We start from the raw sequence: 72,089 nt of genomic DNA, 5'->3' as shown, positions 1-72,089 counted from the left end.
GGATGGTGCGGAGAATGCCCGCCTTCCAACAGGTGTCGTAAGCCTTCTCCAAAATCAAAGAACACAGCCGCGGTCGGGCGCTTCCGCAAGAAGTTATTCATAATGAAGGTCGACAAGGTAACCAGATGGTCAACAGCAGAGCGGCGCCTACGAAATCCACATTGTACATTGGTAAGTAGGCGTCGAGACTCGAGCAGCCAAACCAATCGAGAGTTAACCATTCGCTCCATCACTTTACAGACACAGCTGGTAAGCGAGATAGGTCGATAACTTGAAGGCAAGTGCTTGTCCTTCCCCGGCTTAGGAATCGGGACAACAATAGACTCGCGCCAGCATGCGGGAACATGTCCCTCAATCCAGATGCGATTGTATGTACGAAGAAGAAAACCTTTACCCGCAGGAGAAAGGTTCTTCAGCATCTGAATATGAATAGAATCTGGCCCTGGAGCAGAGGACCGTGATCGGCCACGTTCGTTTTCGAGTTCCCGCATGGTGAATGGGGCATTATAACTTTCACAATTCGAGGAGCGGAAGTTAGGTGGCCTAGCCTCCTCTGCCTGTTTGCGGGGGAGGAAGGCAGGGTGGTAATGAGCGGAGCTCGAAACCTCTGCGAAAAAGCGGCCGAAGGCATTGGAGACAGCCTCACGGGCCACAAGGACGTCATTCGCGACCTTCAAGCCAGAAACTGGTGAGTGGACCTTAGTGCCACATAGCCGGCGCAGGCTACCCCAGACAACAGAAGAAGGAGTAAAACTGTTGAAGGTGCTTGTGAAAGCAGCCCAGCTGGCTTTCTTGCTTTCTTTGATAATACGACGACACTGAGCACGTAATCGTTTATAATTGATACAATTCGCCACTGTAGGGTGGCGTTTAAAAGTGCGTAAAGCACGTCGACGAGCACGTAAAGCGTCTCTACACGCTGCGGTCCACCAGGGGACCGGTACGCGACGTGGAGAAGAAGGAGGGTGAGGGATGGAATATTCAGCAGCACTTCCGTGAGGTGTGCGACCTGACGATCGCAGCTTGTAAAGGTTTGATCCTGAAAGGTCGCCCTGGAAGAGAAGAGCCCCCAGTCTGCCTTGGAGATGCTCCAATTAGAGAAGCACGGAGAGGGGGTATGCTGCAGGAGATGGATAACACACGGGAAGTGGTCGCTCGAATATGTATCAGAAAGTGCATACCACTCAAACCGGCGTGCAAGTTGGGGAGTACATATAGAGAGGTCTAAATGGGAATAGGTGTGAGATGTGTCCGAAAGAAAAGTAGGGGCGCCAGTATTGAGGCAGACAAGATCGAGCTGGTTGAAAAGGTCTGCTAACAAGGAGCCCCTCGGGCAGGATGCTGGAGAGCCCCAAAGGGGATGGTGGGCATTGAAGTCTCCAGTTAACAAAAATGGTGCAGGTAGCTGAGCAATAAGTTGCATCACGTCTGCCCTGGTAACGGCAGATGACGATGGAGTGTAAACGGTACAAAAGGAAAACGTAAAAGTGGGGAGAGTAATACAGATGGCAACTGCCTGCAGGCCAGTGTGCAACGTGATGGGATCGTAGTAAATATCATCCCGGACCAGCAACATAACCCCTCCATGAGCTGGGATACCTACCACAGGGGGTAGGTCAAAACGCACAGAGGTGTAGTGTGCCAAAGCAATTTGATCGCATGGGCGTAGCTTCGTTTCCTGGAGGGCTACGACAAGCGGACGGTGCAAGCGGAGCAGCAACTTCAAGTCCCCTCGGTTGGAGCGAATACTGCGAGTATTCCAGTGAATAAGTGCCATCATAAGAAAAGAAAGATGAGAGAAGTGGTCACCTCGAAGGCCGCTTAGGGCCTGGCTTCGAGCGAGCACTGCCGCCGCTATCAGTAGGCGGACAGTCATCGTCCATTGGGTCTATAGGGTCATCGGCCATCTCGGGAGGATGGCCAGGAGGGGGAGCTTCCTCCGCCAGTGAACGGCCAGATGTACGGCGACCAGCGGTGCGGCCAGGCGAAACAGATGACGGCCTGGGGCGGCAGCCGCTGGGTGGCGCAAGAGAAGAAATGCGCCGTGGCGGGGAAGGAGAACTGTGCTTCCTATGCCCCTTTTTGGAAGGACGTGTAGTGGAAGTACCGGTCGAAGGCTGGGAGGTCGAGGTACGGAGGAAGTCTGCACGGGATGGTTCCTTCTTGAAGGCCCGTGCATCTGACTTCGGTGTCTTCGTCTTAGCAGAAGCTGAGGAAGGTGCTCGTGTCTGTGGGGTGATGGGAGGAAGAGGAGACGTCGACCGCGCGATCTTACCACTGGCCGAACGGACGACCGTGGTGCTGAAGGTCAGATCGCATGTCTGGGTTGCTACCTCCCGGGTAGCCCGAGAAGAGGCGAGGACAGTACTGTATTTCCCCGCTGGGAGCAGCGTGGGCTTCCTACTAGCCAATAGCTTGCGAGCAGCCGAGGTGGACACTTTCTCTTTGACCCGAATTTCCTGAATACAGCGTTCTTCCTTATAGACAGGACAGTCGCGGGAGGATGCGGCATGGTCACCCTGACAGTTCACACAACGAGGAGACGGAGGTGGACAGTGACCCTCATGGGCATCCCTGCCACAGGTGACACATTTAGCCGCATTGGAACAAGACTGTCGAGTGTGATTGAAACGCTGACACTGGTAGCAGCGCGTAGGTGTCGGGATATAGGGGCGAACAGAAATAACCTCGTAGCCCGCCTTGATGCGCGATGGCAGCTTAACACTATCGAAGGTCAAGAAAATTGTCCGGGTCGGTACAAGGTCATTGTTGACCTTTTTCATGACCCTATGGACAGCCGTCACGCCCTGCTCAGCGAGGAATGATTGAAGGTCCTCGTCAGTCAATCCGTCGAGGGAGCTAGTATAGACTACACCACGAGACGAATTCAAAGTTCGGTGGGCCTCCACCCGGACAGGGAACGTGTACAGGAGGGTGGCCCGAAGCAGTTTTTGTGCCTGAAAGGCACTCTCAGTTTCTAGTAATAAGGTGCCGTTACGCAACCTGGTACAAGATTTGACAGATCCGGCTATGGCATCTACGCCCTTCTGAATAACGAAAGGGTTGACAGAGGAAAAATCCTTTCCGTCCTCAGATCGAGAAACTACGAGGAACTGTGGGGCAGGCGGTAGTACTTTTGTCACTGTTGGCTGGTCACGTTTCCGTTTTTGGGTCGAAGTCGAGAGAGATGGAGTATAATCCATTGCGGAGGAATCCCCCATGATTGCCAGCGTCTCCGATGGCGCGCTCCTTCCTTGTGGGGACCCTCTCAGAGGGCACTCCCACCTTAGGTGAATGTTTACACCTCAGGTCACACCTCCCGAGAAACAGACGGAGGGACCAATCGGCATGGTCAGAAGGTATCAGCTCAGGCAATCACCCCTCCCCGGGCCTGGCCTTTACCAGGGGGTACGCGCGTGCCTTACATGTCTACCCAGGGCGGGGACTTACGCGTTACCCCGTCACCGGCTACGCGTGCGAACGCGTGGGTCGGCCTTCAGGCACACACAGGGAGGAAGGAAGAAGAGGAAAAAGAAGAGAGAGAGGGAGAAAGAGGACAGACTGTCTCAAACGCCGAGGCGGAGACCAGAGAAGGCAAGGAGAAGAAGGCAATGAGAAAGCAAGGGGAAGAAGGCAATGAGAAGGCAAGGAGAAGAAGGCAATGAGAGGGCAAGGAGAAAAAGGCAATGAGAAGGCAAGGAGAAAAAGGCAATGAGAAGGCAGGGAGAAGGCAAGGGAAAGAGTACGGAAGACAGTGAGGTGGAGAAGAGCAAAGAAAGGAACCAACAAAAGGAAGGAAGAAACGAGAAGTAAAAAACCAAAAGGACCACGATGATAGGTCGTGGAACCGTCCGTCTCCGGACGCAGGCGCTAACTGCCCCCGTGAGGGGGATGGACTCCGTTTAGTCGCCTCTTACGACAGGCAGGAATACCGTGGGCCTATTCTAATCCCCGAACCCGCAGGGGGGAACGTGAGGTAGGGAACATGCATCTTTGGCAGCCACATCCGCCAGCTCGTTTCCCCTAATACCCAAGTGCCCCGGCACCCAGCAGAAGGAAACCTCCTTCCCCTGCCGCTGCAGGTGGAGTAGGGCATCATGGATGTTCTGGACGACCGTATCCGCCGGGTACAAGTGTTGCATGGTCTGAAGGGCACTCAGGGAGTCAGAACAGATGAGGAACTTACGACTGGGAACACATCTCATCCGCCCCAATGCCCGCAAGATCGCAAACAATTCGGCATCAAAGATGGTAAACGCCGCAGGAAGCCGTAACTTGACGAGTCGATCAGGGAAAACAACAGCACAACCAACAGAGTCCCCCTGTTTAGAGCCATCCGCAAATACTGGTACATGGTCGGGACGCTGGTTTAAAATATCATAAAATAAGGCGGTAAAAACAAACGCAGGAGTGCAGCTCCTCCAGTACTCCACAAGTCTAAAAGTACGCTGGGCCTCTGGAGCAACCAGGGAGGCAGGCGGGTAAAACCTTGTCGTTGGGGGTCACACGCTCCACACCAAGGGACTCGAGCCAATGCTTGGCACGAATCCCAAATGGTCTCGTTGCCCTGGGACGACCGGAAAAGAGACGTTCCAGAGGCGGTCGGGCAACGGTAGGGTACGCAGGGGATGTAGGACAGGCAAGGAAGTGACACACCCGTCGCACCATGAGGAGTTTCCGCCGGATGGCGAGCGGCGGTTCCCCTGCCTCAGCACACAGGCTGGGGATGGGACTGGTACGGAAGGCACCAGTGGCCAGCCTGATACCCTCATGGTGTACTGCGTCAAGTATCTTCAGATACTAAGGCCTTGCTGATCCATACACGGTGCAACCATAGTCAAGACGCGATCGGACGAAAGCCCTATAAAACTGCAGCAGACGTGCCCGATCTGCTCCCCTGGACCGATGGCTCAGACACTTCAAAATATTCAGTGCCTTCAGGGCCTGCACCTTGAGGTCTTTAAGGTGAGGCAACCACGACAGCTTGGAATCAAAAGTGAGGCCCAGGAACCGCACAGTGTCGCTAAAAGGAAGAATGGTGTCCCTCAGACGCAATTCAGGGGAGGTAAAAAGACGTCGAGAACGATTAAAATGAACACACACACATTTGTCGGCAGAAAAGGTAAAACCCGTCTTCGCAGTCCATGCCTCTAATCGCTGTATCGTAAGCTGCAACTGCCGACTAGCAGTGAGAAGACTGGAGGAAGAACAGAAAACAGCAAAATCGTCTACAAACAAGGAGCATTGGGCAGGACTCCGGATAGTGCACGTGATACTGTTAATGGCGACGGCAAAGAGGGTGACACTTAAAACGCTTCCCTGAGGAACACCATTCTCCTGCATATACAAATCAGATAGCACATTACCAACCCTATATCGAAAGAGGCGGTGGGAAAGAAAGGACCGAAGGGAGATGGGGAGACGGCCACGAAAACAGCACTCATGTAGTTGATTGAGGATATGGCGGCGCCAAGTAGTGTCATACGCCTTATGAATGTCAAAGAAGACACCGAGACAATGCTGGTTACGGAGGAAGGCCTGCAGGATGGCCGCCTCAAGCAGGGTCAAGTTGTCTATAGTTGAACGACATCTCCGAAAGCCACACTGCGAGGGGCTAAAGAGTTGCCTGGATTCGAGCAGCCAAACCAGGCGACGGTTGACCATGCGTTCTAACGTCTTCCCGACACAGCTCGTCAAAGCAATACTTCGGTAACTGCTGGGATGCGTTCGGTCCTTCCCCAGTTTGAGGAGGGGGATCAAAATCGCCTCCTTCCACGAGTCAGGGTACGTGCCAGATAACCATATCATATTAAAAAAAGTCAGGAGGACTTCCTTGGAAGGCAGTAACAAGTGCTGCAGTATGCTGTACCGGATTTGATCATGGCCAGGCGCAGTATCATGAGCCTCAGACAGGGCCGAATCCAGTTCCGACATTGTGAAGGGGCAGTTGTAGGGTTCAGAATTTGGAGACCGGAAGTCCAAGTGACCCCTCTCGATGGCAGTGCGGTACCGGCAGAAATCCGGATCACAGTTAATAGTAGCGGTAGATTCCGCAAAATGCATGGCCAGTGTCTGGGCAATGTCTCTCGGCGCCGTGAGGAGACTTCCCTGATGCATCAATGCCGTGACAGGTAGCTGGCTGAGTTTCCCGGAAATTCTCCTGATGGCTTCCCATACTTTTGTAGAATTAGTGGAGCGGGAGATGGAGTTCAATAACGATTGCCAAGACCGTCGTTTGCTCTCTTTAACCACTCGCCGCGCCTTGGCCCTTGCCACCCGAAAGGCCACGAGATTGTCAGCTGAGGGACGGCACCTGAAGCGGCACAGAGCTGCACGGTGGGCTCGGATAGCTGAGCGGCACTCAGTGGTCCACCAAGGGACAGGACGCCTCTTGGGATGACCGAATGACCGTGGGATTGACAATTCAGCAGCATGGGAGATCATGGCTGTAACATGGTCTACCCATTCGTGAACGCTGGCACGGTGTTCCAAAACAGCCAGTTGGCTGAAAAGTGTCCAGTCAGCCCTGCAAAGGTGCCACCGGGGCGGTACCAGAAATGCCATAGCCTCATCCAGGAGGCGAATCCAAAGGGGAAAGTGGTCACTGGAATGGAGGTCAGCAGCAACCTCCCACAGAGCAGAATCCGCGAGTGCTGGAGAGCAAAAGGAAAGGTCAATAGCTGATGACGACCCAGAAGCTCTACAGTATGAGTGGGAGCACCAGAGTTGAGGATGCACAGTTCTTAAGACATCACAAGGCTTTCCAGAATGCGACCCCTGGGGCAAGTAGTCGAAGAGCCCCATAAGACATTATGAGCATTATGAGCATTGAAGTCCCCCAGAAGAAGAAATGGGCGGGGGAGTTGGCTAATAAGGTCTGCGAGAGCCTAAGAGTCTATCGCATCCTGAGGTGGTAAGTAAAGTGAATAGACTGTGAGCCTCCGACCCACAAGAAGGTCAACTGCAACTGCTTGCATGGCTGTCACGAGAGGGAGCTCAGAGGAGGGGTGCATGTCACGGACAAAAACCGCAACACCACCCTTTGCCCTTTCCCCCATCAGATCATCTTTCCGATAGACGGTATAGCCCCGTAAAGAAGGAGCATCAGTGGCCCGAAAATGTGTCTCTTGGAGACATAAGCACAAAGGGCACTCTCGTACAAGGAGCTGTAATTCGGCCACATGCGTCCTGAATCCATTCAGGTTCCACTGTAATATGGGAGCCAGTGATCAGGGGGGCTGAACTCTCACCCTGCCTCTGTGCTTTGGAGGAGAGCTCGTACTGGCCGGAGATTTATTCCTGGGGCGAGAAGATCGCCCCCGGTCGACGTCAATGTCCATCAGCTCCGATGACGTCCCACGGGAGACGTCAGACAGTACAATGGCCTCGTCATCGGACCGACCCTGACTAGTCTCCGCAGGTGGCAAAACCTTCAGCTTCGGCGTCTTCGTCTTGGGGGGCTTAGAAGGTAGAGCCTTGTCAACAGGTGGAGCATTACTCGCCTGGGCAGAAGGCCCCATATGGGGAGAGGGAGGAAGTACCCCAATGTCAGCAACCACAGCCTTCTCCGACGTTGCGGGGAGAGCCGCAGGTTGCAAAACAACCGCAGCAGCACAAGTGCACTGGCAAATGCAGGTATTAGTGCTAACACTAGCAACCTCCGTTTGCGTAGCAACAGTGGCCATTTATACCGGTTTTTTCAGAACGGAAGCGAAAGATGTAGTAAACACAGGAGGTTGCATGGCCTTAAAGAGCTTCTTGGCCTCACCATAGGGTATGCGCTTAGATGTTTTAATCACCTGTATCTTCCGTTCGTCAAGATAGATGGGGGCAGACCCGGCTCCAGACAGGGTCACTCCCAGAGCAATTCACGCACTTCACAGGCGATGAATAATCAGCTCCTTCATGGGCAGGCGGACCACATTTACCACAAATGGCTATCCCATTGCACCTCAACGTAGTATGCCCAAAGCGCTGACATTTAAAGCAGCGCATTGGGTTGGGGAAATATGGCCTTACTGGCAAACGTAAGAACCGCGCTTTAACATGCTCTGGGAGTCGTGGGCAACTGAACGTGAGAATAAACGAGTCGGATTTGACTAGGTCCCCATCGACTCGTTTCATAATATGCTGCACGTCAACAATACCTTCATCAGCCCATTCAGATTTTAACTCGTCTGTGGGGATATCCACCAGGTCCCTACATGTCACAACACCCTTACTGTAGTTCAGAGTGGAGTGAAGCTCGGTCTCGATAGCGTACTCTCCGAGACAGGTTGCTTTCCAAAGAGAAGCGACTTGACGGGAACTAGATGTCTCAACTAACAGAGTCCCATTGCGCAGTCGCTTCACAGATTTAAGTGTTCCTGCAATTTCCTCAAGACCCTTGTGGGTGTAAAAGGGACAAACCCTCTCAAAGCTACCCTCCTTCCGTTTAATAACCAAAAAGACATTCTGATTATCAGCATGTGCTCTGTTACGACAGTCTGACAAATCTCGATCAACACTAGGCGCTGGAGGACTCGCAGCACGAAGTCGCTTCTTCAATGGGGTGTGTCTGCCTACCAGTGGCCCACCCAAGCCACTGGTAGGGGGAAATGTAGAGGTCGAAGGGTCCATTGAGGTCCCACGAGCAGCTAGGGAACTAAAGGTCCGCTCAGACAGGGCCCCGCATGCCTGAGTAAGCCTAATACAACTGGTGTGCGGCAGGTGCCCCAGAGGTTGCCCGCTTGCGACTGTTCCACCTCAACAGCCATGCATCTCATAGGCGCGGAGCACACCGGAAGATTGAGGGGTTTTTAGAGAGGTCGGCCTTCCTCGCAATCCAGGCGGTCAAGACAAGATAACCATTCCCCGCAGCACACAACATTACACCGCCGCGCCATACGGTGGTCGCTGAGCATGTCCGGGGGTTACGGGGACAGGAGACTGGCGGCGCCGACCAGTCCCCAGCTCAGGACCCTGGGGTCGCCAAGCCCGTACTCAGCAAATGAATGCTGAGCCCCTGGGGGCACATTTAATAAACAACCATAGGTGAAATATTCAAAAACGAAGCTGCAGAAGGCATCTCTCACGGTGCTCGCTGTTTGTGTTGTTACTACAGAGCCACGATCATCGCATTTCCTATATAACCATGTAAGAGTGTTTCAGAAAGAAGCTGCAGAGTGCTTCTGTGACACTGCTCTTTGAAGGTCCGGTTGCAACAACGCCAGGATTATCACAGTTGATAAATAACCATAAATGAAATATTCCAAAATGAAGCTGCTGAAAGCTTTTTTCAGGGTTCTCGCTGTTTGTGAAGTTACTACAAAGCCATGATCATCGCATTTCCTAAATAACCATGTACGAAGTTTTTCGGAAAGAAACTGCATAGTGCACCTGTCACACTGCACTCTGAAGGTACGTTTATAACAACGCCAGGATTATCACATTTGATAAATAACCATAGGTGAAATATTCAAGAACGAAGCTGCAGAAAGATTTTTCAGTGTGCCCGCTGTTTGTGTAGTTACTACAGAGCCACGGTCTCACTTCTCCTATATAACCATGTAAGAACTATTTCAGAATGAAGCTGCTGAGTGCTTCTGTCACACTGCTCTTTGAAGGTACGGTTGCAACAATGCCAGGATTATCACAGTCGATAGATAACCATAAGTGAAATATTCCTAAAAGAAGCTGCTGAAAGCTGTTTTCAGGGTTCTCGCTGTTTGTGAAGCTACTACAAAGCCAGGATCATCACATTTCCTAAATAACCGTGTAAGAACTATTTCAGAAAGTAGTCGCAGGGTGCTTCTGTCACACTGCTCTCTAAAGTTACGGTTGCAACGACTCCAGGACTATCACATTTGATAAATAACCATAGGTGAAATTTTCAAAAGCGAAGCTGCAGAAAGTTTCTGTCACATTGCTCACTGTTTGTGTAGTTACTACAGAGCCACGGTCATCGCATTTCCTATTAACCATGTAAGACGTATTTCAGAAAGAAGCTGCAGAGTGCTTCTGTCACACTGCTCTCTGAAGGTACGGCTGCAAAAACGCCAGGATTATCACATTTGATAAATAACCATAGGTGAAATATTCAAAAACGAAGCTCCAGAAAGCTTCTATCACGGTGCTCGCTGTTTGTGTAGTTACTACAAAGCCACGATAATCGCATTTCATGTATAACCATGTAAGAACTAGTTCAGAAAGAAGCTGCAGAGTGCCTCTGTCACATTGCTGTCTGAAGGTCGGGTTGCAACAACAACAGGAATATCACACTTGACAAATTGCAATATGCAATATTCAAAGTCGAATCTGCAGAAAGCTTCTCTCATGGTGCTCGCTGTTGGTGTAGTTAGTACAGGGCCACGGGCATCACATTTCCTTTATAACCATGTAAGAACTATTTCAGAAAGAGGCTGCAAAGTGCTTCTGTCACACTGCTGTTTGAAGGTACGGTTGCAACGACGCCAGGATTATCACAATTGATAAATAACCATAGGCGAAATATTCAAAAACGAATCTGCAGAAAGCTCCTCTCACGGTGCTCGCTGTTTCTGTAGTTATTACAGAGCCATGATCATCGCATGTTCTATGTAACCATGTAAGAACTATTTCAGAAAGAAGCTGCAGAGCGCTTGTGTCACACTGCTCTCTGAAGGTACGGTTGCAACAACGCCAGGACTATCATATTTGATACATAACCTTCGGTGAAATATTGAAAAACGTAGCTGCATGAAGCTTTTCTCATGGTGCTTGCTTTTTTGCGTAGTTACTACAGAGCCACGTTCATCGCATCTCCTATATAGCCTTGTAAGAACGTTTTCAGAAAGAAGCTGCAGAGTGCTTCTGTCACACTGCTCTTTGAAGGTAAAGTTGCAACAACGACATGATTATCACATTTGATAAATAACCATAAGAGAAATATTCCAAAAAGAAGCTGCAGAAAGCTTCTCTCACGTAGTTCGCTGCTTTTGTAGTAACTACAAAGCCACGATCATCGCATTTCCTAATCAACCATGTAAGAGGTTTTTCAGAAAGAAGCTGCAGAGTGCTTCTGTCACACAGCTCTTTGAAGTTATGGTTGCAACAACGCCAGGATTATCACATTTGATAAATAACTATAGGTGAAATAGTCCAAAACGAAGCTGCAGAAAGCTTCTCTCACGGTGCTCGCTGTTTGTGTAGTTACTACAAGCCACGAACATCGCATTTCCTATATAACCATGTAAGAACTATTTCAGAACGGAGCTGCAGGGTGCTTCTGTCGCACTGCTCTCTGCAGGTAGGTAGTAGTAGTAGAAGAGGTGTTTGTGGGCGCACGACAGCAAGGTCTTCAGCGCCCGTGCAGCATCATAGTGAGACGGGTGTCAAGAAAAAAGAAAACCTCACAACATGGACATAAAACGGAACAGAGAACACGGGGAACAATCATTGAAAAAATGTGCTCACCCACACTGAAGCGTGGGATGATGCAGGGCGTCAGCAGTAAAACGTGGACAACACGGGAAGAAAATGGTAGAGGGAGCTAAAACAATGGAGCAGGTGGAAGTGGCTGGCTGACCACAAGGAAAAAAGGGAGGAGTCAGCCACTCTGCAACACACTAAAACCTCCAGCCTAAAAGTTTAGGCCAGAGTCCAGACACATCACAAAACTAAAAACCCTTGCCACACACGTCTCATCGTCAGCTAAAATACAAGGGAGATCCCCAACAACTTGTGTTTCAGCCCTTGCATCACGGTATAAAATGCAGTTGGTTAAAATGTGCCGGACAGAGATGTGCACACCACAAGCGGCACAAAACGGAGGATCCTCCCGCCGTAATAAATAGCTATGCGTCATAGGACAGTGCCCAATCCGCAGACGTGTGAGGGCCACCTCTTCCCGCCTGAGCAACCGGCAGGAGGAACGCCATGGCCGAGTGGTTGACTTTACCGACCGCAGTTTATTGGCCGTCACCGCCAGCCATTCGTCCTCCCACAACTCCATGCACTTCCTGTGGAGTGCAGTGATGACTGACTGCAAGGGGATAGGACACTGGACCACATCCTGCACTCTGCAGGCCTCCTTGGCAGCCCGATCAGCCTGTTCATTGCCCCATATGCCAACATGACCAGGCACCCAGCAGAAGGATACCTCTTTACCCCGCTGTTGGAGCGAGTACAGTTGGTCATGTATCAACTGGACCATCTCCTCAGTCGGGTATAGGCTCCGCAGCGATTGTAAGGCACTAAGAGAATCGGAGCAGAGAAGAAATCGATCGCCCCGAACACGATGCATCTGCTCCAGTGCCTTCAGGATCGCGTGGAGCTCCGCTGCGAAAACGGTATTTTTTTTTTTTTTTTTTTTTTTTTTGTTTGTGGTTTTAGGGCGCAAAACTTCTATGGTCATTAGCGCCCAGCCCGTGACGTAGAAAACAGGAAAAAAACGAAATTTAAAATCAGCAGCAATGGGAACAAAGTCATAAAATTTGAGAAACTAAAGGCAGAAGGAATGCTTAAAAATCCACTATAGAAAGGGGTTGGTTGTCCCCCAAAAAAAAGGCTTCAAATGACTGACGTCATTTCACTGTCACTAATAAACTGTAGAACGCGGTCAGCTGAGCGCGTGTCATCTGCTAAAATCGACGAGAGATCAGGCGATAGCTGTAGATGGGAGCGTAACGGATTAAAATAGGGGCATTCAATTAAAAGGTGTCTGACCGTCCACGGCTGAGAGCAGTGGGGACAGAGTGGGGGAGGATCACCGCTTAAAAGATGTCGATGACTAAAAAGACAGTGCCCTATCCGGAGTCTAGCTAAAATTACCTCCTCCCGACGACGCGATCGGGAGGAAGAGGTCCATGCGCAAGGAAGGGCTTTCACTTCCCGCAATTTATTATGGGGAAGTGTTGACCAATGCGCATGCCATAAATGAGCAACTTGGCGACATAAACCGCTCCGTAGGTCGGTAAACGGAAGAGACTGAATAGCTGGCCGAGGAAGAGAGACTGCAGCCTTGGCCGCTATATCGGCCGCCTCATTTCCACAGATACCAGCGTGTTCTGGGAGCCAGAGGAACGCCACTGAGACGCCCCCCAGGTGGAGCAAGCGCAGACAGTCCTGAATCCGGTGGACCAGAGGGTGCACAGGGTAAAGAGCTTGGCGACTTAAGAGAGAGCTGAGAGAATCTGAGCAGATTACGTACTGTATCCGCTGATGGCGGCGGATGTAGTGGACAGCCTGGAGAATAGCGTAAAGCTCCGCAGTATAAACCGAACACTGGTCGGGAAGCCGAAAGTGATTTGGGGTGTCGCCAACAATATAGGCACCCCCTACACCTAACGATGTTTTCGAGCCATCGGTGTAAATAAATGTGGCTTCCGTCATTTGTGCACAGAGAGCAGCAAATGCCCGACGGTAAACAAGTGTAGGGGTACCATCCTTGGGAAATTGACATAGGCCTCTGAGCAAGTCGATCCGGAGACGGAGCCAAGGCGGTGCTGTACCCCAAGTTGTCAAGAAGGTTTTAGGAAAGCGGAAGGAAAGGGAATGGAGCAGTTGACGGAAGCGGACTCCCAGGGGTAGTAGGGAGGAGGAGCGGCCTGCATACCCGACATCAAGGGAGGCGTCGAAAGAAAGGTCATGGGCTGGATTAGCAGGCATGGAAGACAAATGGCTAGCATAACGACTCAGAAGGACTGCCCGCCGATTGGATAGAGGAGGTTCAGCAGTCTCAGCATAAAGGCTTTCCACAGGGCTGGTGTAAAAAGCTCCAGACACTAAACGTAATCCACGGTGGTGGATAGAGTCGAGACGCCGAAGAATAGACGGCCGAGCAGAGGAGTAGACTATGCTTCCATAATCCAATTTCGAGCGCACTAAGGCGCGATAGAGGCGGAGAAGGACCACTCGGTCCGCCCCCCAAGAGGTGCCATTTAGGACACGGAGGGTGTTAAGGGAACGCAGACAGCGAGCCGAAAGATAGGAAACGTGGGAGGACGAGCACAGTTTTCTGTCAAACATAAGACCCAAGAATTTAGCGACGTCGGAAAACGGAAGGTTGACAGGACCTAGATGTAAGGAGGGCGGAAGAAACTCCTTACGTCGCCAAAAATTAACACAAACGGTCTTACTGGGTGAGAAACGGAAGCCGGTATCGATGCTCCACGAGTGGAGGCGATCGAGACATCCTTGAAGACGTCTTTCAAGCACGCTGGTCCATTGAGAGCTGTAGTAGATCGCAAAATCGTCCACAAAGAGGGAGCCCGAGACATCAGGAAGGAGACAATCCATAATTGGATTAATGGCGATGGCAAACAGTACAACACTCAGCACGGAGCCCTGGGGTACCCCGTTTTCTTGGGAGAAAGTACGGGAGAGAGTAGCGTTCACCCGCACCCTAAACGTGCGCTCTGCCATAAATTCGCGAAGAAAAAGGGGCAGCCGGCCTCGAAAGCCCCAAGAGAACAGTGTGCGGAGGATGCCTGTCCTCCAACAGGTATCGTATGCTCTCTCCAGATCAAAAAATATTGCTACCGTTTGGCGTTTCCGGAGGAAATTGTTCATGATATAAGTGGAGAGAGCAACAAGATGGTCAACGGCAGAACGATGTTGTCGGAATCCGCATTGGGCTGGTGTTAAAAGACTGCGGGATTCCAGCCACCAAGCTAAACGGTAATTCACCATACGCTCCAAAACCTTACAGACACTACTCGTGAGAGAAATGGGGCGATAGCTAGAGGGGAGATGTTTGTCCTTTCCAGGTTTCGGAACGGGATCGACAATAGCTTCCCGCCATCGCCTGGGAAAGTTACTGTCAGTCCAAATTCGATTATAAAGGCGAAGGAGGTAGCGCAGGCTATGGGTTGATAAATGCAGCAACATTTGGACATGGATACCATCCGGTCCTGGGGCGGAGGAGCGAGAAGAAGAGAGTGCATGTTGGACTTCGCGCATGGAGAAAACAGTATTGTAGCTTTCGCGATTTTGAGAGGAGAAAGCGATATGTCGCACTTCCGCTGCACGTTTCTTCGGGAGAAACGCTGGCGGGTAATTTGAAGAGCTCGAAATCTCAGCAAAGTGCTGACCCAATGAGTTAGAAATTGCGACGGGGTCCACTAAGGTATCATGCGCGACAGTGAGCCCAGAGACCGGGGAGAAACTAGGCGCGCCTGAGAACCGTCGAAGCCGACTCCAAACTTCCGAGGAGGGAGTGAAGGTGTTAAATGAGCTAATAAAGAATTGCCAGCTTGCCTTCTTGCTATCGCGGATGACGCGACGGCATCGCGCACGGAGCTGCTTATATTGGATACAGTTGGCCAAAGTTGGATGGTGACGGAAAATGCGAAGAGCACGTCGCCGCTCACGTATTGCGTCACGGCATGCCTCGTTCCACCAAGGAACTGGGGGGCGCCGGGGCAATTCGGAGGTGCGTGGTATTGAACGTTCCGCAGCTGTGAGAATAACGTCGGTAAAATGTGTGACCTCATCGTCGACGCTGGGAAAGCGACGGTCATCGAATGTCGCTAGAGACGAAAAAAGTGTCCAATCGGCTTGGGCAAACTTCCAGCGTCGCGAGCGCATATATGGCAGTTGAGGCTGCAGTCGAAGGACACATGGAAAGTGGTCACTCGAGTGTGTATCATCAAGGGCGAACCATTCGAAGCGCCGGGCTAGCGGAACAGTACTGACCGCAAGGTCCAAATGAGATAAATTTGCCGTGGAGGCAGACAAAAATGTGGGGACCCCAGTGTTGAGGCAGACTAGATCCGCTTGGTGGAAGACGTCTAGCAATAGTGAGCCACGTGGACAAGGATGTGGAGATCCCCAAAGCGGGTGGTGGGCATTGAAGTCCCCAACCAGCAAATAGGGGGGTGGAAGCTGATCAAGAAGATGAAGGAGATCAGCTCGTGCCAGTGGTGTAGACGATGGAATGTATACCGTACATAGAGAGAACGTGTATCCAGAAAGGGAAAGACGGACGGCGACAGCTTGGAAGGAACTGTTTAAGGGGATTGGGTGATAATGGAGAGTATCATGGAGCAGAATCATGAGTCCTCCATGGCCTGGAGTGCCTTCAACAGAGGGGAGGTCATATCGGACGGACTGAAAATGAGGGAGAACAAAGCGGTCATGGGGACGCAGCTTTGTTTCCTGAAGACAGAAAATGACCGGCGAGTAGGATCGTAAGAGGATCGACAATTCATCCCGATTGGCGCGAATGCCGCGGATATTCCAGTGGATAATGGACATAGGGTCAACAGAAAATGGAGAAACGTGACCAAGGGCGCTGTCAACTCAACGACTGCTCAGAGCTTGCGACTGACAGCATGGAATGGCATTCAGTCGAAGGCAGAAGATCCTGATCCATAGGTTGGTCAGGAGCAGCTCCTGCCACTAACGATCGGCCAGTTGACCGGCCACCAGCAGTGCGCCTTGGCGACACGGAAGATGGCCGAGGGCGATTTCCGCCAGGTGGTGCTGTAGTTGGGACACGCCTTGGCGGAGAAGGAGAGGAACTGTGTTTCTTCGTAGCCTTCTTGGAGGTATGATGTTTAGATGAAGGAGGAACCGATGGTTGTGAAGTTGCAGTACGTAAAAACTCTTCACGAGAATGCTCTTTTTTCGAAGACTTGGCGTCTGACTTTTGGGCTCGAGATTTAGCAGAACCCGACGAAGGGTGAGCCATAGAGTGGGCAGGCGAAAGTGGTGAGGTTGAACGGGCGATCTTTGCGCTGGCCGATCTGACGACCGTGGTACTAAATGTGAGGTCGCAAGTCTGCGTGGCCGCCTCCTTTGTTGGCCGAGGAGAAGCAAGGACAGTGCTGAATTTTCCTTTCTGAGGCACGGTGGGCTGTCGACTGGCGAGTAACTTTCGAGCAGCAAAGGTCGACACCTTTTCCTTCACTCTTATTTCCTGGATGAGCTTTTCATCCTTAAAAACGGGGCAATCTCGAGAGGAAGCAGCGTGGTCACCCATACAGTTGATGCAGTGAGGGGATGGAGGTGGACAAGCACCCTCATGGGCATCCTTGCCACACGTAACACATTTGGCTGGATTGGAACAGGACTGGCTGGTGTGATTGAACCGCTGACATCGATAGCAACGCGTAGGGTTTGGGACATAAGGGCGAACGGAAATTATCTCATAGCCTGCTTTGATTTTTGATGGGAGTTGAACTTTGTCAAATGTCAAGAAGACAGTGCGGGTTGGAATGATGTTCGAGTCAACCCTTTTCATAACCCGATGAACAGCGGTGACGCCCTGGTCAGACAGGTAGTGCTGAATTTCTTCGTCAGACAATCCATCGAGGGAGCGTGTATAAACGACTCCACGCGAGGAATTTAAGGTACGGTGCGGTTCCACCCGGACAGGGAAGGTGTGGAGCAGAGAAGTACGCAGCAATTTTTGAGCCTGGAGGGCACTGTGTGTTTCTAACAACAGGGTACCATTCCGTAATCTGGAACAAGACTTTACAGGACCCGCAATTGCGTCGACACCTTTCTGAATAATGAAAGGGTTGACCATGGAAAAGTCGTGACCTTCGTCAGACCGAGAAACAACAAGGAACTGTGGCAACGATGGAAGAACCGTCTGTGGCTGAGACTCAGTGAACTTACGTTTGTGAGCAGACATAGTGGAAGGTGAGGAAACCATTGCGGAAGAATCCCCCATGATTACCGGCGTCTCCGATGGCGCGCTCCTCCCTTGTGGGGGCCCTCACCGAGGGCACACCCGCCTTAGGTGATTGTTCACACCTCAGGTCACACCTCCCGACAAACGGACGGAGGGACCAATCGGCACTTTCGGAAGGTATCAGCTCGGGTAATCACCCCTCCCTGGGCCTGGCCTTTACCAGGGGGTACGTACGTGTCCTACCTGTCTACCCGGGGCGGGGAATTACGCGTTACCCCGTCACCGGCTACGCATGGAAGTGCGTGGGTCGGCCTTCAGACACGCACAGGGAGGAAGAAAGAGAAAGGGAAAGGAAAGAAGAGGGGGTCTCAAACGCCGCAGCGGAGAAAAGGGTAAAGAGAAGAGGTAAGGAAAAGGGAAGGACAAAGGAAGGAAGGAGACATACAAGCAAGGAAGAAGAAAAATGTGGTCCATTTACAAGCGTCTGTCTCCGGACGTAGGCACAAACCATACTCACAGAGGGGGAGAAAGTGAAGGAAAGAACCTGAGGTGAGGGGGGGGGGGTGAAGACAGGGGATGGGGAAGGATGCGGAAAGGGAGGGTATGCAGCCCGGAAAGGAAGGAAGGCCACATTAGCTCGGGGCCCCGTGCTCGCTACGCACGTATCCACAAAAGAGTTGTGGATCCCCTGGGGGGGCGAAAACGGTATATTCAGCAGGGAGGTGAATCCGGGTGACACGATCAGGGAACACCACAGAACAGCCTAGAGAAGTCTCCTGTTTCGAGCCATCAGTATAAACGACAGTGAAACCGTGATGCACATCTAAAATGTTAAAAAACAGAGATTGGAACGTAAAATCTGGTGTGCCATCTTTCTTAAAACGAGTCAAATCTAAAATAAATTTGGGACGCTGGAGGAGCCAAGGTGGAGATCTGCTCCAACCGCGACGTAAAACACGAAGACCAGCCACAGACATCGCAGCGAGGCAATCCTGTGCGCGAATCCCATAGGGCTGCGTCGCACGTTGCCGGTTATGAAATAACCGTGCCAGAGGAGGCTGAGCAACGGTATGGTATGCAGGTGTGTACGGTGTGGACAAAGTTTTATACGCCTGGCGTACCGTAAGTAGCCGTCGTCGCATATGAAGTGGCGGTTCACCAGCCTCTGCACAGAGGCTTGGTATGGGGCTAGTTCAGAATGCCCCAGTGGCCAACTGCAGCCCTTCATGGTGGACAACGTCCAAAATCTTTAAGTACGAAGGCCTCGCAGACCCATACACCGTGCACCCATAATCGAGCCGAGATCGCACAAACGCCCTGTACAACTGGAGCAGAAAGTCCTGTCAGCTCCCCATGTACTGTGGCTAAGACATTTTAAAATACTTAAAGCCTGAAGCGACCGCCGTTTCAGGTCTTTAAGATGAGGTAACCACGTGAGCCTCGAGTCAAAAATGAGACCCAGAAATCTCACCGTGTCTTTAAAAGAAAGAATAGTGTCCCTCAAGCGCAACTCAGGAAAGGTGAAAATCGAACGAGAACGGTTAAAAAGAACACATACAGACTTCTCGGTGGAAAACTTAAATCCACTCTTCAGCGCCCAGTCATCCAAACGCCTAATCGTAAGTTGCAACTGACGAGTTGTCGTCGCAAGGCTTGAAGAAGAGCAGAACAAAGAGAAATCATCCACAAACAAAGAACACTGGACAGGACTTTTCACCATGGACGTAATGCTATTAATAGCGATGGCAAACAGAGTCACACTTAAAACGCTACCCTGAGGGACACCATTCTCCTGCTCAAAGCGATCAGACAGGACGTCACCAATTCGGTATCTAAAATATCGTGGCGAGAGGAAAGACTGAATAAAAAGAGGAAGACAACCACGGAAACCCCAGTCGTGAAGCTGCTCCAGGATGAGACGCCGCCAAGTGGTATCGTAGGCCTTCTCGATGTCGAAAAATACACCTATAAGGTGATGACGGCGTAGGAAAGATTGTTGGATAGCCGCCTCCAGGAGGGCAAAGTTATCGAAGGTGGAACGAAACCTCCTGAACCCACACTGAAAGCGACTAAGTAGTTGCCGGGATTCTAACATCCAGACAAGGCGGCGGTTGACCATCCGCTCCAAGGTCTTCCCTATGCAACTAGTGAGGGCAATACTACGGTAGCTACTTGGGCTCGAGCGGTCTTTCCCAGGTTTTAAAAAAGGGATTAAAACTGCCTCACGCCACGCGTCAGGAAAGTGACCCGACGCCCAAATGGCATTAAAAAGTGCGAGGAGGATTTCTTTGTTGCGCATTGTGAGGTGCCATAGCATACTGTAATGGATCCTGTCGTGACCAGGGGAAGTGTCACGAGCTCCAGACAATGCAGAATCCAGCTCCCACATAGAAAAAGGGCAGTTGTAAATTTCATGAGAGGTGGGCTGGAAGTTCAGACTACACCTCTCAGCAACCGCTCTATGGCGCTGGAAACCTGGATCCTGACTGGTTGTGGCAGTAACTGTCGCAAAATAGGCTGCCATAGTCTGGGCAATGGCTCGCGGATCTGTGTGGAGAGTGCCGTTATTCAGTACAGCAGCTATGGGGCACCTCCCTCCTCTGCCAGAAATTCTCCTAATGGTCTCCCACACAATGGAACTTTTGGTGGAACGATTAACGGTGTTCAGGAACTTTTGCCACGACCTCTTCTTGCTCTCACGAATAATGCGGCGACATCTCGCCCTCGCCACCCGAAAGGCTGCAAGATTCTCAGCAGTCGGCCGACACTTTAACCGCCGCAGAGCCGCACGCCTGGTCCTGATTGCAGAGCGGCATTCGTCACTCCACCAAGGCACAGGTGGCCTTTTCCGGTGACCTGTGGACTGTGGAATGGATGCCGCAGCGGTATGGTGGACCGTTTTGGTAATATGATCCACCCACACCTCAACATTCGCACAGTGTTCGAATTGGGCCAACTGGCTATAAAGTGTCCAGTCAGCTCCACTGAGCACCCATCGTGGTAGTCTCCTGTCGGGGCCCACGCCATCTGGCAGGTGAATCCAGATTGGGAAATGATCACTGCCGTGCAAGTCAGCGACCACTTCCCAGTGAGCACTAGCGGCAAGAGCTGGAGAGCAAAGCGAGAGATCAATGGCAGAGAACGACCCAGTCGCCGTGCAGAAATGAGTACTCTGTCCTCCATTGAGCAAGTAGGCACAGGATGACAGGAGAAGCCTCTCAATTGCTCTACCCCTGGGGCAGGTAATTGCAGAGCCCCAAAGCACATTGTGGGCATTAAAATCACCACAAATAATGAATGGCTGGGGGAGCTGTGTAAGAAGGTAGGTGAGGGCCGCTTCATCAAGAGCATCATGTGGGGGCAAGTAAAGTGAACATACAGTCAATGGATGACGCACGTGCACGGACAGCGACGGCCTGTAGAGTCGTCGTAAGTGAGAGAGGCGAGGATAGGTAGTCCGTCCTGACGAAAATACCTACACCTCCTCTAGCTCTCTCTCCACGCAGGTCGTCCTTTTTGTGGAGTGTATAGCCTCGTATCTCAGGGGAGTATGATGGATGGAAATACGTCTCCTGGAGACAGAGACACAATGGTCGACCCTGAGAAAGTAGACGAAGGTCCTCCACATGCGTCCTGAACCCTTGCAAGTTCCACTGGAGTATGGGAGCCATCTATGTTGGGGGTAGCACCTTCATCCTGTCTCTCCGACGGGGTGGGGAGACCGCAGCAGGTGGAGGGGCAGGCGTGGGACGAGATGGTTGCCCCACACATACATCGTACTCCATCAACTCTGGGGAAGAGTCAGATGAAGCCTTGCGTAAAACAACATCCGCATGGTCAGATGGTTTACCACGGGATTTGACCCGCTGTTGCTGCTGCACAGTAGCTTTCTGTGGCTTGGTGGACTTTGGGGGAGCGGATGTGGGAGTGGTAATTGGCGCACTGGGCTTGGGGACAACCTCAGCTGTTGGAGGCGCGAGGGGCTGGACCAAGTCCGCCACTGTACTTTTGTCTGCCGTTCGAGTAGGGGCTACTGGCTCTGGAACACTGGCTGCGTTGCAAGTGCACTGACAGCTACAGGTGTTAGTGCCAACACTTACCACCTCAGTCTGCGTTGAGGCATCGACTTTTGGAGTAGGCTTCTGTACCAGGGATGCAAAAGATGTAGCAAATGTGGGAGGTTGCATCGACTTATAAATCTTCTTGGCCTCACCATAGGGGATACGCTTGGTTGTTTTTATTTCCTGGATCTTGCGTTCCTCTAAAAATATGCGGCAGTCCCTACTCCAAACAGGGTGGTTCCCAGAGCAATTAATACATTTAGCCGGAGACGAGCAACCAACTCCTTCATGAGCAGCCTGACCACAGTGTCCACAAGTCGCTTCGCCTTTACAGCCTAAGGTGGTATGCCCAAAACGCTGGCATTTGAAACAGCGCATTGGGGCCGGGAAATAAGGCCTCACACTCAGGCGAAGGAAGCCAGCTTTAACATGTTCAGGAAGTGTTGTGTTACTGAAGGTCAGAATAAAGGAGTCGGATTTGACAAGAGTGCCATCAACCCTCTTCATGATGTGTTGGACATCAACGATACCTTCCGGAGCCCACTCACGTTGCAGTTCTTCCTTGGGAATATCAGCTAGATCCCGGCACGTCACAACACCTTTGCTATAGTTCAAGGTGCTGTGCAGTTCGGTGTCTATGGCACACTCTCCAAGGCATTTAGCAGATTGGAGGTTAGTTGCTTGCTGGGAAGTGGAAGTTTCCACGAGCAAGGTCCCATTACGTAAGCGCTTTACCGATTTTAAGGAGCCACAGATTCCCTCCAATCCCTTTTGTATATAGAAGGGCGAAACCTTCTCCAAACTACCCTCTTTCCGTTTCACAATGAGAAACACATTCGGATTACCAGAATGCATTCTGTTACCTAAGACTGGACTTTTCAAAGAAGCGCCAGAGTCAGGGGGACTGACTGCACGGGCCGTCTTAAGAGACTGGGTGTTAGAACCTTCCAGCGGCCCACCCTTTCCGCTGGGAGGAAGAAAAGAGAATTTCGAAGGATCCATCTCGGTCCCACGAGCAGCTAGGGAACTAGAAGTCCACCTAGACAGAGCCCCGCGTGCCTAGGTAAGCCTTACACAACTGAGGTGCGGCAGGTTCCCCAGAGGTTGCCCGCTATCGACTGTTCCACCTCAGCAGCCATGCATCTCATCAGCGCGCAGCACACCTTGAGATTGAGGTTCTTTTTATAGAGGTTTATTCCATCCTCGCGATCCCGGCGGTCAAGCCAAGATCCCCATTCCCTGAGACACACAACATTCCACCGCCGCGCCGCACGGTGGTCGTTGAAGTATGCTTAGAGGTTACGGTGACAGGGGACTGGCGGCGCTTACCAGTCCCCAGCTTAGGAACCCCGGGGTCGCCAAGCCCGTACCCAGCAAACGAATGCTGAGCCCCTGGGGGCTCTGCAGGTAGGGTGCAACAACGCCAGGATTATCACATTTGATAAATAACCATAGGTGAAATATTCCAAAACGAAGTTGCAGAAAGCTTCTCTCACGGTGCTCGCTGTTTGTGTAGTTGCTACAAGCCACGAATATCGCATTTCCTATATAACCATGTAAGAACTATTTCAGAAAGGAGCTGCAGAGTGCTCTGTCACACTGCTCTCTGGAGGTAGGGTGAAACAACCCCCGGAATATCACATTTGATTAATAACCATAGGTGAAATATTCCAAAACGAAGCTGCAGAAAGCTTCTCTTACGGTGCTCGCTGTTTTTGTAGTTACTACAAGCCACGAACTTCGCATTTCCTATACAACCATGTAAGAACTATTTCAGAAAGGAGCTGCAGAGAGCTTCTCTCACACACCTCTCTGAAGGTAGGGTGCAACAACGCGAGGATTATCACATTTGATAAATAACCATAGATGAAATATCCCAAAACGAAGCTGCAGAATGTTTCTCTCACGGTGCTCGCTGTTTGTGCAGTTACTACAAGCCACGAACTCCGCATTTCCTATATAACCATGTAAGAACTAATTAAGAAAGGAGTTGCCGAGTGCTTCTGTCCCACTGCTCTCTGAAGGTAGGGTGCAACAACGTCTGGATTATCACATTTGATAAATAACCATAGGTGAAATATTCCAAAACGAAGCTGCAGAAAGCTTCTCTCACGGTGCTCGCTGTTTGTGTAGTTACTACAAGCCACGAACTTCGCATTTCCTATTTAACCATGTAAGAACAATTTCAGAAAGGAGCTGCAGAGTGCTTCTGTCACACTGCTCTCCGAAGGTAGGGTGCAACAACACGAGGACTATCACATTTGATAAATAACCATAGGTCAAATATTCTAAAAACGAAGCTGCAGAAAGCTTCTCTCACGGTGCTCGCTGTTTGTGTAGTTACTACAAGCCACGAACATCGCATTTCCTATATAACCATGTAAGAACTATTTCAGAAAAGAGCTGCAGAGTGTTTCTGTCACACTTCTCTCTGAAGGTAGGGTGCAACAACGTCAGGATTATCACATTTGATGAATAGCCATTGGTGAAATATTCCAAAACGAAGCAGCAGAAAGCTTCACTCACAGTGCTCGCTGTTTGTGTAGTTACTACAAGCCGTGAACATCGCATTTCCTATGTAACCATGTAAGAACTATTTCAGAAAGGAGCTGCAGAGTGCTTCTGTCACATTGCTCTCTGAAGGTAGGGGGTAACAACGCCAGGATTATTACATTTGATAAATAACCATAGGTCAAATATTCCAAAACGAAGCTACAGAAAGTTTCTCTCATGGTGCTCCTTGTTTGTGTAGTTACTACAAGCCACGAACATCGCATTTCCTATATAACCATGTAAGAAATATTTCAGAAAGGAGCTGCAGAGTGCTTCTGTCACACTGCTCACTGAAGGTAGGGGATAACAACGCCAAGATTATAACATTTGATAAATAAGCATAGGTGAAATATTACAAAACGAAGCTGCAGGAAGCTTCTCTCACGGTGCTCGCTGTTTGTGTAATTACTACAAGCCACGAACATCGCATTTCCTATTTAACCATGTAAGAACAATTTCAGAAAGGAGCTGCAGAGTGCTTCTGTCACACTGCTCTCCGAAGGTAGGGTGCAACAACACGAGGACTATCACATTTGATAAATAACCATAGGTCAAATATTCTAAAAACGAAGCTGCAGAAAGCTTCTCTCATGGTGCTCGCTGTTTGTGTAGTTACTACAAGCCACGAACGTCGCATTTCCTATATAACCATGTAAGAACTATTTCAGAAAGGAGCTGCAGAGTGCTTCTGTCACACTGCTCTCTGAAGGTAGGGTGCAACAACGCCAGGATTATCACATCTGATTAATAACCATAGGTGAAAAATTCCAAAAACGAAGCTGCAGAAAGCTTCTCTCACGGTGCTCACTGTTTGTGTAGTTACTACAAGCCATGAACATCGCATATCCCATACAACCATGTAAGAACTATTTCAGAAAGGAGCTGCAGGGTGCTTCTGTCACACTGCTCTCTGAAGGTAGGGTGCAACAACGCCAGGATTATCACATTTGATAAATAACCATAGGTGAAATATTCCAAAACGGAGCTGCAGAAAGCTTCTCCCACGATGCTCGCTGCTTGCGCAGTTACTACAAGCCACGAACATCGCATTTCCTATATAACCATGTAAGAACTATTTCAGAAAGGAGCTGCAGAGTACTTCTGTCACACTGCTCTCTGAAGGTAGCTTGCAACAACGTCAGGATTATCGCATCTTATAAATAACCATAGGTGACATATACCAAATCGTAGCTGCAGAAAGTTTCTCTCACGGTGCTCGCTGTTTGTGTAGTTACTACAAGCCACGAACATCGCATTTCCTATATAACCATGTAAGAACTAATTCAGAAAGGAGCTGCAGAGTGTTTCTGTCACACTTCTCTCTGAAGGTAGGGTGCAACAACGTCAGGATTATCACATTTGATGAATAACCATTGGTGAAATATTCCAAAACGAAGCAGCAGAAAGCTTCACTCACAGTGATCGCTGTTTGTGTAGTTACTACAAGCCGCGAACATCGCATTTCCTATGTAACCATGTAAGAACTATTTCAGAAAGGAGCTGCAGAGTGCTTCTGTCACATTGCTCTCTGAAGGTAGGGGGTAACAACGCCAGGATTATCACATTTGATAACTAACCATAGGTCAAATATTCCAAAACGAAGTTACAGAAAGTTTCTCTCACGGTGCTCCTTGTTTGTGTAGTTACTACAAGCCACGAACATCGCATTTCCTATATAACCATGTAAGAAATATTTCAGAAAGGAGCTGCAGAGTGCTTCTGTCACACTGCTCACTGAAGGTAGGGGATAACAACGCCAAGATTATAACATTTGATAAATAAGCATAGGTGAAATATTACAAAACGAAGCTGCAGAAAGCTTCTCTCACGGTGCTAGCTGTTTGTGTAGTTACTACAAGCCACGAACATCGCATTTCCTATATTACCATGTAAGAACTATTTCAGAAAGGAGCTGCAGAGTGCTTCTGTCACACTGCTCTCTGAAGGTAGGGGATAACAACGCGAAGATTATAACATTTGATAAATAAGCATAGGTGAAATATTACAAAACGAAGCTGCAGATAGCTTCTCTCACGGTGTTCGCTGTTTGTGTAGTTACTACAAGCCACGAACATCCCATTTCCTATATAACCATGTAAGAACTATTTCAGAAAGGAGCTGCAGAGTGCTTCTGTCACACTGCTCTCTGAAGGTAGGGAGTAACAACGCCAGGATTATCACATTTGAGAAAAAACCATAGGTGAAAAATACCAAAACGAAGCTGCAGAAAGCTTCTCCCACGGTGCTCGCTGTTTTTTTTGCTGTTACTACAACGCCACGAACATCACATTTCCTATATAACCGTGTAAGAACTATTTCAGAAAGGAGCTGCAGAGTGTTTCTGTCACACTGCTCTCTGAAGGTAGGGTGCAACAACGTCAGGATTATCACATTTGATAAATAACCATAGTTGAATTAGTCCAAAACGAAGCTGCAGAAAGCTTCTCTCACGGTGCTCGCTGTTTGTGTAGTTACTACAAGCCACGAACATCGCATTTCCTATATAACCATGTAAGAACTATTTGAGAAAGGAGCTGCAGAGTGCTTCTGTCACACTGCTCTCTGAAGGTAGGGTGTAACAACGCCAGGATTATCACATTTGATAAATAACCATAGGTAAAATATTCCAAAACGAAGCTGCAGAAAGCTTCTCTCACGGTGCTCGCTATTAGTGTAGTTACTACAAGCCACGAACATCGCGTTTCCTATATAACCATGTTGAACTATTTCAGAAAGGAGCTGCAGAGAGCTTCTGTCACACTGCTCTCTGAAGGTAGGAGGTAACAACGCCAGGATTATCACATTTTATAAATAACCATAGGTGAAATATTCCAAAACGAAGCTGCAGAAAGCTTCTCTCAGGGTGCTCGCTGTTTGTGTAGTTACTACAAGCCATGAACATCGCATTTCCTATTTAACCATGTAAGATATATCTCAGAAAGGAGCTGCAGAGTGCTTCTGTCACACTGCTCTCTGAAGGTAGGATGCAACAACGCCAGTATTATCACATTTGATAAATAACCATAGGTGAATTATTCCAAAACGAAGCTGCAGAAAGCTTCTCTCACGGTGCTTGCTGTTTATGTAGTTACTACAAGCCACGAACATCGCATTTCCTATACAACCATGTAAGAACTATTTCAGAAAGGAGCTGCAGAGTTCTTCTGTCACACTGCTCTCTGAAGGTAGGGTTCAACAACGCAAGGATCATCACATTTGATAAATAACCATAGTTGAAATATTCTAAAAACGAAGTTGCAGAAAGCTTCTCTCACGGTGCTTGCTGTTTGTGTAGTTACTACAAGCCATAAACATCGCATTTCCTATATAACCATGTAAGAACTATTTCAGAAAGGAGCTGCAGAGTGCTACTGTCACACTGCTCTCTGAAGGTAGGGTGCAACAATGTCAGGATTATCACATTTGATAAATAACCATAGGTGAAATAATCTAAAAACGAAGCTGCAGAAAGCTTCTCTCACGGTGCTCGCTTTTTGTGTAGTTACTACAAGCCACAAACATCGCATTTTCTACACTCCTGGAAATGGAAAAAAGAACACATTGACACGGGTGTGTCAGACCCACCATACTTGCTCCGGACACTGCGAGGGGGCTGTACAAGCAATGATCACACACACGGCACAGCGGACACACCAGGAACCGCGGTGTTGGCCGTCGAATGGCGCTAGCTGCACAGCATTTGTGCACCGCCTCCGTCAGTGTCAGCCAGTTTGCCGTGGCTTACGGAGCTCCATCGCAGTCTTTAACACTGGTAGCATGCCGCGACAGCGTGGACGTGAACCGTATGTGCAGTTGACGGACTTTGAGCGAGGGCGTATAGTGGGCATGCGGGAGGCCGGGTGGACATACCGCCGAATTGCTCAACACGTGGGGCGTGAGGTCTCCACAGTACATCGATGTTGTCGCCAGTGGTCGGCGGAAGGTGCACGTGCCCGTCGACCTGGGACCGGACCGCAGCGATGCACGGATGCACGCCAAGACCGTAGGATCCTACGCAGTGCTGTAGGGGACCGCACCGCCACATCCCAGCAAATTAGGGACACTGTTGTTCCTGGGGTATCGGCGAGGACCATTCGCAACCGTCTCCATGAAGCTGGGCTACGGTCCCGCACACCGTTAGGCCGTCTTCCACTCACGCCCCAACATCGTGCAGCCCGCCTCCAGTGGTGTAGCGACAGGCGTGAATGGAGGGACGAATGGAGACGTGTTGTCTTCAGCGATGAGAGTCGCTTCTGCCTTGGTGCCAATGATGGTCGTATGCGTGTTTGGCGCCGTGCAGGTGAGCGCCACAATCAGGACTGCATACGACCGAGGCACACAGGGCCAACACCCGGCATCATGGCGTGGGGAGCGATCTCCTACACAGGCCGTACACCACTGGTGATCGTCGAGGGGACACTGAATAGTGCACGGTACATCCAAACCGTCATCGAACCCATCGTTCTACTATTCCTAGACCGGCAAGGGAACTTGCTGTACCAACAGGACAATGCACGTCCGCATGTATCCCGTGCCACCCAACGTGCTCTAGAAGTTGTAAGTCAACTACCCTGGCCAGCAAGATCTCCGGATCTGTCCCCCATTGAGCATGTTTGGGACTGGATGAAGCGTCGTCTCACGCGGTCTGCACGTCCAGCACGAACGCTGGTCCAACTGAGGCGCCACGTGGAAATGGTATGGCAAGCCGTTCCACAGGACTACATCCAGCATCTCTACGATCGTCTCCATGGGAGAATAGCAGCCTGCACTGCTGCGAAATGTGCATATACACTGTACTAGTGCCGACATTGTGCATGCTCTGTTGCCTGTGTCTATGTGCCTGTGGTTCTGTCAGTGTGATCATGTGATGTATCTGACCCCAGGAATGTGTCAATAAAGTTTCCCCTTCCTGCCACAATGAATTCACGGTGTTCTTATTTCAATTTCCAGGAGTGTATATAACCACGTAAGAACTATTTCAGAAAGGAGCTGCAGAGTACTTCCGTCACACTGCTCTCTGAAGGTACGGTGCAACAACGCGAGGATTATCACATTTGATATATAACCATAGGTGAAATACTCCAAAACGAAGCTGCAGAAAGCTTCACTCACGGAGCTCGCTGTTTGTGTAGTTACTACAAGCCACGAACATCGCATTTCCAATATAACCATGTAAGAACTATTTCAGAAAGGAGCTGCAGAGTGCTTCTGTCCCACTGCTCTCCGAAGGTAGGGTGCAACGACACGAGGACTATCACATTTGATATATAACCATAGGTGAAATACTCCAAAACGAAGCTGCAGAAAGCTTCACTCACGGAGCTCGCTGTTTGTGTAGTTACTACAAGTCACGAACTTCGCATTTCCTATATAACCATGTAGAAACTATTTCAGAAAGGACCTGCAGAGTGCCTCTGTCCCTCTGCTCTCTGAAGGAAGGGTGTAACAACGCCAGGATTACCACATTTGATAAATAACCATTGGTGATATATACCAAAACGAAGCTGCAGAAAGCTTCTCTCACGGTGCTCGCTGTTTTTGTAGTTACTACAAGCCACGAACTTCGCATTTCCTATACAACCATGTAAGAACTATTTCAGAAAGGAGCTGCAGAGTGCTTCTGTCACACTGCTCTCTAAAGGTAGGGTGCAACAACGTCAGGATTATCACATCTGATAAATAACCATAGGTGAAATATTCCAAAATGAAGCTGCAGAAAGCTTCTCTCACAGTGCTTGCTGTTTGTGTAGTTACTACAAGCCACGAACATCGCATTTCCTATATAACCGTGTAAGAACTATTTCAGAAAGGAGCTGCAGAGTGCTTCTGTCACACTGCTCTCTGAGGGTAGGGTGAAACAACGCCAGGATTATCACATTTGATAAATAACCATAGGTGACATATACCAAATCGTAGCTGCAGAAAGTTTCTCTCACGGTGCTCGCTGTTTGTGTAGTTACTACAAGCCACGAACATCGCATTTCCCATATAACGATGTAAGAACTATTTCAGAACGGAGCTGCAGAGTGCTTCTGTCACACTGCTCTCCGAAGGTAGGGTGCAACAACGCCAGAATTATCACATTTGATAAATAACTATAGGTGAAATATTCCAAAAAGTAGATGCAGGAAGCTTCTCTCTGCGCTCGCTGTTTGTGTAGTTACTACAAGCCACGAACATCGCATTTCCTGTATAACCATGTAAGAACTCTTTCAGAAAGGAGCTGCAGAGAGCTTCTGTCACACTGCTCTCTGAAGGTAGGGGGCAACGTCGCCAGGATTATCACATGTGATAAATAACCATAGGTGAAATATTCCAAAACGAAGCTGCAGAACGCTTCTCTCACGGTGCTCGCTGCTTGTGTAGTTACTACAAGCAACGAACATCGCATTTCCCATACAACCATGTAAGAACTATTTCAGAAAGGAGCTGCAGAGTGTTTCTGTCACACTGCTCTCTGAAGGAAGGGTGTAACAACGCCAGGATTATGACATTTGATAAATAACCATAGGTGAAATATTCCAAACCGAAGCTGCAGGAAGCTTCTCTCACGATGCTCGCTGTTTGTGTATTTACTACAAGCCACGAACTTCGCATTTCCTATATAACCATGTAAGAACTATTTCAGAAAGGAGCTGCAGAGTGTTTCTGTCACACTTCTCTCTGAAGGTAGGGTGCAACAACGTCAGGATTATCACATTTGATGAATAACCATTGGTGAAATATTCCAAAACGAAGCAGCAGAAAGCTTCTCTCACAGTGCTCGCTGTTTGTGTAGTTACTACAAGCCGCGAACATCGCATTTCCTATGTAACCATGTAAGAACTATTTCAGAAAGGAGCTGCAGAGTGCTTCTGTCACACTGCTCTCTGAAGGTAGGGTGCAACAACGCCAGGATTATCACATTTGATAAATAACCATAGGTGAAATTTTCCAAAACGGAGCTGCAGAAAGCTTCTCTCTCGACATCCTCTTACAACGTGGCATTCATCAAAGTTGTAACAGTGACTTTTCTAATTCAACAAGATCAATTAGCGAGAAAACCAGATATTTGAACAAAAATGTATTTTACCATCAACTTTTAAATGGTGAATCAACCTCTCGTGATTTTCTAGTATGCTCCTGTAGCACCGGTGCTGTTTTTGTGCACCACGTAAATTGTTCGGATGTAAGGCCGCTATTGCTGCTAATGGATAGCAGATAGGAAAAATATATCTAATATTTTATCTCGTCATGAGAATTCACTTCAACACAGAAGTTCTGAGTTGTCACTCTTAACAAGAAAAAGTCATTTGGAACGATATATAACCATTTCAAGTCATATGTTGAGACAGGAAAAATGTACTGGCGCACTGTGTTGAAAAGGGTGTTTGCAGTAGTGAAGAAGCTTACAAGTCATGGACTTACCGTATGTGGACACGTTGAAACATTCCATTTATTACATAAGCCCTAGGTGGACACTTTGAAAGATTCCATTCGTTACATAATGGTCAGTTTATGATGTCTCTTGATCTTATGGCCGAGTTCGATCCTATTCTCACAGAGCACATTGAACGGCATGAAAATCCAGGGCAGGGACATACAAGTTATCTTTCTTCAACAATCTGTAATGCAATATAGAGCTTCTTTCTGGACGAATAAAAAAATAATCATAAGTGAAATAAAACAAGACAAATATTTCTCTAGTATAGCAGATTCTACTACGGCCATTTCACATATTGATCAGTTATCTTTCATATTAAGGTATGTGATCGATAATAGTGAAACTGTTGAATGTTTTCTTCCGTTTTTACCAAACCCAGGACAAGTCCGAAAACTTGGCTGAGCCCGTACTAAATGTCCTGTCTTCAAATTTCATTGATATTACTGACTGTAGAGGCCAGTCATACGAGAACGCAAGCAATATCTCAGGAACCGAGACTGGTTTGCAGGCACGCATTAAAGAACGAAATCCGAAAGTGCATTATGTATCTTGTGCAGCACAATCTTTGAATTTAGTCGGCACTAGTGTTGCAAGCTGTTGTCGGGAAACAAGTTCATTTTTCAATGTAGTGCAAAACCTTTATAATTTCTTCTCTGCTTCTACACAGCACTGAGGTAAACTTCTTTCTTTCATGAAACCAAGAAGCAAAACGGTAAAAAGTTTATCAAAAACACGTTGGTCAGCAAGAGAGGAAGCGTGTGTAAAATGAGGCTTCAGCTTTATTGAATCAACTTAGTGGACTAGAAACAGTATTCGTGTTGACAGTTCGGAACGATATACTCCAGAGATTTAATAGTGTCAATCTGAAATTGCGAAGTGTAAATATTGATACTAAAATAGTGCATGAATTATATGAATCACTTGTAGGATTTACTGCATCTATTCGTGGTGTGTTCGACTATTATGAAAATAAATCCATGGAGATTGTGACTGATACAGACTCTGAATGCACCTATAAAAGATCGTGAAAACGCAAACTTCAGGATGACGAAGAAGCGGACTCTGAAGAAATTTTTCTGACTGGAAGAGAAAAATTTAGAGTTGAAATATTTCTCCCTGTATTCGGCAACTTGTGTGCCAAATTAGTGAGGAGGAAGGAAAGGTACAGACCACTGTTTTACTCCTTCGCAGTTTACAGTAATCTTTAGCTCCACGTTCAGTAATATCATCAGATGAACTGTTCTTAACTCCAAGCGTCAAATGTCACAGATATACAGCATTTCTTTGCTAGTGAGTGTGTACATTTAGCGGAACTTTTGAAATCTTCTGAGTTTAGTGATATACCAGTCGAAATGAGTAAATTTTTACGAAAAGGGAGGTTACAGTCCGTGTTTCCAAACGTTGACAGTGCTATTAGAATATTTCTAGGTATGGCACTTACAAATTGTTCAGCAGAACGCTCGTTTTTGGCTCTTAAAAGACTGAAATCGTACCAATGTTCTACGTTGTCTGAGGAGAGATTGAACGCCTTGTCCATTCTTCACATCGAAGCCGACCTCCTAACTCATAACTGTCTGAACTATGAAGATATGCTCACGAGTTTTCTGCCGTCAAAGCCAGCCACAAAATTTGCTGATTGGTGTGTTTGTTTACTTATTCGTATTAGTTTTAAGACTTTAAGATTATAATGTAATGTTTATAATAAGTTGGAGCACATTCATTGGATTTACGAACTACGTATTAGCTGTTTATTTTACAATTGCCGATGGCAGAACACAGAACTAAACCTCGTTTACGTGCAGACGTGACCGAAGGCGCCCGACAATACTACACAATACCCGAATGACCCAGGCCGCTCGGCGCTGTACAGTCAAGTCATACTGATATGTTACAACTGATGCGTACGGTACTCTTGGCGTCTGCTGGAATGTATAGTTATCGCGGAAATAGGCTATACGTTAATATACATTATCGGAGAGTACACTCAGATGAAAAAGTGTTAATAAATAACGTAGTTAAGTTCTGTCAATGAATACGTAAAAGCTACGCTAATACTGTTAGAAAGATATAAAACTGTTCAGCTTTTACATGGATTAAATGTATTGTGTACACTTATTGTGCAACATTTAGCTACACAGATCTTAATGCTTTACACTTTAACTTTAGATTATAAAACAAATTTGATATTTCCACACTACTCTGTAAAATTATGTAATAGCAAATCCAGATCTGCGTTTGATCGTCCGTATTTAATTATTAGTTCGTGCACCGAAATCTCTATTTCATTTTGATTTCTTAAGCTTTCCCATAATTTCATGTAGTAACACCAAATGTGGTTTTTGTCTGCTACGGTAGGCCTACACATTCAATTTACTAGATCGTTAAACGACAATTTAATTTTACTTTGGAACGAATCTCTGTAAAAGTACGTATTAATTTCTACTGTATGACAAGTTCGCTTCAATTTTTAGATCGTAATACTACTTTATCTTCATTTTCAACGGTTTCGTGTGAAAGAACATATTAGAAGTGAATGTATAACAACAATCCGTTGTCTCCTACACGTTCTGCTTAAATTTTATGCCATAAAAGAAAAGTTACTTTTCTTGTGTTCATTTCTGTTGTCTTTCGACAGAAGAATGTGTTAACACAATCCAGTTTTAAGTTTGTTTTATCCGCTGCCGTACACCAAGTATAATTCAGGAACCATATTGCATTTTGATAGAGCGCGACCAGACTGCTGACGCGTCCTTCAGAAAAACAAATAGCAGAGTACGGAAATAGCTCACAGCGCGCCCACCCAAAACAGCAATTGTGGAGTGATCGGGTACCGGTAATAGTTAGTATTTAAAACATGTTCTTTTTTTGGAGGTGGGGAGGGGGGTGGTGGGGGGTGGAGCGCTTATAATATGGCGTGCCTAGGGACGCAAAATTTTTTTGAATCTACCACTGACCACTGTTACAAGGGGATCGTAAACTGATTCCATATTTTAAATTTGTTCCTCAAACGAATACTGATAAGATTTCCTGTCAGGGAGGTCACAGATGGTAGTTATTGACGGAAAGTCATCGAGTAAAACAGAAATAATAAATGGCATTCCCCAAGGACATATTCCAGGAGCTCTGCTGATTTTGATCCAGACAAACGATTTTGGACTCAATCTGAGCAGCTCTCAGTTTGTTAGCAGATGATGCCATCATCTACCGCCGTTTATAGTTGTCGGACGATCGAAACTAATTGCAACACGATTTAGACAAAATACCTGTATGGTGCGAAGAGTGGCGATTGTCTCTCAGTACGTAGAAGTGAGATCGTCCACATGAGTACGCTACATTTAGGTTTCACAATACTTCTGAAAACTATCATTTCAACTTAATGCTTAGAAATTACAATTATGGACGAATTAAATTGGAGCTATCATACAGAAAATGCCGTGAGGAATGCAAACCAACAACTGCGATTTATTTCCAGAACACTAGAGCGCAACAGGTCTAGTAAAGAGACTGCTAACATCGAGCTTGGCCGCCCTCTTCTGGACTATTACTGTGTGGTGAGGGATCTGCATCATATAGGATTGACAGAGGTCAACAACAAGTTCAGACAAGACCAGCTTGTTTCATATTATGCTGAAATAGGGGAGACTGTGAAGGATACGATTCACGAATTGGGGTGGCAATTATTAAAACAGTGGTCTTTCTCGCTGTAGTGAGATCTTCTAATAACATTTCAATCACCAGCTTTCTCCTATAATGTGAAAAATATTTTGTCGTCACCCAACTACATAGGGTGGAATGATCATCATAAAATAAATCAGAGCTCCACACTGTTAATGAGGAATGAGAAAAACAGCTTGAAGGTGGGTCAATGAACTCTCTGCCACGCACTTTATTCTGAATTGCAGATTAATCATGTGGATGTAGTTGTCCCTAACATCACAGTAATGATATTGTATTCGAACATTATTGGTTTGTTTCTCCTACTCATCCACATTAACTTACATTCTGTCTGCATGTAGTCGAGCTGCCATTCATCACATCAAACAGAAATTCAACCTGTAGAAAGTTAATTTGTATCCTCATGGAGTCCCTCAATGACAATACCTCTCTGTGTACTACAGTGTCATCAGCAAACGCTGCACTAGGTAAAATGATGAAATTGCAAAGCAGCTGAACACACTGGACACAATTGAAGCAGCACTTAAATGCATGTTATTTGCTGACTATTCGATAATTCTACTAGAAGGTGAAAACAGTGAGGAGCTGCAACGGGCTGTTAACTGCTCCACAATACGAACCAGCAGTCAGGCAGACCAGTAAGACAGCGGCATAGAATGATTGTTCCATTGCTGTGTACATCGCTGCAACTGAATTTATTATCCTTTGGGAAAAGTGGAGAGTAGTCCTACTACAAAATTCCAAGGTGTTTGGCTGTGAGAGAATACAAAACAGCTACCTACTGGTACACTCAGTACATTTAATCCACGAAACAAGTTTTACATCCTACGAGCCATGGAGCAACATGGAAAATGAATATGAGCGTAGTACTCACTATAAATAGCCACATCTAAAATATTTAGTAACATTCTGAAGAAACACTCCAGCATTTCCAATACCTTTACAACTGAAAAGAAGGCAGTTGCAATAATAAAAAAGAATAATGAAAGAATGGAAATGTGCAAACTTCCAATACATTGCGAGACAACTAGTCAATGGGAGAAAACCCCTCAATGAAACCTACTGCAGCTCATGAGCTCAGTAATGATCTGATCTGATCCTCAAAATAATCACAACTAAAGCATGGAGGCATAATTTACAGAAATAAGTACCCCACATCTTATGGAATCCACCACAGCCTTTGGTGGTATTTGTGGGCTTTTGGATTGTGGGAGTCCACACTGACACACTCCAATTAAGAGTCTTGGCATCCTGTAGGAACCAACAGAATCAGTCATAAGCAACAGACCATTTAGCCATTGGCCGTCTTGAGAAGTGAGTTGATATTCAAACAAACAGCTAACAGACACTTTGTATAGTTAGTCTCCTGTATTGCAGTGAGCAGTATCTGAAGAAGAATGAAATGCACGTTGAAGTTAAGATACAGTGTTGGAGAATTAAGAACTTTCCACACCTGTGAACTGCTTTTATCATTAGCCATAAAATAATGGGATGAGTAGTTGATTTTTGATCACCCAATAACCATGTGCACAAACAAGTTCTACATTAATCAACATTCATGTACCCACAATTCTGACAAGGTACCCAAGTAAGAAATGTGTATGGAGAGGACAAGCATGAATACATGCATCTGAAGGAGCAAAATCTGTAGCCAATATCTACTGTAATAAAAACAGGCAAAAGGGGCAAATTAAGATGCACTGTTATTAATAACTCAACGCTTATTATGTTAAAAAAGTCATTATACAATCAGACAGTATTACAAAACTAACTTTGTAGGCACAAAAGTCATTTAAATAACAATGAATGACATAGTCACTTATTACACTAACACTGTTCCAGTAACAGACAATCAAGGTAACTCATACACAGGAATACTGGAGATTCAGTTGAATATCCAGGGACTAACCACGAATCAGGTACCAGTTGTAGGTTGCCTAATTAATGCCTTTCAGGAATTACAAAAATTTGATTGACAATATTTCTGGTAATTACTGACCAACTTCAACACAGTAAGACAATCTTAATGAGTAGATATTGGCAAGCACAGTTGGAAACAGTGCTTGTTGAGGCACTGTAACTGATCACATACTATTCATCACATATTTCAGAATAAGCACACTTACGGACTTCTTAAACTTCAAGCATGTAAGCAAGAAAAAGTTTAGCAAACATTTGAAACTATGCTTCAAGTGAAATATTTTTACACATTAACTCATTTCCAAAGCAGTCAGAAGTTTGACATCATTTTATACACAGGAGTTGTACCAGTAAATTCCCAATTGTTTATAGACACTATTTTTAAAAGCTGGACGATAAGATACTGAATTTTCATAGATGAACAGGCACATGGAGGTATCAGAGCAGTAACATGTTTGCATTCACAGGACCAACATAATCATGCTAATCATATATGTACTCCAATTACGGTAATTGTGAACAACAAATAAGTTTGTTGTAACAGTACACAGGTAATATGTGTATATGCTTTCCTACTAACAGCATAAACACTCTGAAAATATTTATGAGCAAACTAATGTATCATTAGCTAATGTGTGTCACTGACATTCTTCATCACTGTAAAATTTAATTTGTAAGGGAAACACAACTGCCAATAACTGACAATTCCAGACTGTGGTAATATTTCGACAAAAAATATAAACAGATAATATTATGGGCATCACAGAATAATGATGTGTTTCTATGGCATATTTATATCCAGTGAATAATACTGAGGAAAAGCTTAAGTGCAAGCACTTTTTTCACTGCCAGGTAACAACCTACTTGTGAAACAAAGTTTCAAGCATTTACAAAGCCAAACATAGTTCACTGCATTGGCATCAAAATAAGCTTGACAGCACACAACAAGCTTCTAAACTATCCAGTTGACAAACTGGCAATATAACTAGAAACAAACTCTCACAGAAAATTAATATACAATTTCTTTCCATGTAATGATATTGACAACACTTGTCACTTTGTAGCAAGTAGAATAATGTGCAAACTAGATACAAAGGACACTGATTTACCGAGGCTCAATAGTCTACACTCAACACATGCCATTCATCATGTCACTCAAGAAGTCAAGGTGTGTCTCAATTCCCATTACAGAGAGGTTCTAGAGCAAACTTTATCCACTAAGATTAATGAATCCATGTATGGAAATGTACAATGTTCCTCCTACAAGCCTGTAATATGAATTGCAAAACACCCTGAGCACAGCCAGAACAACCTGTCCACTTCATATTTTCCTTCTGTTGTCAAGGGCATTGAAATGGGATTTTTAAAAAAAATTCACAGAAATTATCAGTATACCTCAATATCATTCTGGAATGATGTATGAATATACTGTTACAACTCTCTCTCCTTAAATTTGTGTGTAGCTAATCATTAATCTTGTAGTCAATCATTTAACTGCAGTGCTACAACTAGCAAGAGCAGTACAGAAGATAAGGTTCAAATTCCAAAACATAATTTTATTGGTTTAAAAAGACCGAGTGGAAAACTAGGCTTTACAATGTGTATTTATCTAGATTTCCACATAATAAACAAGCATTATCACAGCCTATATGAAGTCATACAATAATCTGTTACCAGTTACTGTATAAAGAAGTGACATTATTCAACTAGCTCTTTATCATAGCCTAAGGCAATGTCTGACAATGAAAAACACCATAATAAATATCATAATTCATCTACATTAAAACCACCTTACAAATGTGCATCTCAGATTGCGTGGGTATATTTTATTGCAAAATTACCACACCAAGCTAACTGCACATTAATATAAAAACTAAACAGCACAATGTGGTAATTTTTCAACAGACTGCATAATTTACAGTAATTGTACACAGCACCACTGAAAATAAGCCAAGAACATGACTAGTATGGTGCTTGTGATAAATAAATGAATGACCAAAATAGTGGCTACCTTTTTCTTTTAATACATTTGATTCTAAAATCATGGTAGGCCTACACTGCCTATCTATTATTGGTGAAATATTCATAGTCAACTGGTAGCTACAATACAACAAATAATTTTATCACTTGTCCACACCATTTACTTCAATTGGCATGTTACATACAAACAAGTTACATTACTTGAGATGGTAACTATATTGCTTGCATCATCTGCGTTAGTTGGAAATCCACAGCTTCTCTGCAGCAAAACAGAAGCAGGAAATGATGCTCAGCTCACAAATACTTACATAAATAACATTCTTTGGTTAAATATACAACAGTTCATGAGGAGAAAAAAATTAAGTTTCAGAGAAGGGACAACTTTAAAAACCATCTAATGTGAAACTAAATCTAGAGTTATTACATGTGACATGCATACAGAACCAACTCAACCAGGTCTCACTGGCTGCATCTTAAAATATCAGAAAGGGAATTCCATGTTTGAGGTGCTTTGCTCAGGTTGGCACCTTGCATTGTATTCCTACTAAGTGGCTGCTTCCACACCAGAAAAGAGTGGTATCTACTGCTACTTAACATTGCATTCAGCCCAATACTAGTCACAGTACCACAATGTTCTGCTAATAACTACAGTGTCTATGTGTGATGCAGAATCCATTGCTTCTTGTCAGCAGCACTCGTGAACTACCTTTAATAGATACTGATGTGCATGGGTACTGATGTGCATGGATACTGAAGCACATACATGGCTGGAAGAAGTGTGCTGCTCAGCAAGTAAGGCTTCTGATGTAAGACAGTTTTAACACAGTTTCCATGGAAGGATGTTGTCCTACACAAGCTGATGTCTCTTCCCGAAGTGATAGGTTGCAGGCAAAGGTACTTCAGGCATCTGGAAAAGCTGGCTGGATCTCACGTCATCTTCCAGTTAGCAGATTTGCTAAACATTCTTCCACAATGACTATCGTCCTTCTCCCAGTAGCAGACACTGAAATACGAATGATGAGGATCAGGGCAGACATCCGTGAAGTCTGGGATGAAAGACCCAACTCTGTACACAGTAGCATCTTGGAGGCTGTTTACTCAGTAGATACTAATGTGGGAGAAGGTACAGCAGTACCTCACACACTTTCAGCAACGCACTACCACAGTGTCCTGTCCTCATTTACTCTTCAGTCTTCTCCAAACATGTGACACCACCAAAATTAGTTTTTGTCCGTAAGGAATGTCCAGCCTTGTGCACAACTCCACTGAAATTTATGAACAGCAGTCTCCTCTGTGTCTCAAGCATTTGTTCACTTGCCACGAAGAACACTTCAGTGCTGTGCTTCTCGCCAGAATTGTCTCCGAGGAATGGCAGCAACATGCAATTAAAGCTTTCCAATATTCCCCACCTCACTCTGTTCAGATACAAATTATTGCTAAAAGTTTCAGACACATTGTGAAGATACAAAATAGTGTCACTACCATTTCTTCTTCTGGCAGTTCAGGATTTCTTTCTCTTGTTCTGTTCAGCCACAGCTTTGCTTCATCAGCATTTATATCTGATGCTTCTTTTTAAGCTTGCAAGAATGATGATTTTTACATGGATAGGTTACTGACCTCATCACATGAACCCCAGCTCTGTCTTAAAGACTTGCACATCTAGGAAGGTTGGCTTGACAATGCCTGAGGTGGTCCTCCACCCCCATGAGAGAGAAAATTAGATAAAGAAAATGAAAAACACCCTCCGGCCTCGCAACCTAATACCATCGGGGTCGAAAAAATCAAGAGCTGGTCAAGAGAGACCAACAGATAAGAAAACAGAATATGTCTGACACAAGTAAGTGGAAGCATTGTCAGATGTTTCTAGTAAGATGTTAGTGAGATAAATACGACTGTTTTGAAATATGGTCAAATACTATTCACATAAAGAGAACAAAGATCATGTCAAATTTAACACTGTGTGACTTACATGTTTATGCTGAGGTAACATGCTGACACAACACCACATTCTGGAAGTACATTCAATGGATACATTCACCAAAATGCAACATTACAAAATTGAATATCTGCAAGGTACCAGTCACTTGCACATGTAACAGCATATATCAGTGCATAAACTGCTGTTACATGTATACACAAAATAACGTATTCCACATTACAAAACTGGAACATTCAATTGTCTATAACACTGACTTAAATATAGGATGGGCATTCAGTAAATAACATAACAATTTTTCTGAAAGCAGGCTGATTTAGTTCAGGATTCCAGTTAACCATATTATTCCCTATGCTTTTCGCTTCAAAACCCTACTTTTCAACATAATTTCCATTCGTTGTGGCAGCCATACACCATCTCACTGGGATGGCCTGTATGCCAGCACAGTTCCACTGTACTGGCTGATGTTGGAACCAATGTCTTGTTGCATCAATAACCACCTCGTCATCCAAGTGCATCCTTCAATGGACAGTTCTTCCCCATTCACCCAACAGCCTAGATCTCGCACCACCTGGTTTCCATCCGTTTGTCCCAATGAAGTTTTGTATGCTCCTCCTGGGGGGTGCAGACTTGTGTGAGGCCTTGCGATGTCATGGAGAGTGAGAAGTACATTTCCATTTCTGTGGTGACGAACACACTGATGTCGTTTCTTTAATTTTGTGATGTTACCGCAATACGCTTGAGAATTGACCGTTACACCATGAGGGATGTAATCATACAGAGTAACACCTTCACAGTCCCAGATGACCACCACTGTGACTTTACCAGCTGAGTATGCGGCTTTGATCTTTTTTTTCTGAGGTGGTGGTATGGCACCATTCCATGGATTTCAGTTTTGTTTGTGGTTCAAAGTGACGAACCCTTGTTTCATTGTCTATGACAATGTTCAACCAAAATCATCATGATCACCCTTGTAATGTGCAGACAATTCTTTGTAGATGGTTCCTCATTGCTCTTTACAGTCTTCATTTAGGTGGCAAGGAACCCAGCAGGGCACACCAACTGGTGGATGTGTGTGTCTCCAGTACCGACAGATGTCCAGCTGAGCAGCAGGGTGTGTCATCTGATGTGATTTACAAATCACAATCATAGGGTCAATATGTTCCAACATTGCAGGAGTCACAGCTATGTGTGGCTGGCATTCTTTCTTTCTCCACTACCAGGTGTCCGTAGACATTCTGCCAGCACCTGTGAATATCTGCGATGATCTGGATTTCCACTGAAAACTCAACAAGTTTCTGTTTGGAATGCACCTCCCTTACAGACTCCATTTGGAAGACTGCATCTAGTGCTGCCACTTATCGGAATTCCATTAAATTTTCCTTACTTCAGCCCCCTATGGTTTCCCGTCCAGCAAAAAATTTCAAATATTTTCAAAGTGACATTGACAAAGAAAAAATATGTGCATTACAATCTGAACACCCCTCCTACACTGTGTTACACATGCAGAATGTCATTCTGTGGAAAAGCATCACATAGAAATAGCAAAGTTAAGAAATCTTAGAAGTAGTGTGTTTCAACTGATGGAGATACATTTTGTAGGAAAACATGCTGCCATTGTGGTAGCTGTATGACTGTGTGCTGATAACAATTTAACCAAGTAATTGACTGTATATACAGGTTACTTAACAGAAAGTAAATACAACTTCGTACAACTTGTTCTGTGTGTTTTTATATTATGTTACAGTAAGTTTTCTATGAGTAAATGAAGTTTAAAAAGTAATGAAAACCATATATTTACAAGGTCATTATTAAATTCCCAACTTTAGTTACACCACTTTGACCGCCAGTTTCTCTGTGTACCAATTAGTCAGTTTGATAACCTAATTTGGAGGCTGTGGACCTGCATGTGTACAATTTTTTAATAGAAAACAATGCTTGTTGTAGGCTGTACTTACAAATACATTAACAGTATGTACCATGTTGCATGAGATGTAATATACAGATCAAATTATCAGTCTACATGCCTAGCCACACATGAACAGCAAAATGTCTGTATCAAATACAAAGTAAAGTACAATAAAGTAGATGTAAGTACAACTGAAGGATGAAGATTCGGTCCTTTCATTGCTGGACCATACTGTATCATGCAGATCACAACTAATAAAATGTACTTGCAACCCCAACACACAGAATGAAGGATTAGTCAGCTGTTGCCACTTCTGTGAAAGACACACTAAATGACGACATAAAAGTCTTCCGATACTGTATGCCAAGGCACATTACATAGTTATCTGGCATGCCAATTATTACTAGTAGAATCTTACATTCCAAAATACACCTAAATGGATTAAAGCCAGTTACTGGAATGTAAGCAGTATTTATATACAATGTCAAGACCGATAATATCCAGTCGCTCAATACTCCCATCTCATCCTCGGTTATACTAATATAATGCATATTTTATAATACTGATGCACTCTTTAACAGAAATGTACATAGATCACAAACTGCTTGTTGAAGTTATTATGCATGTAACAGTGTAAGACACAACTAAAATTTAGATTATTAAGGCAGATACATTTCAGCAAATACATGTATCAGTTACTTATCTATGAAATACATCCATAAGAGCAACCTTTAACTGAAAATACAATAACATATATCAGAAAACTTTGCAAAGTACTATTATATACACCTAGGTATGAGAATTTCAGACACAAGTGATGAGAAAAATTGTCATAAAAATATTCTCAAATTATAGTGCATAAAAAACACCTTCCATATAAATCATCTACAGTATCTTTAAAGACATACTTTAATGTATAAAGCAGCTTCAGACTTCTGATTGCTTTGCAAATGCATTACTGTGAAAAAATCTGACGTTAAGCATTTAGAAAAGGTTTGAAATTATGTCTAAAGTTTTCTGGAGATCGCTAAGTGCTCTCATTATGAAACAGTGGATGAATATAGAGTGCATAATTTATGTAACTGGAGCTACACTTCCTCAGGACGTGTACCCACAGTGACTCACTAATAACTGTCCAGTTGTGTTAAACTTTTGTCATACGATTATACCTCTGAAGTACTTAATTTTGACAGGAATTTAAACTCACTCCATATTTATATAATATATTGAAAATAAAAGAAAGCAGTCATATAGGCTAGTGCAACTGGTACTGTGTGTCAGGAAGCAGACTCGCCATTCAGAAATACACATGGGATAGTGTTTGGGTACGAAAACACCTTTTGTCCTCCTGAGTCCTTCAGCATGTGTTATTTATGCTAAAAACTGCCTGCAGTTGTGAATGGTGCATTGTGGTAATTTACCTTGTTTGCAGACGACTGTTATTCAGTTCGTATCAACTCATGAAAAGCCAGACAAACACTCTGCGACACTGAATAACCGGCAGATAAAGAGATGATACCATCAACTTCTTGGGTATTCGTGCTGGAAGCACCACATTTATCAGACTGACAGATTCAGCTCAGCACCTTTTTCTGCCTAATTCTGGAGATGAAGAAAGGCAGCTCATTTCACTTCTGCACGGTCTGTAGTGTCATATAGAACTATGCACTGGGCAAACTCTTCTCTTACTCTATATATGACTCTAATCTCCCCACTAAGCACTGAAAAAGAGTTTGATCTGTGAACCACCTGTTGCAAATAATTTAGCCAGCTGAAAATATTTACCACTGCTTCTCAACACTTATTTTCTCTATCATATTGTGTTCATAGAGACTGGATCCTCGACAACAAAATTCAGCAGTTTGCATGTGTGTCACTAAACAAAAGAATTACATGCACTGTCTGTTGTTGAGGCTGGCCGCTGTGGCCAAGCAGTCTAGGTGCTTCAGTCTGGAACCGCACACAGCTGCTACGGTTGCAGGTTCGAATCTTGCCTTGGGCACGGATGTGTGTCATGTCCTTAGGTAAGTTAGGTTTAAGAAGTTCTAAGTTCTAGGGGACTGATGACCTCAGATGTTACGTACCATAGTGCTCAAAGCCATTTGAACCATTTGCTGTCGAGAGATGCTATATATGCTGCTGTAAAAATTTTCAACCTTCTTCCCATTGAGCTTAAAATCTTAAATATTAGTAAATATCTATTCAAAACTGAACTACATATCTTTCTCTTGAATCACTACATTGAACACTATGTTTATAGGTAACTTACCTGAAGTAAGACATACCTAAGAAGATTCACAATTGACGATGGTCAATAAAGATTCACAACTGCAGGTGTTACACTTAAAGGACCCTACATGTTAGTACTGGGAGCTGCTGTGAAACCAGCAGCACTTGCTAATCTTCTGATTACATGAGAAGTACATACCACTCAGAGAATGAATAACTTGACACCACATCAAAAGCTCTTTACCAGGGGCAAAGATCTACAGAAGTGGAACCAAGTATTAAAATACATCAACTGAGCATTGAAGGCATTCTTCAAACCAAACATCTAATTCTAGGAAAGATACTGTTCAAGTGCATTATCTACAGCAAAGTCTTATAAATAATGAAGATCAACAACGTGCAAGAGGAAAGAGGTTAGGATGCGACATTGTCGATACACTATACCACTGTACCTACTATAAGGGAAAAGTACCTGTACATGTTTGAGTATGATATCGCTGACAGCAACAATGTGCACTAGCATGCGCTGCAAAAAGTGCACCAGCAGTTGTGGGTGAATGGTAGTGGGTACCTAAATAGACAAAAATCTGCTGGAAGTCTGACTGCAATGAAGGGTCGAACTGAGTAAGCAAAAACCTTCTGCTGCATGATGTTAATGCAGCATTGAATGAAGTAGAGACTAACATTGATGATGTGCCTCAAATAATTGCGGATAATGGAATTAGTGCACCAAATTTGCAGAATAGTGGCTCCAAGCACAGATACATCCTGTGTCCTTTATTCAACAGTTCAAACCTGAATTTTGGAGACATCAAACCAAGCAGTGTAAAATAGACATGTGCATTAGCCACATCACATGTTTAGCACATATCTGGGACATTTTTGTATCCAAAAAAAGACTTTCAGGTGTGAAGAATCTGCAACCACATTCTTAAATGAATTTTGGTCTTGAGAAAAACAATGTGACATAAAATCAAAAATTCCATATATGCCGGAGACAGAGTACAAAATCAATGGCCAGAATGTGCCACAAGCCCAAGTCATTACATGAGAAGTTGGGATTCAGATAACTAAGTAAAGTTTTGGAAATCTCCCACTCTGAAATGACAGTTGTGGGAAATGTGTCAGGAGTCACAATAAACACTGCAAGTGCAAACGTGACATGAAAGAAGATTTGTAGACAAGAAAAAGAGAATCACAATACACTTCAATGCCTTTCATAAAAGTCCAAATATGGAGAATTATTATGGATGCAAAAGTCATTTCGGCAAGGAGAACGGGAGCTATTTCAGAAAATCTCTCTCTTTGGACTTTGAACATTTCCTGTTAGTCATGTGCATGCTACCATTGCTGTAAGCAATCAAAGTAAAGCCATTAGAGACCAGGTACTATTCAAGTTTAGAATCTAAAAAGAGGAATATGAGCACCGTGTATTAATTACTGGACCACGTAACATTGGTTTGGTTCTCAGAATTGACTGATTCCGAAGAGGTTTGGGAATGCATTCTCTTACACTCTATTTCTATCAAACCAGAGTTGACTAGTGGAAGGAAGAGGAGAGGAGAGAGTTGAAAGGATTCATCAAGAGAGGTGATTAGGATGCTGCATTCATAAATATGAGGACATTCATTACTGACAAACTGAGGAACTGCAGCTTCAAATAATTCTGAGGGATATGCTGGGCTGCAGGAGATTAATGATTCACATCCTCTGACTAGTATTCAAAACAAGATTCAAACATTAGTGGATATGCCCTGAAGCTGAATGAGAAGAACTGCTAGAAGTATTAAAATCTTACATCTATCTGTTTAAAGGAATACCTGGTCTGATCAGATGCTGCACTTGTAAAATTGAAGTAAAGAATCATGACCCATTACATAGCAAATTGCACCCAGTACCTTTGCCCTAGAAAGCAGTAGTTAAAAATACAATTAAACTGATGTTGGACAATCAGGTAATTTAACACTCAGGTAGTGACTATTCTAATCCAATCCAAACTAACAAAAAGGGATGGCAGTGTGCATTCATTTGGTGGTGCTCATGGTGAAATGATGTGGTTTACTGCACAATGTGACCAAGTGAAAGATGTAAATAGCAGAAAGTATAGAGCCTTTCTATGGAATGTAAGATGTTACCAGATTACCTTTATATCTGTCAATATCATCAGCGGCCTTTATGAGTGCACTTAATGAAGTTTTAAGGGAAATACTGACATTCTTAACACTATGTAGATGACTTTCTAATTGGTACTGCATTGGGGGGGGGGGGGGGGGGAGGCATTTAGTAATTGTATGCCATGTACTTTAAGCAGTTAGCAGAGCTAGAGTCACAGTAACGGTGCATAAATAAGAATTCACAAAATCACAGATTAAATTCTTTAGACATATACTTTCTTTGTGAGAAATAGAACCTGACCTGACAAAAATGGAAGCAGTAAGAAATTTTCCTGCACCAAAGTGCTGTAGACAACTAAAGTCTTCTCGGTTTCTGCAATTGCTAACATCATTTCCATCCTTGATTTTGTTTATCTTCACCTGTATCTCCATCTGGAAATGGATTAAGTAACATCATAAAACATTGAAAACCAGCTGTGTGAGGCACCACTACTTTATCATCCTGACTTAAGCACCAAATATTACCTTGATACTGATTCCACTTACTTTTCCCTTGGCACAGAAATGTATCAGTTAAATGAGGTTAACTGAGTCAAAGAAAATTCTACTGTCACATTCCCAAGTCGTGCACTTGTGTACTCTGAGAGGAAGTATATAATTACAGGAATAAATGCCCTTTCCATGCCAAAGTTTCTCTGTTACTTATGGGAAGATGTTATCATTGTTTCGGGTTGTAGGACACCTTCATTCTTACTAAATTGGTAACCAATGAACAGCAGAGCAACTCATCGGATGTTAGCACTTCAAGAGTGTGATTTTGAAATTCAGTACATACAAGTACAGGAAAGATTTTGTACCAGATGCTCATTAAGGATTATCATAGTGCAACAATTGCATTAAAGTTATGCATCTCAGCAAAAACAAGTGATAATTCTTTTTCTGACAGGTGTAGAGGGTGAGCATTTTACAGACAAATTTCTACATAATATCAGACAATGACCAAAACTCTGGAGATGATTAGAAATATATATTGGTCCTGATGCAGATGATGCTTTAAATGCCAGCACAGTTCTCTTAATGTAAAAGAAAGAAATAAAGAAAGGAAAAAAAAACAATTAGTGGAGAATGATGGTACAAGAGTATGAGCTTTCATGAAGCACCTGAACATTTTATGTGAATTGAGTTGCTGGTCACTCCCCACCACCGCCCACCCCCACCTGCCACCACCACCACCACCACCACCACCACCACCACCACCACCACATCCTCAAAGTTCCTAACTGAGGAATGTAAAACCCATAAATTCTCTCTCCCCTTCGTCTCATATTTTGAAACCTGGAAATTATTTAACTTATTTGCCAAGGTTTTGTCTTTGTGTTCATTCAACCAGAAATTCGTGGAGGAGATTTATAAGGTAGATATTGTACATGTTTGCAATATTTGGAAAGCTATATTATATTTGGAATGGTTGTGTGGCATGCAGTAATTCTTGATGAAGGATGTCAGTGACGTGATAGTTGCGAAGGGGGCAGGCAGAACATGTAATGTTGTCTTTTGGCTGCTGTTCTCGGCTGGGTAAGGTATTAAGAGATTCAGCATATTATGAGCCATCTGTGTGTGAATGTGCCCAATGTGGCAGCACCACATACTAACAGCCACTTCAGTGCATCACTTTGAACACTGAAGTCAGTCTGAATATCAATTAACCAAAAACTATTAAATGTGAGGAATTTGTTCCTCTGAATGTTCTGGTGCTCTTCACAAGGACACTGGTACATGTTTATTGGTGACTGTGCATGCTCTGCTTCCTCTGACTGCTCTCCTTTTTCCAGTTACATTTGTGACACTGTGTATAATATTAGCCTCTGTAGTTGTCAGTGTACATCCCTGTCCTAATAGACTTACCATATCATCCAGTTTAATATTTGATGTTTATTTGTGTTTTGCAATTTTGTCATTGTCTCTTCCTTAGGCTGCAGCCCACTTTTTATTCCCCAAAAACTAACAGCATTGCAGAGGCTCTCCAACTGTACTGCAATAGCACCTCATTGTCAAATGGAATCTAATTTGTTACTATCCAAAACCACTAAATTTGAAGAATTTACACACAAGTATAGTTTCATTTGCCTAATTCCATTTTATAATTTTGTTAGTGCAAACAAAACCAGTAGGTTGCACAACAACATGACACCAGCCAGTGGCTGGAGGGCACATGGACTGCAGGTTCCAAGGCTGTCAGCTCCTCGTCAGGTCCTACCGCCATAGCAGGTAAGCCCTCTAGTGTTCCAGTGTTCTAAAGTAGTTGAAGAGAAAAAAGAAACAAAAAATCTCAGGAGAAGCCACCCTGTGATACCAGGGATGCCACATCCCTCATCCCGGCAGACTCAGAACACCATTTTGTCAATGTTCTTCCATTCCAAATGAAGTGGAACAAAAAGTTGGTGATCAATAGAGGAAGCTAAAACAGCAGTAAGCAATGATGGATGTCATAATGAAGACGCAAAATACTCATCATAGAGTTAGAGAGATCAGCAAAAACTTGCAGGAACAATACTGCAGCTGTTTTCAGTTCAAACTCTTCCTACCTTGCTAGGAAGTTTCAAGTGTTTTGGAATGCACACTAGCACTTGGGCTGAACAGTTTGATTACTCATTGGCTCCCTTGTGCCCACTGGTCGCAAGCTGGGGGTTGATCCACAGGGCCTTAGAAGGGGAATTGGCTACCATTATCCAGCCTCTTGATTGCAAGTGTCCCATCTCCTGTCATGTGTTCCTTTCAGCCTACCGGTCACAACCAATTTAATCTCATATCAAACAATACCATGCTTAGAAATTTCAAACAATCTGATTTTTAGAAGTCTTGCCCATTTCCTTGGATACACAGTTCAAAAGAAATTATAGTTTCTGCCAATCTATGTAGTCCCGTGGAAGTGATTATCATATATTTGACAAAAGGCACAGGATATTACCAAACTATTGCAAGGACGTTATTCAAGCTTTCCAAAGCCTTCTACATGAACCAGAGTTTATTAGCTTTGGTTCCTGATGAATGTCTACTAGGTGCTGAGGACATACAGACCAAATATTACTTAACCTCAGTTATGAAATTTTCTATCCGACTGCCAGGAACCAGGGCTCTTGTACCCCACAAGGCATAATAATAATTATGGGAGGATAAGTTCAGTATAAACAGCCATAATAGGTTGGATCAGTGGCATACAAATGTTTTTAAGATTGTTAACCCTTGACTACTATGGATAGCGTCTCTGACCGCAACAGTTCTTTTGTCTTACGATATTTCACACACCCCTCTGAGGTGAAGTAGACTCTTTTGTGTGCCTTTGTATTGGACAGCAAGCTACACTTGCCATAAATCTGGCATTGTTGTTACAATTTATTTCTCGTTTTTGGGTTTCGGAAGGTCTCAAAGATATACCACAGTGTTTGCGTGTCGTGTTTTTGTTGAACATTATCATTTCTCCATTAAGAGGAAGGCTAAACCTTCTATTCAATGTTTTCTATCCAAGACAGATGTGGATGTTAAAGAATACATCAGTGAATTCTCAGATGAAAACTTTGATAACAGTGATAATCATCCTGACTGCAAGTATTTAGTGATCACGAAACTGATTCGGAGAAGGAAACTGAAAGTGAAGTAAATGTAATAGATGTCTACAATGGAGAAGTGTACTTCTTCAGTAAGAACAGAAAGATACTTTCGAAGGAGGAAACTAATGTAAGAACAAGGCAATTCGACACTGCAGAATCAGTTGTAGTCCAGGCAGCTACAAGACAAAGTCTCAGAGCAAACTTGGTGTTTTGAAAATATGAGCTTCAGATATAAAAATATTGTTTTGAAAAATGAAAAAGTCAACTTCTTGTCGTCCTTGTTTGAAGCGGAAAACGAGATATCCGTGTCAACAGTTCAGTGTTATGATTTGGTTGCAGAATTTTAAGAGGGTCTGCGTGAAAAGCATGCAAGCTGAAAGTGATTAAAATTTGCTTCAGGGCCACAGAAGAGTACATATAGTAATTACTTTTGTCCAAATTTTCAAATTAAGAATTTGGCAAAATTTCTCCCTTGACAGAATTAAACAGTGGAATAACCACTCTAAGGCTGAAAAAGACAATTGTATTTGGAATCAGCTTTGAGTTTACTAATTTGTCTTAACTAAAACATGTTTTTCCATACAGTTATGTTGCAAATCTGTAATGCTATTTTCCTGATGATAATACGTGAGTGAGTAGAGAAGTAAATATGTGCTATTATTTTAATAACACACAAAATAAAAATAAACAGCAAATTTTTCTGTGTTTTGTTTTTCAAAAGTTTGAATTTCTTAAACAATGGTGTTGTAACTGCGACCAGGACGGTCGTGGAGTAGCAAAGACAGAAGGTGCAGCGGGACCCGCGGAGAGGCCTGCGAACAACAACATAACAGAATAGGAAGGACATGACCAACATAGGATGGAACGGATACAACAAGACCAAACAACAGAGTCACAAGGAAACAAACATGTACACAAACCAGGAAGTAAGCAGTCTAGCGCAAAGCGAGGTGTAATCCGACGTAAGCGAGATTAGACTGACTGGCTGAGCGAGTGGCTGCTGTTTAAGTATGCTATTGGGGGCGCTGACATTGGCCCCTATGACCACGTGTTCCACTGTGGCACCCCCACACTAAAAGCTGGCCAGGAGGCGCACACCGCCACAGCTTAAGGTGCGATGGTGCAGAGACCTCTATGGGTCTTTGACGTCCATGATGTCTGGCACGGATTCAAATACCACGGCCCGCGGTACCAGATCCCTCCCCCCTGAAACTTGTGTGTAGGGGCAGAAACGCCCCAGACGGTGCTGAGCTGGGTGGCAGTAGGAAGAGGAACTGGGCGTATGAACTGCTCGCGACGGGGAGGAAGGGATGCCCGCGGTACCCATGACGGCTGATCCAGAGTCCAGGGTGGGGGAGGGAGCTGCTGATCCACCCGGAGGTGGAGAGGGCTGGCGGCAGGCCCACGGGGAGACGGCAGCTGGGGCATCAAGGACCACTTCCGTACCCGAAGGAGGTAGGGAAAGAGGCTGCGGCGCGAGTCCCGTGGCAGCACGAGGGTGGAGCTGATTATGATGGCAGCGCTCTACCCATTTTGACGTCTGCACCGACGTAATATGCTGCCCATGGGCTGTGACGATCATTCCCGTTGTCCAACCGACCTTGCGCCCGTACTTGCGGGCCCACACGGCCGTGACAGGGGCATACCGCTGCGAGGGCCGGGAGTGGGGGCGGGAGGAGGACGGCAGCACCAAATGGAGCAGGGTCCGCGGCTGTCGTCCACGAAAGACCTCTGCCAGACTGTGACAGTCAATTGGCATAGTGCGGTAGGTGCTCAGAAACAGGGTGAGGGCCGTGGTTGGAGATGTGTCGACCGCCTTAGTCAACTGGTGTTTAAAAGTGCGGACAAGCCTCTCTGCCGCGCCATTGGATGAAGGGTGGAAAGGGGATCTATGAATATGCTTGATACCGTTGGCCTGACAGAAGTTGTGGAAGGAGGATGCTGTGAATTGGGGACCATTATCGGAGACCAACGTGTGAGGGCAGGCCCTCAATGGCGAGAACCTGGGCCAGGGCCATGAGTGTAGCCTCCGTGGTGGTGGATGCCATTCGGACAACATATGGGTATTTGGAATAGGCATCAATGATGAGTAACCACATGGATCCTAAAAACAGGCCCGTAAAATCGACATGGATGCGATCCCAGGACCGGCGAGGCACAGGCCAGTGTGCAAATGACTGCGGGGGGCTTGGCTGGTGACGCACACAGACAGTACAGCCACGGACCAGGCGCTCAATATTGCCATTGATGCCAGGCCAATACACATGCCGACGAGCCAAAACTTTCATACGAGACATACCCTAGTGCCTGTGGTGTAACAAACTGAGCACCTGAAGCCGCAATTTCGGAGGGATGACAACGCGGTGGGTATCTGACTCCATGGCCAACAGAAGGACATCATTGACCATAGAGAGCCTGGACTGCATCCGAAGAGTAACATAGGATGGCCACCCATGGGCCACGTAGTTCAGAACTTGCCGCAAGACAGGGTCGCGGCGGGTAGCCGCAGCAACGTCAGCAGCTATAAGAGGAAGACCATCCAATGCTCCCAGCAGGTGGAATCAGTGTGAAAGCAGAGGACCTCCTGTTGGTCAAAGGCAGGATAGGGATCTGCTGGGAGACGTGACAAAGCATTCGCATTAGCATGATGGGCAGTAGGCTTATTTTGGATGGCGTAATTGTAATTACGTAAAAACAATGCCCATCACTGGAGATATTGAGCCATCTGCTCGGGAAGGTGAGAGTGGGGTCCAAAAAGTGTAACCAAGGGTTTATGGTCCATCAGGAGAGTAAATTTTGCCCCAAAGAGACAGGTATGAAATTTCTGTATGGCAAACACGATCGCCATGGCCTCCTTCTGAATTTGGGAGTAGTTCCGTCGCCCTTGGGTCAACGTCTTAGAGGCATAAGCGATGGGCTGTTCAGAGCCATCAGCATCCTGGTGCACGAGGACGGCCCCAATGCCATATGCCGACACATCAGCTGTCACAACCAAGGGGCGGTCCGGAGAGAAGGGAGTAAGGCAAGGGGTGGACTTCATCATCGCCTTTAAATGGAGAAAGGCTAGGTCACAGGCAGGAGTCCAAACAAAAGGTACCCCTTTGTGATGCAAGTGATTGAGGGGTTGAGCAATGGAGGCAGCCTGGGGCAAGAACTTTAAGTAATAAGTAAACTTGCCCAGAAACACCTGCAGTTCCGATAAGTCCTTGGGACGAGGAAGAGCCTCAATGGTCCCGACGTTATGACCCAAAGGGCCAATGCCATCTTTGCCAAGCCAGTGGCCCAAGTATTCCACTTCCGGTTGAAAAAAACCACACTTGTCCAGCCGACAGCGTAGACCAGCAGACTACAGAGCGTGTAATCAGGCGCTGAGGTCTTGCAAATGTTCCTGGCGGGAACGCCCAGTGACCAAGATGTCATCCAGATAATTCACACATGCAGGGATAGGCTGGGTAAGCTGGTCCAGGAATCACTTGAAAATGGCTGGCACCAAAGAGACACCAAAGGGAAGGCACTTGTAATTACACAATCCTAAAGGCGTGTTGATAACCATGACGTTCTGAGATTCGGCATCCAAGGGCAACTGGTGGTAAGCCTCAGCCAGGTCAATCTTGGAAAAATACTCTCCCCCGGCAAGCGTGGCTAGAAGGTCTTCCTGTCGGGGAATGGTGTAAGTGTCAACAAGGGACTGAGCATTGACTGTAGTGTGAAAGTCCCCACACAGCCGAAGGGACCCATTGGGTGTCCGTATGACCACCAGTGGTGTCACCCATGCGCTATAGGTGACAGGTTCCAGCATGCCGGCAGCCTGGAGCCGATCTAGTTCCTGCCGGAAGGGGTCGGACCCAGAAAAAGCGAGGCTGTGCATTTGGCCAAAGGGTGATGTGCACTTGAAAGCGGGAAGAACATCCAAGATACGGTGCAAACAACGATGCAAAAGTGAAGCACAGATCGTCCAAGTCCTGAAGGGGAACAGTCGTGGAAACGACCTTAATTTCGTCAGAAAATTAAAAGCCAAACAGTTTAAACACATACAGGCCAAAAATATTCGCAGCTGATGGATGGTCAATGACAAAGAGGTTCAGGTGCTGTGGAACTGACATCTGTGAAAATGCGGAGCATGAGGGAAAGCTGCCGTGCTGATGGGTCATCCTGTGGGATGACTGGTTGCAGAGCACGGGCGGTATCTTGAGGCTCAGGAGGGGTAGGACTGAATAGAGTCTAGTGACTACAAGAAACCGATTGGATGTGGCCCTCCTTGTTGCACAGTGTGCACATTTTCCAGCAGTGGGGACAATCAGCCCACGAATGGGCAGTAAAGCACTGTGGGCAAGATGTAAATGGGCTGCACGACCGGCGACGAGAGGCGACCGAAGGCGCCGATGAGATAGAGACGTTGGAAAACGAGGAGTCCCGATGGCACTGGCCTCTGTCGACCGGGCCACATTGACATCGAGAGGGTGGAACCCGCTGTGACGCCGGGATCGCTGCCACCTGCGGTCACGCCATAAGACGCTCGTTAGCTGCTTCAGCAATTTCAAAGGAGAGGGAAATGCGGAGAATTTCTTCCAAGGAGGGGTTGTCGAGTTTCAATGCCGGCGTATGGACCTCAGGGTCAGGAGCCAGCTGAACCACCACATCCCAGATCAGGGAGTCCGCATACGAAGCCTTACACTGCTGATCGGTGCACGTAAAATCGCATTGACGGCTGAGACCTGCAAGTCCTTGACCCAGGAACGATACGATTTACCAGTCTGTTTATGGCACTGGTGGAACTCCAGCCGAGAGGTGACTATGTGGTAGCATTGGGAATAATAGTTTGTCAGCTAAAGGCAGATCTCCTGGAAAGAGAGAGCCACAGGATCAGACAATGGTGCCAACTTGCGGAGAAGAAAGAACATGTCCGGAGAGGCTGTAAGGGGTCCTTTTTTTTTTTTTTTTTTTTTTTTTTGTGGTTTTAGGGCGCACAACTTCAATGGTCATTAGCGCCCTGACTACTCTAAGAATGCACCGCGAGGCACAAGTTGACCACAACTACTAAAAGGGAAAACACGATAAAAGACAGACTGACAGGCATAGGATTAAAAAACAGCATCATCAAACGTCCTTAGCGAGGTTTGTCAAATTGATAAAACGAAGAACACGAGCAGCTGCTCGTGGGTCATCCGCTAAAATGGCATCGAAAGTATTTGGCAGGTTAAGATCGAGGCGCAGTGTGTTAAGATCTGGACAGGACATTAAAATTTGTCTAACCGTCAGCAAGTGCCCACATGGGCAGAACGGCGCCGGCGCAGCCGTCAGCAGATGGCGATGGCTGAACCGGCAGTGTCCAATTCTTAACCGGGCTAAAACGACCACCTCCTCCCGCCGAGAAGGGCGTGAGGAGGACGTCCAAGCCACGGGAAGAGGTTTTAAGGCCCGAAGCTTGTTGTCGGTGAGTGCAGCCCAATCGGCATGCCACAGAGATAAGATGCGCCGACAAATTACCCTGCTAAAATCGGACGAAGGGACGCAACAAGAAGCTGTCCGAGGCTGGAGGACCGCAGCCTTGGCCGCGGCATCTGCAGCTTCGTTCATAGGGATACCGACATGGCCAGGAACCCACATAAAGCTAACTGGAGAACCGACGTCCACCAGCTGCTGAAGAGAGCGTTGGATCCGGTGTACGAAAGGGTGAACCGGGTACGGATCACTGAGGCTCTGGATGGCGCTCAGGGAATCTGAGCAGATGACATAAGCAGAATGTCGGTGGCGGCAGATGTAAAGAACAGCCTGGTAGAGGGCAAAGAGCTCAGCTGTGAAGACTGAACAATAGCCATGGAGCCGGTATTTGAAACTTTGTGCCTCGACAATAAAGGAACACCCGACCCCGTCATTGGTCTTAGAGCCATCTGTATAAATGAAAGTCATGTCGATGAACTTCGAACGAAGTTCCAAAAAACGGGAGTGGTAGACCGAACCGGGGGTGACCTCTTTTGGGAGCGAGCTGAGGTCAAGGTGAACGCGGACCTGAGCCTGGAGCCAAGGTGGCGTGTGGCTCTCGCCCACTCGAAAGGTTGCAGGGAGTGAAAAATTAAGGTGGTGAAGGAGGCGACGAAAGCGAACTCCAGGGGGTAGCAGGGCAGAGTCATACAACCCGTATTGATGGTCAAGAGAGTCGTCAAAAAGGGAACGATAAGACGGATGGTCGGGCATTGACAGTAGCCGACAGGCATACCGACAAAGCAGTATATCGCGCCGGTAGGTGAGTGGCAATTCGCCAGCGTCAGCATGAAGACTCTCTACGGGACTGGTATAAAATGCTCCGATCGCAAGTCGTAAACCCCGATGTTGTATGGAGTTGAGGCGGCGTAAGATGGATGGCCGTGCAGAGGAGTATACGAAGCTCCCATAATCCAGCTTGGAGCGGACGATCGACCGATATAGACGAAGTAGGACGGTTCGATCCGCTCCCCACGACAGACCACTGAGAACACGGAGGACATTTAAAGAACGGGTACAACGGGCGGCCAAATATGACACATGTGGAGACCAGCTAAGTTTCCTGTCAAATGTAAAGCCTAAAAATTTGGTTGTCTCCACGATTGGGAGAGCAACGGGACCGAGTCGTAAGGACGGTGGGAGAAACTCTTTGTAGCGCCAGAAGTTAATACAGACCGTCTTCTCGGCAGAAAAACGGAAGCCATTGGCGACACTCCAGGAGTAAAGACGGTCAAGAGAACGCTGAAGACAGCGCTCCAGGACACGTGTGCACTGCGCGCTGCAATAGATGGTAAAATCGTCCACGAAAAGGGAGCCTGATACATCAGCTGGGAGGCAATCCATTATTGGATTGATCGCGATGGCGAAGAGAGCGACGCTCAAAACTGAGCCCTGTGGCACCCCATTCTCCTGGCGAAAGGTGTCGGACAGGACAGAACCCACACGTACCCTGAACTGTCGATCCATTAAAAAGGAACGAATAAAAAGAGGGAGGCGACCGCGAAGGCCCCATGTATGCATGGTGCGGAGAATGCCCGCCTTCCAACAGGTGTCGTAAGCCTTCTCCAAATCAAAGAACACAGCCGCGGTCGGGCGCTTCCGCAAGAAGTTATTCATAATGAAGGTCGACAAGGTAACCAGATGGTCAACAGCAGAGCGGCGCCTACGAAATCCACATTGTACATTGGTAAGTAGGCGTCGAGACTCGAGCAGCCAAACCAATCGAGAGTTAACCATTCGCTCCATCACTTTACAGACACAGCTGGTAAGCGAGATAGGTCGATAACTGGAAGGCAAGTGCTTGTCCTTCCCCGGCTTAGGAATCGGGACAACAATAGACTCGCGCCAGCATGCGGGAACATGTCCCTCAATCCAGATGCGATTGTATGTACGAAGAAGAAAACCTTTACCCGCAGGAGAAAGGTTCTTCAGCATCTGAATATGAATAGAATCTGGCCCTGGAGCAGAGGACCGTGATCGGCCAAGTGCGTTTTCGAGTTCTCGCATGGTGAATGGGGCATTATAACTTTCACAATTCGAGGAGCGGAAGTTAGGTGGCCTAGCCTCCTCTGCCTGTTTGCGGGGGAGGAAGGCAGGGTGGTAATGAGCGGAGCTCGAAACCTCTGCGAAAAAGTGGCCGAAGGCATTGGAGACAGCCTCACGGGCCACAAGGACGTCATTCGCGACCTTCAAGCCAGAAACTGGTGAGTGGACCTTAGTGCCAGATAGCCGGCGCAGGCTACCCCAGACAACAGAAGAAGGAGTAAAACTGTTGAAGGTGCTTGTGAAAGCAGCCCAGCTGGCTTTCTTGCTTTCTTTAATAATACGACGACACTGAGCACGTAATCGTTTATAATTGATACAATTCGCCACTGTAGGGTGGCGTTTAAATGTGCGTAAAGCACGTCGACGAGCACGTAAAGCGTCTCTACATGCTGCGGTCCACCAGGGGACCGGTACGCGACGTGGAGAAGAAGGAGGGTGAGGGATGGAATATTCAGCAGCAGCGAGAATGACTTCCGTGAGGTGTGCGACCTGACGATCGCAGCTTGTAAAGGTTTGATCCTGAAAGGTCGCCCTGGAAGAGAAGAGCACCCAGTCTGCCTTGGAGATGGTCCAATTAGAGAAGCACGGAGAGGGGGTATGCTGCAGGAGATGGATAACACACGGGAAGTGGTCGCTCGAATATGTATCAGAAAGTGCATACCACTCAAACCGGCGTGCAAGTTGGGGAGTACATATAGAGAGGTCTAAATGGGAATAGGTGTGAGATGTGTCCGAAAGAAAAGTAGGGGCGCCAGTATTGAGGCAGACAAGATCGAGCTGGTTGAAAAGGTCTGCTAACAAGGAGCCCCTCGGGCAGGATGCTGGAGAGCCCCAAAGGGGATGGTGGGCATTGAAGTCTCCAGTTAACAAAAATGGTGCAGGTAGCTGAGCAATAAGTTGCATCACGTCTGCCCTGGTAACGGCAGATGACGATGGAGTGTAAACGGTACAAAAGGAAAACGTAAAAGTGGGGAGAGTAATGCGGATGGCAACTGCCTGCAGGCCGGTGTGCAACGTGATGGGATCGTAGTAAATATCATCCCGGACCAGCAACATAACCCCTCCATGAGCTGGGATACCTACCACAGGGGGTAGGTCAAAACGCACAGTGGTGTAGTGTGCCAAGGCAATTTGATCGCATGGGCGTAGCTTCGTTTCCTGGAGGGCTACGACGAGCGGACGGTGCAAGCGGAGCAGCAACTTCAAGTCCTCTCGGTTGGAGCGAATGCTGCGAATATTCCAGTGAATAAGTGCCATCGTAAGAAAAGGAAGATGAGAGAAGTGGTCACCTCGAAGGCCGCTTAGGGCCTGGCTTCGAGCGAGCACTGCCGCCTCTATCAGTAGGCGGACAGTCATCGTCCATTGGGTCTATAGGGTCATCGGCCATCTCGGGAGGATGGCCGGGAGGGGGAGCTTCCTCCGCCAGTGAACGGCCAGATGTACGGCTACCAGCGGTGCGGCCAGGCGAAACGGATGACGGCCTGGGGCGGCAACCGCTGTGTGGCGGAGGAGAAGAAATGCGCCGTGGCGGAGAAGGAGAACTGTGCTTCCTATGCGCCTTTTTGGAAGGACGTGTAGTGGAAGTACCGGTCGAAGGCTGGGAGGTCGAGGTACGGAGGAAGTCTGCACGGGATGGTTCCTTCTTGAAGGCCCGTGCATCTGACTTCGATGTCTTCGTCTTAGCAGAAGCTGAGGAAGGTGCTCGTGTCTGTGGGGTGATGGGAGGGAGAGGAGACGTCGACCGCGCGATCTTAGCACTGGCCGAACGTACGACCGTGGTGCTGAAGGTCAGATCGCATGTCTGGGTTGCTACCTCCCGGGTAGTCCGAGGAGAGGCGAGGACAGTACTGTATTTCCCCGCTGGGAGCAGCGTGGGCTTCCTACTAGCCAATAGCTTGCGAGCAGCTGAGGTGGACACTTTCTCTTTGACCCGAATTTCTTGGATACAGCGTTCTTCCTTATAGACAGGACAGTCGCGGGAGGATGCGGCATGGTCACCCTGACAGTTCACACAACGAGGAGACGGAGGTGGACAGTCACCCTCATGGGCATCCCTGCCGCAAGTGACACATTTAGCCGCATTGGAACAAGACTGTCGAGTGTGATTGAAACGCTGACACTGGTAGCAGCGCGTAGGTGTCGGGACATAGGGGCGAACAGAAATAACCTCGTAGCCCGCCTTGATGCGCGATGGCAGCTTAACACTATAGAAGGTCAAGAAAATTGTCCGGGTCGGTACAAGGTCATTGTTGACCTTTTTCATGACCCTATGGACAGCCGTCACGCCCTGCTCAGCGAGGAATGATTGAAGCTCTTCGTCAGTCAATCCGTCGAGGGAGCTAGTATAGACTACACCACGAGACGAATTCAAAGTTCGGTGGGCCTCCACCCGGACAGGGAACGTGTACAGGAGGGTGGCCCGAAGCAGTTTTTGTGCCTGAAAGGCACTCTCAGTTTCTAGTAATAAGGTGCCGTTATGCAACCTGGTACAAGATTTGACAGATCCGGCTATGGCATCTACGCCCTTCTGAATAACGAAAGGGTTGACAGAGGAAAAATCCTTTCCGTCCTCAGATCGAGAAACTACGAGGAACTGTGGGGCAGGCGGTAGTACTTTTGTCACTGTTGGCTGGTCACGTTTCCGTTTTTGGGTCGAAGTCGAAAGAGATGGAGTAGAATCCATTGCGGAGGAATCCCCCATGATTGCCAGCGTCTCCGATGGCGCGCTCCTTCCTTGTGGGGACCCTCTCAGAGGGCACTCCCGCCTTAGGTGAATGTTTACACCTCAGGTCACACCTCCCGAGAAACAGACGGAGGGACCAATCGGCATGGTCAGAAGGTATCAGCTCAGGCAATCACCCCTCCCCGGGCCTGGCCTTTACCAGGGGGTACGCGCGTGCCTTACATGTCTACCCAGGGCGGGGACTTACGCGTTACCCCGTCACCGGCTACGCGTGTGAACGCGTGGGTCGGCCTTCAGGCACGCACAGGGAGGAAGGAAGAAGAGGATAAAGAAGAGAGAGAGGGAGAAAGAGGACAGACTGTCTCAAACGCCGAGGCGGAGACCAGAGAAGGCAAGGAGAAGAAGGCAATGAGAAAGCAATGAGAAAGCAAGGAGAAGAAGGCAATGAGAAGGCAAGGAGAAAAAGGCAATGAGAAGGCAAGGAGAAAAAGGCAATGAGAAGGCAAGGAGAAAAAGGCAATGAGAAGGGAAGGAGAAAAAGGCAATGAGAAGGCAAGGAGAAAAAGGCAATGAGGAGGCAAGGAGAAAGAGGCAATGAGGAGGCAAGGAGAAGTCAAGGGAAAGAGTAAGCCAGACAGTGAGGTGGAGAAGAGCAAAGAAAGGAACCAACAAAAGGAAGGAAGAAACGAGAAGTGAAAAACCAAAAAGACCACGATGATAGGTCGTGGAACCGTCCGTCTCCGGACGCAGGCGCTAACTACCCCCGTGAGGGGGATGGACTCCTTTTAGTCGCCTCTTACGACAGGCAGGAATACCGTGGGCCTATTCTAATCCCCGGACCCGCAGGGGGGTGTAAGGGGTCCGTAGGCCCTTACTATAAGTTTTGCGACAGCACAGGTCGACAGGACAAACAGTCGATAGTGTGCGTCGGGTGTCGGATGGCGAGAGCGAGAGCGAGTGTTGAGACATAAGTAGTGTGGTACGCGCTGCGGGCCGAGGCGGGTGGAGGTCTGTTGCTGGAATGCAAGACCATACCGACAAAGGGAGTGGCCATCGCTGTGGTTTAACCCCTTTGTGTTAGAAATATATGGGAAAGTGAAAAAGTATAATTACTAGTGTGATTCAGTGATATTTCAGTGCCGATATTTGTATTTTCGCGTCTACCGCGCCGGCATTATTTGGATTGCAGTGTTGGAGACAGTGATTAAAATTTGCGTGTGACGATAATGAATAACAAAGGGGCCTGTGCTGAGATTAGCCGTTATTAAATTTGTACGACGAAGGCAGTGGCTGTCTCCTTACTTTGGTGTTTTGTGATGAATATAGGTCGTTGATTAATGAAGCTGTGTTGTTGTTCTTCTTGCCACCAGACATTTTATTATTACAGCATTCGAGAAGGACAAAATGGAATGTAACAACTCCGTAGCAGTCCAATCCGATTGCCAGCCCCATTAGGTACACGGTCACATTAATTATTATCCATTTGGGCTGCTATCAGATCCCGAACGAGCGGGATAAGTCAGTAGATTAAACCGTTGTTACAAGGCCCAAGACAAAAACAACAACCACTGCAAGGATTGGTCCATGACTTGAAAAGCTGTGAAATGTTGTTTCAGCCTATGTAAGTAGGTTTCCCAGTCTTCTTTAGCGTCATTAAAGGGTGGAAACGACGGCGGACACGGGAAAACATTGGACACCTGTGGACACGGAAGCTGGTGCAGTAAAGCGTCCTGGGCATCGACTTTGTCTGTTAGCAACTGCAGTGACTTTTGTAAGATGTCTAACTGGACTGGCTGCTGCTGCATGAGCTGCTGCTGTTGCTCCAACAGACAGACCATCTTCGCCTCCATACCAAGAATGATCAATGTTTACCTCGTTGCGAAAATGTCGTAACTGCGACCAGGACAGTCGCGGGGTAGCAAAGATGGAAGGTGCGACGGGACCTGCGGAGAGGCCCCCAAGCAACAACACTAAGGAAGAGGACCGACATGACCAACATAGGACGGAACGAATACAACAAGACTGAACAACAGAGTCAGAAGGAAACAAACTCGTACACAAACTTGGAAGTAAGCAGTCTAGCGCAAAGCGAGGTGTAACCCGACTTAAGTGAGATTAGACTGACTGGCTGAGCGAGTGGCCGGCATTTAAGTATGCTATCGGGGGCACCGCTATTGGCCGCTATGACTATGTGTTCCACTGTGGCGCCCCCACACTAAAAGCGGGCCAGGAGGTGTGCGCCGCCACAGCAGAGACCTCTATGGGTCTTCGACATCCATGAAGTCTGACACGGATTCAAATACCGTGGCGCGTGGTACCAGAAATGGTGTATTTAAAATTCCCATAAAGTCTGTTTCCAAGAAGTGTAACAAACAACAGGAAGCCATGAAAATATACATTCACCAATGAAGTGGTTTTGTACATAAAAAAATGAAAAGGCTGTCTGATAGACCCCTCCAGTAGCTAAGGGTTAAGGTTACATCTGTCAACATAGGAAATAATTCTGCAGCAGAAAGTCCCTCACAAGAATGATGAGTCAAGTGGTAATTGATTCAAGAGAGAGGATAGAACAAAGCGGATTTAGCAGTATTGATTTTTTACATCTTGCAGATATACGGAGATTATTGTTGGAAGTGAACGATAGACATCAGGCCTCTGTGGTTCCCCCCATCATTATCTTTGTTGATGAATTCTTTCCCTCTTGCATTCTTGATAATGAATATCCTGTCTTGCTCTTTTAGTGAGACCATTTTAGTACCTACAAGAAAGAGGGTATCATGCCAAACCAATCACAACCAATAATGGAAGTTCAGAGAGGAATTGTGGGGAAGGAGAAAAGTTTGAATGCAACACTTTGAACTACATGTGGTAATGACATAAGAAGTTCACAGCCACATTTGTCACTGTTGTACTTCTTACAACACACACACACTTAAGGGTAAATTATTTAAGTGAACAATGTGCAGTATTCAATTTCAGTTGTGTAAAAGTAGAATTGACAGTATATGGTATCCATGTGTTGTTAAGAAACCTGCATCAAACCAGTCTTTGGACTGAAGAAAACAAGAACAAGATTTGAAAATTGTGTTTTGAGACAAGATATTGGGACCAATCAATGAGCTTTCCTGGTTGGCACTTTGTTTCAGATTATAGGCGACACATGCAGATTCCAAATGAATAAAGAGTGATAGGAAGATAAGTAAGACAAAGTAGAAAAGTTAATACAATGATGAAAATGTTACAGCAAAGTATTAGAAATAAAATAAATATATTACATTTAAACCAATTAATTCAATAGAACTAATAATCAAAGTCTTTTGATTAGATTTAGAAATAAAAATGTCTCTTTATTTGATGAGGTTCGAACCTACGGACATCTACACGTCAAACTTTTACACTAAGCACTGTGTTATGGTAAGCTACTTTACGGCAACTGGTTATATCCTTTGCTATGGTGACCCAGCCACAATCATGAATGGTAGCCTTTAAAAATTTAACTTTGCACAATGTTGTGCAAAGCTTATCTAATCTAAACCAATCTCTGTAATTGTAACAACTGAACGAATGGTGCCACATCACATCATGTGCAGAAGGATCCAGTAGTATGGTTAGTGCTATCTAAGAAACATGTGTATTTAATTAGTATTGTGTGTGTGTCGGGGGGGGGGGGGGGGGGGGTTGGTTGGTTTTTGGTGTGGTTATCACATGTGATGAAACACTAAATAAAAGGTCCAAACCCAGGAATCTAGATCCAAACACAGCAAGGAAAAAAAACTGGGTAAGGACTTGAAAGTGAACTAACCAACTGTTGTGATAGTTTTGCAACAGCAAACGGTTTGGGCCTGATGTTGAGCACTCTGAAGGAAACAAGCCGCAAAGCACGAAGCACCAACTATCAAGTAATTTCAATCTGACTATAGTTAACGGATATTTCTTACTGCAGCTACATCACAAAATGAGCCAGAATCTTTTGACTGAGGTACAGGTGAGGTCAGAATGTCATGTTTTGATAACAAACAATCTGCTGGGGTCTTGAAAACAAATCGGGATGACACTGGTAATGTTAATGGTTCTTCAGATCCAGACAGTCTGTAACCGGTTGGTATTTTGTGATATCAACCTCATATGAGAGGACGGCAGAAAAAGGAACCAAACTATTAAGATCCTAGAGCCTTGAAGAGCAGAAGAAATGCTCTCTGCAATTTTCTTTCTTTAATGAGGACAAATAGGTTTCCCAGTGTGAAAGATATAACCACATGTCAATTGTGCTAGTGTAAAACATTATGGCAGAACACTTTCCACACTTATGCACTGTCTGTTGAACAGAAAATGAGGATAACATCGAATTGAGAAGAGAGTCCCCATTCGTTAACCTTACAAGCTCCTCCCCAAAGATATGCACTTAGAAAAGGACTTTTTTTTTGTTTACTTTCACAACTATGCCCCCACCAATAAATGTACAACAACTTCCAGGTTACCAGGTTTGCAAATAAATTCCTTCATGCATCTGTTAAGTGTTGACATTCATTGGAGTCAATCCGCACTCCAATGTTCAGTTTATCAAGATTCATGGGTTGTATAGGCAACTAGTTTATTACAATTACTATTCAGTTATGACTAATTCCTTCTGTGGTGTCACCACCAGACACCACACTTGCTAGGTGGTAGCCTTTAAATCGGCCGCGGTCCATTAGTATACGTCGGACCCGCGTGTCGCAACTGTCAGTAATTGCAGACAAAGCGCCACCACACGGCAGGTCTAGAGAGACGTCCTAGCACTTGCCCCAGTTATACAGCCGACTTTGCTAGCGATGCTATACTGACAAACTACACTCTCATTTGCCGAGACGATAGTTAGCATAGCCTTCAGCTACGTTATTTGCAATGACCTAGCAAGGCGCCATTACCAGTTTATATTGAGATTGTAATTATGTATCATCAAGACTGATTTTCTCCAATTATGGATTAAAGTTAAGTATTCCAAGAGCTTCGTACTTTATTTATTAGACTCAACTCCTTTAATTGTTCCAGACCTCATGCCAGTCTGCGTGAGCTTAAACGCGTGCATTTTGGCCTCCTCTAGCAACACGGTGTTGGCTCTTCTGCCAACACATCACCTTCATGCATCTGTTAAGTGTTGCCATTCATGGGAGTCAATCCACATTCCAATGTTCAGATTATCAAGATTCATGGGTTGTATAGGCAACTAGTTTATTACAATTACTATACAGTTATGACTAGTAGAGTGCTTTAGACTAGAATCAAGAACTGTCAAAGAATCTTCAACATATGCTGTAGCTGTGACATGATAGACTTGCAGAAAATATCAGGTATTATATGAAACCTTTCCTGAATCCAGCAGGTAACAGCAGTAACATATGGGTTTCCTTCAACACACCACATCTGTTGAAATTGTTCTGGAGTGAGTGCACTGAAATGAGGCATTCTGCTATGTAATAGTTTGGAAATTAGGAAGTTTCTCTATTGCAGCATTTGTTACCACCAAAAAAGTGACTTCACAATAATACACCAGATTACCAAAATGCTCTTTAGTGTAAATGAATAGGCAATGTAGACTGGATGGCACCATGCATATTTTCACAACTAATGGCTCAGACCTTTGAGTATGTTCTACAGAAGGATACTACTGAAAGTGTTCAAGGCATAAAAGGTGTCATTAACTCCAAACCTCCAAATGATAAATGTTCACCTCCATAAAATAGCTTTGAAATTGGTATAATAATTCATGAGAATACTATAAGAGAGGTCCTTGGATGTGTTCAAGTAAGATAGTTGGTGATGATGAATATTCACCTTTCCAAAAAGGTTTCATTATGGTAGTAAAATCTTTCTTTGATCTTTTCGTAAGCCAAACGAAGTATGAATGTCAATTATGGTTCAACTTCCAGCTTAAATCAAGATTGTGTGTAATCAATCTGAGAAATAAATTTTTTTTAACAATTCTAGGCTGTTTTGAGAAAGGATCTTACTCCCTGGCATAAGGAGATGCATCCTGATCCTACTTGACTACTTGACACCTCAACACTAGCAACACATATCCTATTCTTGTATTATTCTGCTATGTCTATTGATCAGCTGGTGGACACAAATGCTATCGACAGCTAGCACCTTAACACTGTTATGCCTGACCTTCCTGGCTATTCCAATATTTTGGTCATTGCTGTTTATGACAGACCTGCTTCCACAATCATCTCTGCACGGAAATATTGACCTCTAATTTCTACCCATAACATTCACATGTACCCAACACAATGTGGCATATCAGTTACATATATTTGAGTCACAATTCAATCCACAAACTTCCACAATACATGAAGTCCTACCAAGTACCTGAGCTGGTTGGTTACACACATAAACCTGGATAATCTGCCATTACATTTTTATTTTACGAGTGGACTGAGTCACCTTGATTACGATGTAAAAATTACAAAACTTGCTTCAGCAGACTCCCATGCACTCTATGTCTGAATATCACATTGGCCCTGTTAGCAGATGGGAGATGATTCACTTCCTAATCCACAGAATGGGAATCTGGCCATCTCCCAGTACGCAGTGGAGATCGGTCGATGCTAACCTTGTTCAGAATGCGTACTCTCGTATTTTCAACTATGTGACTAACCTGCAAAATGAACTGTGTATCAATGCCAAGATTAAATGCTTATTTCAAATACTGACTGTGTATGTACAAAATGTTTTCAATGTCCGGAATGAGGGAAGTGTGGTGGAGGCCAGACGTTTTCTGCATATGAGATAAACACTCACTGTAAAATTTAAAGAGCTTTATTTCTGGTGTTTAGTGAATGAAATCTGGTAACAAATTCTATTCTACTGGCAAAATGTTGAACACTCCAATGATACTGACCAGTGGATAGCCATCTGATACATCCAAGTCTTAGTAGAATCCTGGTAGCACTCTCTTATGTAGTGGTGTTCCGCAGAAGAATATATTGGTGTAGCCAAGTAAAAATCTAGTCATCTTCCCTGGCAACTCAGTTAACAGAGGAAACCAGGCCAAGCTATAGTAATACACTGGAGCTTCAGTTTGCAGATACTGTCGATATTGCAGTTATTATGTCTCATTTACGGAACAGATTGCTACATACCATATGAGCTGGGCAGTCAAATGCATATGCAGCAAAATATCTTAAGACAGAGGTGCCACCAATCTGCTGACTGTGCATGATTAAGTAGGAAAGTGTAACTTACACACAACAGCACTATTCTGATGCTACAAAATATACTAGCCACAGCAAGTGGAATGGAATGTTGGGACATCATGGAACACTCAGCAAAGCTGATCAGATGGGCAAAGCAGACCAGGTACTGTCATTATAAGTTCTCAGTGGCATGACAAACATGGAGCAGCCTCACATGAAAACAGCTAATTTTCATTGCACCTATGTGCGTCTGTAGCAGAACTGCCTGGAGGGTGGGGCCTAAGTCAGTCTGCTGTATACTCATCCACCAACATCTACACGACTACTTTCCAATTCACATGCAAGTGCCTGGCAGAAGGTTCATTTAACAGCATTCACATTATTTTTGTACCATTCCACTCTCTAACAACACACAGGGAAGATGAACATTTAAATCTCTCCATGCGATCTCTGATCTCTATTAATTTATTACATTGGCTTCCCACAACATTATTGTCTGTGATAATTTCAATTAAAGTTGTTCCTGTTTAATGCCTACATGACTGGTAGAACTTACCGTCTATAGATTTATGTGACTTATCATCTATCGAAATGTAATGGAGTTCTTTCAGTACTCATATAGATCACCTCAAGCTTTTCATTTTTTTTTTTTTTGTCATATTGCCACTCTTTACATCATACAGATATTTTGTCTATAACATTTTGCAATTGGTTTTGATACTATGATGCCTGTCGTACTCAGTAAATGACAATGTCATCTGCAAACAGGTTTAAGAGGGCTCCTCAGACTGTCTCCTAAACTATTCATACATATTAGGAACAGTAGAGCACCTATTACACTTCATTGGGGAATTCTGGATATCTCATGCGACCCCTCTGACAGGAAATCATGAATCCAGCCACACAACTGCGATGGCACTCCATGTGCTGCAGTTTGATTAGAAGTTGTTTGTAAGGAACATTATCATAAGCCTTTTGGAATTCTATAAAAATGGAGTAAATTTTAGACTCCCTATTGATAGCACTTGTTACTTTGAAGAAAACTCTCTAATGGCAGATGGTCAGCACTGATTCAGAATATATTCATCTTGTGAATGCCAACTAGCTCTTTATTCTCACAAAGTAATTCACAATGTTGGAACACAGTATATGTTCCGTAATCCTACTACAAATAGAAGTCAGTGATATAGGTCAATAATTCACTGGATTACTCTTTCTTCATTTCTTGATTAGTGGTGTGACTTGTGCAACTTTCATCAAGTGAGGAGCTGTATGTAAGTGTGAAGTATGGAGCTATTATATCAGCATACTCAAAGTAATTTAATTGGTAGATAATCTGGACTGGAGGACTGGTCTTTATTAAAAGATTTCAGCTGCTTTGTAAAACCAAGGGTATCTCTTTCGTAAGTTACCCACATTGGAAGCAGTTCTTGATTCAAATTCTGATGTATTTCATTAGTTTTCATTGCTGAGTGACTTTAGGAGTCCACGATGAGTCTTACCAGACTGTCTGGAGGGCTCCACTATGACTGCTGCTGCCATCCACCCAGCACATTTGCAAGCCGTCCGCCCCAGTAGCTGAGTGGTCAGCGTGACGGATTGCCGTCCTCTGGGCCCGGGTTCGATTCCCGGCTGGGTCGGAGATTTTCTCCGCTCAGGGACTGGGTGTTGTGTTGTGTTCATCATCATTTCATCCCCATCCGGCGTGCAGGTCGCCCAATGTGGCGCCGAATGTGATAAGACCTGCGATATGGCGGCCGGACCTGCCCCGCGAGGGGCCTCCCGGCCAATGACGCCAAACGCTCATCATCATCATCATTTGCAAGCTCATTTCCATTGTGCTCTCTCAGGGCCTGGGGGTAGCATAGTGGTGTGGGATCTGGATATCAACTACTTCCAGTATCAAAGCAGATTCAGAGGAGTTGCCTCTAGTGAGAGGATGGCCAGTTACCCATGGGGGGAATTAAAGTTAGTGGAAATACTCTTCCTTCCCATTACCCCATAAAGTCTAAGGCAGGCTGAGTGAGCAAAGATCTGGTGAGTAATGCTTTTGCACCATCTTTTAAGAACCAAGCTTTAATATTTTGGAATCCAGTTTAATTTCCTTAAGTTACTAGATAGAAATAATTCGTGATGAAGTGTAGGACTGTGTAATTAATTTCACCTGTTTTGGAGTAAATGCCAATTCTGAATTCTGCTTTGTCAGTACTGATGTAGTTACAATTCCAGACTTTGTCCTAGCTTAGCAGGCTCTTTAACATGTAAGCTGGCTGTTTGTTTTGTTATGCAGTAGGGTGCAAAAAACAACTGGGGTCATATGTGCCCAAGTCAAAAGTGCAGAACACGAAGGCAGAGACGAGTTAAAAAATGACTCTACATCAGTCCGTATTGACATAAAACAGGTATGTGGGAAAAAGGCTAGAAAAGACAACATGCTGAAATGGGGTTACAAAACTAAAAATTAAATTGCTTTGGTGAATAAAAAATAAAACGCGGTCAACAGACCATGCGTCATTTGCTAAAACAGCCAGTAACTCAGACGGCAAACCCAAGCAGGAATGTAAATGGTTAAAATATGGGTATACCATCAGGAAGTGGCAGACAGTGAAAACTTTGGCACAATGTGTACAAAATGGTGGGGGATCACCACTTATCAAATGACAACGGCTAAAAAGGCAGTGCCCAATATGCAGACTGGTTAAAATGACCTCCTCATGGTGGGAGTGCCAAGAGGAGGTTGTCCAAGCCGCTGAGAGAGACTTAATAATCCTGAGCTTATTCCCATGAAGGGAAAACCATTGGCAATGCCAAAAAGACACCAGCTCCTGACAGATGGCAACACAGAGATCATTGGAGGGAACATAAGGACTCATAGGCTGATGTACAAGGACTGAAGCCTTGGCTGCAGCATCAGCAGCTTCGTTTCCTGGCAGACTGACATGACCAGGAACCCACAGATGCATCACACTGGCTCCCCCAAGATTGAGCAAGTGACAGTTTTCCTGGACCCTCTGCACTAAGGGATGGGCTGTGTACAGTGCACATAGACTTTGAAGGGCAATGCACTGGGCCTGAACATAGGACACAATTGAAAAGGCTGTGTTGCCTGATGTACTCAATGGCCTGATACAGGGCAATGACCTCGGCTATAAATACTCAGCAGTTTGCCGGAAGCCAATATCCAAGGACACAGGTGCCAATAATGAAGGTACACCCGACCTCACGGTCAGTCCGAGAGCCATCAGAGTATACAAAGCTACTATCGCCAAGTTCCATGCGAAGTGTAGTGGCACCACCATTTATAACAGGAAAAGGTTAGCTTCGGTGCAATATTTCGGAGCACACAAGTTACAGACAGGCACGGGCCTGTTGACAGTAAGTAATGTTACCAGTGGTTCTGAAGTAGAATGGACGCCACAGAGCTGTCGAACCACTGAAAAAGTGTAAACACAGCAGTTTCTATGGCGAAAGTTACAGACTGAAGGGGCCCACTTGCCCAACCTAGGTGTTACGAGTATGTGACTCAGAGTGGTGTGTTAGCAATACAGGGGCACACAGCGGGGCATGTCACACCACCGGTTACATGCAGTAGCAGATGGGACACCGGCATTTCAATTCACGGCGGATTGCCAGTTCGACCCTCTGAAGCCGATGCATGGACTGCAGCCAGCCAGCGGCGAGCCATGCCATGGCT

This window comes from Schistocerca americana, chromosome 3, assembly GCF_021461395.2.
Source record: "Schistocerca americana isolate TAMUIC-IGC-003095 chromosome 3, iqSchAmer2.1, whole genome shotgun sequence".
Classification (NCBI taxonomy): Eukaryota; Metazoa; Arthropoda; class Insecta; order Orthoptera; family Acrididae; genus Schistocerca; species Schistocerca americana.
This window is presented reverse-complemented; position numbering follows the sequence as displayed.